At 38.7% G+C, this 72,089-nt stretch overlaps 3 protein-coding genes across 3 annotated transcripts in view; 2 read left to right on the plus strand and 1 right to left on the minus strand.

The window, feature by feature from the left end:
• The first annotated feature begins 20,064 nt into the window (after window positions 1-20,064).
• On the plus strand, window positions 20,065-60,313 carry CARNMT1 (carnosine N-methyltransferase 1). The gene is made up of 8 exons (XM_049769760.1): window positions 20,065-20,291; window positions 29,664-29,859; window positions 31,368-31,531; window positions 48,914-49,054; window positions 50,366-50,544; window positions 53,187-53,300; window positions 59,241-59,344; window positions 60,171-60,313. The coding sequence occupies exons 1-8, from the start codon at window positions 20,065-20,067 to the stop codon at window positions 60,270-60,272; spliced, it is 1,227 nt and encodes a 408-aa protein (XP_049625717.1). The 3' UTR covers window positions 60,273-60,313.
• LOC126003900 (vezatin-like) lies at window positions 27,499-29,425 on the minus strand (the record flags this gene model as incomplete). The annotated part of the gene is made up of 1 exon (XM_049770235.1): window positions 27,499-29,425. A coding segment is annotated over one exon (1,413 nt), but the record flags the coding sequence as incomplete, so codon positions are not given.
• A 6,552-nt stretch (window positions 60,314-66,865) lies between the features above and the next one.
• Window positions 66,866-72,089, plus strand: part of C3H9orf40 (chromosome 3 C9orf40 homolog) — an 8,208-nt gene continuing 2,984 nt past the window's right edge. Inside the window, exon 1 of the mRNA XM_049769764.1 lies at window positions 66,866-67,264. Coding sequence (XP_049625721.1) covers window positions 66,866-67,264 — 399 coding nt within the window. The remainder of the gene's footprint in view (window positions 67,265-72,089) is intronic.

Consider the following 72,089-nt stretch of genomic DNA (forward strand, 5'->3'; position numbering starts at 1 on the left):
GCTTACATGTGGCTCTGTTCTCTCTCCTGGTGTTGTTTAAGGAACCATATGTGCTTTTGAAGATTGTATCCAGGTCCATATAAAGCAAGCACCTTGTTTACTATCCTATCTCTACAGCCTTTCTATTCTGCTTTCTATCACTCAATCCAACTCTACTGTATGCATCCAATAGGACATTCTCTCCTCAAATTTTCCAAGACCTGATCTGTCTTAAGATGGCCACAGATGCTGCTCCCAATGCTTAGCAGGGGTCCTCAAAATTTAAAGAGTTCACTGTCCCTCAAATGCTTGGAGGGCCAGGTTATAGTTTCATAAATAATGTTGGGGACTGTGACTTGTTTGAGGCCATTTTGCTGTTCTTTCTGCCATAATCCAGCCTTTCACCTAAAGGCTACATGCAGTCTTGCTGTAAGTTTTTGAGCTAAAGAGAAAGGAATGTGCAGCTGCAGGATATAATTAACTCTAGCCCGGAGGAGAGCAACACGGCCCGGTACCATTCCCAGAAATGAGGTCTTACTCCCTCAACTATATTCCGGAGTGAACTAGGCTGTTATCAATAAGTGTATGCTACATTGTCTGTTCAAGATCACTGAGGCAAGCACATCTTGCACCACCTCCTGATAGTCAAGCAATTAAGAATGCAGCTAGAAGGACACTAGAAATTTCCATGGAAACAGCACGTTCATCATAGCTTGAAGGTCATCCAGCCCCCCTAGCCCACTGCCCACTTCCTTATTTAGAGAATGCTTCACTTTCTTTGTTCCTTGAAACCTGAAATATATCCTTGCCTTGTATGGGCCTTCGCGCCAAAAGTATGACTGACATCACCTTTGTACTGCCCCCTTCTCCTTCACTATATAAGAAGGAACTGTAGCCCAATAAAGTCACCCTTGAACAGTGAGACGCTGCCTTGGGTCTTTATTATTAACCTCTCACAGATTTTTTACAGGTGTGGTTGCTCTTCTGCTCAGCAAAATAGGAGTGCGGTTGTCTGAGAAGCCTTCCCAGCTAATTCCTGCTGGCCGGGCCCCCCTGGGGGGCTTCAGGACCCCGCAAAATAATATGTAGAAATTCCTATGCACACTGCACATATCTTATTTTGAAGTAAAAAGAAACCAACCCAAACAAATATAATATTTAAAATAAAAAACAAGTAAAGTTAAATCAACACATTTACCATTATTTCAATGGGAACTATGGGCCTACTTTTGGTAGGCCATAGTTTGAGGAGCCCTGCCTGAGACTGAAAGAAGTTGAGAGACAGAGTGAAGGAGGGGAAATCAGTGTGGGGCACATCCCACACATGCACACTGGAGGCTTGAGATGAGTCAGCTGCCATGCAGGACAGGCAGGGTGGCTGGCCTGTGGGCCATAGTTTGAGGGCCCTGGCTTAGAGCAAACTTCTATAACTATATTGCAGCAACATGCTGACTCCTAGTCTTCCTTCAGATTTCTTTTTGTGTGTGTGTGTGTGTGTGTGGTTTGATTCTGTAGTTTTTATTAACTTAATGATTCTTTTTAATTTTTTTTATTTTATTTAAACACCTTGATTGCATACATGATTGTGTTTGGGTTTCAGTCATGTAAAGAACACCACCCATCACCAGTGCAACGTTCCCATCACCAATGTCCCAAATCTCCCTCCTCCCCACCCGACTCCCGCCTGTACTCTAGACAGGCTTTCCATTTCCCTCATACATTCTCATTATTAGGACAGTTCAAAATGTAGTTATTTCTCTAACTAAACTCATCACTCTTTGTGGTGAGCTTCCTGAGGTGAGCTGGAACTTCCAGCTCTTTTCTCTTTTGTGTCTGAAAATTATTATTGCAAGAATGTCTTTCATTTTTCTTAAAACTCATAGATGAGTGAGACCATTCTGTGTTTTTCTCTCTCTCTCTCTCTCTGACTTATTTCACTCAGCATAATAGATTCCGTGTACATCCATGTATAGGAAAATTTCATGACTTCATCTCTCCTGACAGCTGCATAATATTCCATTGTGTATATTTACCACATTTCTTTAGCCATTCGTCTGTTGAAGGGCATCTTGGTTGTTTCCAGAGTCTTGCTATGGTAAATAGTGCTGCAATGAATATAGGTGTAAGGAAGGGGTTTTTGTATTGTATTTTTGTGTTCCTAGGGTATATTCCTAGGAGTGGTATAGCTGGGTCGTATGGGATTTCTTTTAAAATCCCTCAAAATTTTTTCTTCAGTGAGGATTTATTTAAAGTGATCTTAAAGTTACCCTACACTTCTTTTAAAGCACTAACCATAGTAATACTTGCACTGCCTTTCAGAAAACTTCTCTTGTAGTTGCCTCTCCATCTACATGCAACTTCCATGCAAGTAACACCTACCTCTGCAAATAATTATAAATATGTTACAGCTTATGTTCTGTACACAATAAACATACATAAAGTGCTATATATTATGTTATTAAAATATCAGTGATAACTACAGGAATATACAGTAATATATACCTGTATGTACATGTATATCCTAGAATAATCTTACTAGGGAATTTCTGGTTTTGTTTGGGTTGATTGTTTATTTTTTTAAATCAGTTTTTTATTTTTAATTATGAGAACAATGATGCAAAGAGGACAAGGTAAAGTTACAGTGAAAGGACAATCGCCCATAAACAGAGTTCTCAGAAGAAATCTCCTTGCTGACGCCTAAATATTGAACTTACAGTCAAAGAACATTAAGAAAAATAAGGCAGAACCCATGTACAATTATTTTGTCCACAAGTCCCCAAATTGTAGTACATTATAACATTTCTTAGCAGTACACAAAGCAATCTAAAGCCATGAGATTTATGTGACTCCTTAAACATTGAAGGCATAGTATTTTTTTGTATTTTCATGCACATGCATATTAATTTAAGTTAACATCAAAAGTTTGAGGATTTTTTTAAGGGTTAGTCAAAAGAGCACAGTAAAAATGGTGTTAGAGTTGCATAGACCCACTAAAATATGGGGGATATGGAAAGAAAAAGCCTTGACCTAAATACAAGGAGTCTCTACCCCTGAAGTTTCCTGGCATAAGACCAACTCTAGGCTCCAGGCAAACCTGTTTATTCAATCCAAGTCATTGTCTGTAGTGCCAATACAGTTTTATTTTTCACGCAGTCTCTATTATTGGCATTAGGTTTCTGTATTAAAGATCCTGGAATCTGCACATCCTACATTGTAGTCAGGCTGGTGTGGAGTATCTTCTAGTTTCACTTCACAATTAAGGGGCAATACAGAAAGCCCTGTCCAGTAAGCAGGTCATTGTTTTTGTTAAGTCTTCTCAGTGTTAAGGGAAGTCTCTTTTGGTAGGTAGATGTCAGAACAGCGGTAGAGTCTCTTCCCTGGTAGAGGATTGCCTCCAGGTGATGTTATAGACAACCTTGGATGTTTCGTAGATGTCTTCCCTAGATCAGGGATGAATGGAGAATGCCCATTCTTCTGAGGCCTGTGCCAGGTCTTTATGTCAATGTTCAGGGTGTAAGTCCCATTGCACTACAAGATTTGTGTGTTCCCATTTCTATTAGATAAGAACTTATTTTTATGTATAGTATTTTCCAGTTTTAGTGTGCCTATGCAAACAAGAAATAAAACCACGTGGTGTTATCAGAGTACATAGGGGTGTTAGAACACGTCCAACAATACCCATGACTTAGTTCAAACATAAGCATTAAACTGAGGGACTCTTTCACCAAATTCCCTATTGAACAGTTCACAAAGAGAAGAAAAGTTAAAAAAAAAAAGGGGGGGGGGAATCGTCACTGTATAAGAAAATATTCAGCAAAAGTTATAGCCGTCAAAGAAAGCACACATAAAATGTTGAAAAGACATACGTGTCCTTTTTATGTATTTTGGAAGAGTTGGGTGGGTGTTAACTCCAGGGCACCACTTTGGTCTTTGACTTAGGACTCTAGAGTACTTAAGTTAAAAAGGATAAATGTGGAGTAATGATGATATGGGGTAAGAGAGTTAAAGAGAAAAATGATCTTTTGTAGGGGTGTGTGAAAGGGCAGAGTACAAAATGGACATTCTGCATACATAAAACATAATTCAATGATAGTGAGTATTATTAATATATCTTGTGGGGGGGGACTAGGGTTGATTGTTTAATATCACAAGTTATGTCAAGGCAGTCCATCCATTACTCATGATTAGCAGCTTAAGGAAAAAATAGAGAACACATCATTAAATTTTAATTTTTCAAATAAGAAATGACTTGTTAGTGCAATAATTTTCAATACTATACCTTAAAAGTCCTGTAATTTTCTGAAATTCGAGTTGGATGGACTGCCTTGTACTTTACTCATCACCTTTACTTGAGCAGTAACAAAAATACCATAAAAAATAGCTTTCTCTCATTTTTGGTGTAAGGATTAATCTGTCACCAGCAATCTCATGAAGGCAATAGAAGCTCCAAACAGAGTGTCAACTTTCAGGCAGGAAGATGAATATATACCATATTTGCCCGTGTATAAGATGACCCCCTAATTTTGCAGTTAAAACATAGGTTTAGGCTCATATTCGCTGTATCAGAACGTTCCTGTGCTGCAACTGTATGTACCACAATGAGCCAATCACAACAAGCAAAGGTTCAAAGGTTATACTGTAATGACTTCCTCTCTGACTCTGGCAAATCTGAGCAGGCATTTTACAGTGTAGATTCGGGTCCAGAACATTGTCTAATTTGCATGCATCAAAAGCCTGCTTGGATTGGCTGAGTTAGAGAGGCGATACAAGCAGCCTGGCAGTAATTGGTGCAGGATCGAGTTGGAAAATTCGTTTTGTGGCAATATTCAGACAATTTTCGTTTAGCGGTATATTGAAACATTTTTTGGGATATACTCGGCGTATAAGACGACCTCCTACGCCGGAAAATACGGTATATAGAGAATTAGTCACATGGTTTGTGAAGTCACTTACAGTGGAGCCCTTGCCTTACACTCAACCGGCCCAGGTTTTATCACTGACACCTTCTAGCCACCAGGTCTGGGTTACCACCAGGAATAATCTCTGAGAACAGAACCAGGAGTAAGCCCTGAGAACAGTGAGTGTGGCCTCAATGCTCCCCCCAGACACCCCCCCCCCCAAAGGTGTCCCAGCTGTGTTTCCCTCCATGTTTCCAGGATCTGGACTGATTCAGAAACCACTTCTCACTACTACAAAGGTTGGGTGTGGAGTGGCCTGGGGCCCGAGCAGTGGCATAGTGGTAGGGTGTTTGCCTTGCACGTGGGTGACCTAGAATGTACTGTAGTTTGATCCCCCGGCATCCCATAAGGTCCCCCAAGCCAGGAGTGATTTCTGAACACATAGCCAGGAGTAACACCTGAGCATCACCGAGTGTGGCCTCAAAACCAAAAAATAAAATAAAAGTGGCGGAGACAAGTGGGTAAGACACTTTCATTGCATACTTCCAGTGGGTTTCCATAGCTGACACCACATACAGGTCCCCCAAGTCTTGCTAGGAGTGCACCTTTTGCATAGAGTCAGGAATAAACCCTGAGCATAGCTGGGTGTACCCATAAAAACAGGAAAGAAATTTGTGTGTGTGTGTGTGTGCGCGCGCGCGTGCGCGCATGTCTATGTGGTATAGGAAATTAGGGATAGTCCTACTCCCATGACTAATAAATTCCATGGGATTGGGCAGATTACCTGCTTTGGTTTTATTTCCACACTGAAATATAGTGTTGAACCAACTGAAACTGCTCCAACATTTTATGCACCTATCCTATGCACCACAAGCATATTATTAGAAGGTAAATCATTGGTCTGGAATCTCATCCTTTTTTGTAACAGTCTGTGCTTGAGGTTCTCTGTTAAACTCCTTACTCTATATTTAATTTTAAGATCAATGAAGCATTATATCAAATTCACTCTAAAGAGAGTGGGTTATTTATGCACAGAAAGTAAAGACTTGAGCAAATGTGCTCCCTTGCTCCTTTTTGATATATAATATTTATGTTTGCTAAATAGATATAATATCCCATTAACTGCTTTGATAAAAAGTAATTAAAATTTGAGGGCCAGAGCAAGAGCACAGTGGGTAAGGATATTTGCCTTGCACCAGGGCTGACCCAGGTTTGATCTCTGGCATCCCATATGGTTCCCTGAGCCTGCCAGGAGTGATTTATGAGCACAGAACTAAGATGAACCCTAAGCAAAGCCAGATGTGGCTGGAAAAATAATAATAAAAAAATTGATACTGCACATATAGCAATGAAGTACTGGTATTTTTACTTCAAATTTATGTTTTATTTAACTCTGATAATAATAAATACCCAAACTATTTTCACCCAAAATATTTTGAATGTTTCCTGAAACGTTTTCTAGAAGTTGTTTGTTTTGGTTTGTATTTTGTATTTTCCCAGTTAGTAGGGTATTTATTTGACTTATTTTTACATTTGAAACTGGAGGGAAAGTACAGGGACTTCTCAATCTGCAGGGATGCATCTCTTTGTATGTGTCATTTGCATGTTTTGCATGCTGCAGACCTGAGTTTAATCCTTGGCATCCTATTTAATCCTTGAGCATTGCCAGGAGACCTGTAATCCTTAAGTGTGGAGTGAAAAGTAAGTCCTAAGAACTGAAAGGTGATCCAAGAAAGAAAAAAGTTGCAACTGCAGTTTTGGGCCCTAATCATGATATTTTGATTTGAAGACATTTGAAACAGAATGAGGTCAGGGACATGGTTCAAAGGGGTGAAGCACAGACCAGAGAGATAGTACAGTAGTAGAGCACTTGCACACTCCTTACATACTTCCCACACTACATCTGGTGCCTTATCAGGAGTAATCCTTGAGTCAGAGCCAGGAGTATGTCCTGCACACTTCTGGGTACTTATCCCACCCCAGCCACTAACATGGGAGTTGAGCATTCATCTTATATATGTGAGATCCTGCATTTGAACCCTGACATAGCATGGCACTGAGTATTACATACACTGATCCCCTGGATGTGATCCTGTTCTTTTTTCTTAAAAATTGAGTATCATACCAAAATGAGTATATCTAATACAATCATACCCATGATTTAGATACATGGCATCAATGCAAAATAGAGCTATAATAATAGTTCCCTACTGGCTTCCAGATTTCAGAGAAATCTGAATTAGTTTGTACACAAGTAGGTTGTAAAGGGGCCAAAGCAATATAGCACAGCAGGTAGGGTTTTTGCCTTGCATGTGGTCAATCTGAGTTTGATCCACAGCAATTTCTGAACACAGAGCCAGGAGTAACCCCTGAGTACTATTGGGTGTGATCCAAAAACCAAAACCAAAAAAAAAAAAAAAAAGAAAGAAGAAGAAGAAGTAAAACACTGAGCATAGCCAGGTGTGGATCCAAAATAAAAATAATAAATAAACAAATGCAGCATTAACACTTATAAACTGTTACCTAAATAATAAGTATTTAATATGTTTAAATTAAGTTGTCTTTTTCAAGATTAATACATTTGGGGAAGTTGGAATTATAGTATAGTGTTAGGGTGTTTGCTTTGCATACAGCCGACCTGCGACAAACCCAGGTTCGATCCCCTGCATCCCATATGGCCCCCAAGCTTGCCAGGAGTGATTTTTTGAGTGCAGAGCCAGAAATAACTCCAGGTGTCTCCCAAAACCAAAAATAAGCAAAAGATTAATACCTTTGGGGCAGAACAATAGTACAGTGGCTAGGGCACTTGCATGTAGCCTACTGCATTTTATATAGTTCCCTGAGCTCCATCTGGAGTTATTCCTGAGTGCAGAGATAGGAGTCACCCCTGAGCATTGCTGAGATTGGCCCCAAAACAAAACAAACAAGACAAAAGTATTAAGAATTAAGACTAACATGCACATAAAGAGAGAAATTGACTAGCTTCACTACTGACCTCAGAGACAGACTGACAGTTGAATTATTCCAGGTAGGCTCAGCCACTGTCTGGCCACCCCCCCACCCCAACTCAGGAAATTTAGAAGGATGGAGACAAGCTGGGTCCCTACCCTGCCAGAGTTCAGCTGCTCCACCCACCCATATCCAATTCCCACTACAGTTGCCAGAGAAATGGCCCAACTTCACAAATGACCTTGGAAAGATGAGTAGCTGATCTTCCCAGCTCCACAGATATAGAGTGTTGGGTCACATATGACACCATTTATGAGAAGGAAACAAGGTTGGATGGGGCCATGACTGGGAAAAGATGTTGAGAAGCACTGTCCAAGAAGACAAAATTACTCCAACTAGAAGACAGCTACTGACAAAATGAAATTAAAAAATTTCCACAGACATGCAAATAATTTGTCTGGAAAAAATAAATAACCACAAAAGTTACAGTTGTTTTGCTCTAAGATTAACATATATATTTGTTGGTGTCCACATTAGTTGTCTTAGCCAATTTTTCTTCAGTTACTGTTTTTCTATTGTGAATATTCTTTGAATTAGATTCACCAGATTGTCAATAATATGTTTAATGAATCTTGAACACAGTCTCTTTATATTTTTATGATATACATATTTTGAAGACATAATATTTCAGTAGCTAATTTGAATTACTTGATTTTATTTTTATACTTATAAGGCTTTCTTTGATAGGGAAAATAACTTCCTAAAGGCAGACTACTACAACCAATTATAAGAAACTGGTTTAAAGCCCAAGTCATCCTGACTGTGAGTTATATATGAGCCCCTAAACACTATGCAAATTGTATTGTGTTACAGACCTCAGACTCAATGGCCTGGTATACTACTCCTGTCATTTCACTTACCTTGTAATTATGCATCCAAAACTTTTGGTAATGAATTTACATGAAAAAATAATCATAACTCAAAATCCAACTTTTTCTAACTTTTTTTCCTAACTTTTAAGTTTTTGGATTTTTGTTTTTGGGTCACACCCAGTCATTCTCAAACATTACTCCTGGATATACAATCAAATTGCTCCTGGCAGTGCTCAGGGGACCATATGAGATGCCAGAGATTGAACCAGGGTGCCCTACCCACTGTACTATCTCTCTGGCCCAGTCTTCTATATTTGGAAAATCCTGTGCTTATTTCATTTTATCACAAGAAGTCAACACAATAGGAGACTGACAGAGAAATACATGAAAACTGTAGTTTCTCAAAGGAGTCCAAGTTCAACACATTCTTTTCTCCATTGAGTTGTTACTCTTTCTTTTTTTCTGACAGAAGGCAGACGTAGAGAAAACTGCAGAACTCCTGTTCTGTCTTGATATTCACTTTTTTTTTTGCAAATGGAAGGTGGAATAGAAAATAGTACAAAAAGACATTGAGGATTGATAACAGCAGTACTTAGAGCTCTTTAGTTTTGGTTTCTGCTGCTCTTTAAGTATTCTCTGTGTGGTTCAGTAATCATGGGAGGGAAATATAAGTGCTACTGAACTCCATGATTAAACACCAATTTGTCTGAAGTACTTAGGAGGCAATTTAGATTTATGAAAATTGCAGGCAATAATAAGAACTGTTATTATAGAATGCTATGACTTCATTGTAAGATCTGTATGTGCAAACATATAATCTCACTCAATGCTCATTAAACCTTATTACAAAATACTGTTTTTGAGGGGTGTATCATTAGCCTGAGGTCGTTCTGCATGTGTCTTGGCCTGGATATTCAGGCCTGAAGCCTCAATATCTGGATCTGTTGCAGTGCTGCTCTAGCCTGGCAGTACTGTGAATTATTAGGGTGTAGCAAACATGTGGTGGTGAGTATCGGATGTGAACCCTCCACATGCAGGATAAGTAATGCACTGAAATCCTTTAACCCATCCCAAGATATCACTGTTTTTAAGATAAAGAAGTTAACTCACAAAGAGATTGTTTAATTTACTCAATACCATATGATTAGTAAGAGCCATGTTCAAATTTTATTCCTAAATTTTTGCTCTAACTATTACCCTCTTCAGTAGTAACAGGAATGACAAACTATCAGATGGTGGGAAAGGCATGATGTATTACAGGATACAACTTCACAGAGATATGATGGGATGAAAGTTATCTAAGCTTACATTAATATTAATATGTTATGAATATATTAAGATGCCATACTAAGATGTTTATTAAGGCATTATATGGATGTTATCAAGACAAATCTAAGCCTTAACGATTTGTTATCCTTGGCATTTAAAAAATTATCTTTCCCCCCTTCAACCATTCTTCATGTTCATTTTAATCATTTTCATTCCATAAAAAAATGGGCAAATATTTTATATAAATGAAATCTGGATGTAAACGTCCAACAAAAGGTGAGTATAGTGGCAAATATGTAATAGTTGTTTTATGATCTAAAATGTTGTATGATGGTTTTTAGCCTTTGAAACAATATGAATAGCTTATGATTAACACTGTTTTCTCCTCTCAAAACTGCAGAAATCCCAGTCATTAAATTGTCTGAAACTTTTATGCCTTGAACTCTTGAATTGCTGGGTGTAAATAATACCAGAAATATTCTGTGAAATTTCTTTTTTTGATTGTTTCTTGGGGGTCACACCTGGTAACACTAGGAATTACTTCTGGCTATGTGCTCAGAAATGCTCCTGGCCTGGGAGACGCCGGGGGGAATGAACCACAGTCTGTCCTAGGTCAGCCGTATGCAAGGCAAATGTCCTACCACTGTGCCACCACTCTGGCCCCTCTGTGAGATTTCTTCAGCAATCTGTGCAAACAAAAATAAAACATGTAGCAAAACAGCAGAGCCATCAGCTAATAGCAGAACCAGCTACCAGCTTTGTAAGTGGCCACTCTGGAACTGAGTCTTTTTTGTTTGTTTGTTTTGTTTTTTGGTTCACACCTGGAAGTGCTCAGGGATCACTCCAAGGGAGACTAAACCTGAGATGCTGGGATCAAACTATGTCAGCCACGTGCAAGGTAAGTGCCTTATCCACAATACTCACCAGATGCAGGAAGTGGGTCAAGTCTTTAGATGATGAAGCCAATGGCTACCTCCTTATTAATTTCTTGAAGATCTTTAGACAGAATCATCAGCTAAGCAAATCCATCAACTATGAGCCATAGAAATGATAATAACTGGGGGATAGAGTGATTATAGAGTGAGTAGGGCAATTGCTTTGCATGCCCAACAATCAGGACATTTTTCTCCATAATCAGGAAATACTGTTTTTTTTTTCTTTCCTCTATTTAAAACATAGAAATGAGCAAAAATTTATTAATTTTCACTATTTTTATTATGAATGTTCATGTTGGCTTTCTTGTCCCTCAAGGTTAAGAACAGAGATAGTTTTGGTTAAGAAATAGCTTAGTGGCAGGCCTGGGCTCAACCGCTGTCATAAGATCAATAATAATAATAATAAATAACAACAATAATAATATTTAGGAGCATATTGATACAAAATATTCCTTGACAGAATAATATACAGTGACCCCCATAATATTCTGTTGTCAATTCTTGCCAATTATTCAACACACTCTTTGTACACAATAATCCACAAATATTTCTAAGGTACATATGAAAAGTACCTTTTACCCAGATGCTGATAATGCTATCGAGTCCTCACTGATACTAACCAAAGATGCTGAAATTCAAAACCTCAAACTTGATAACAAGAGTAAATAGCTGAGTGTGTCCTTTCTCTCACTTTCTGTATATCTTTTACAAACATATAAGCAGGGGCCGGGCTGTGGCGCTAAAGGTAAGGTGCCTGCCTTGCCTGCACTAGCCTTGGACGGACCGCAGTTCGATCCCCCGGTGTCCCATATGGTCCCCCAAGCCAGGAGCAACTTCTGAGCACATCGCCAGGAGTAACCCCTGAGCATTACCGGGTGTGGCCCAAAAATCAAAAAACAAAAAACAAAAAAAACATATAAGCAGTCTCTTATAGAAGAAATCTACCAGCAAGTTAATAAATTTCTGAGTTTATTTTTTCTATTAACAACCTCCTTTCTGTGTGTATGAGCCTCGTACCCTTAATTCCAATATGACCAATTACAGTGAAGTCAAACACATATCTGAAATTCTAATACTCCAGTAACGACCCCCAATTGTATTCCCTGCAGTTCATTCATGTACATAGGCACTAAATCCTATTATTTAGAATTTGATAACCTCAAATTAAATTTTTATTCCCCTATTATTGCAGCCATAGCCTTTGTTTAAATACCTTTATTTCCTGTCTTTTCCCTTCCATTGACCCTACCTGATGCTTTGACCATAGCCTTCCTTCACTACAGTTCACTATGTATATTAGCTGCCACAATAATCTCTGCAAATTATAAAGTGTATTAGAACACCTTTTGATTAAAAAATCACTGACATTATGAATTCCCTAATATGATATACTGGCAAGGGCACATAATTTTTCTGTTATATTCTTGTCAAACATACATAGCCTCAGGAGAAAATATGAGAGAAGCCTAACTGAGAAAAATTATATGAAACAGTCACTTTTGGTTTCCAGTGTTGTACAAAGTGTCAAGATCATAAAAGAAATAAAAAGATTAAAGAGTCTTATCAGATTGGAGAAGACCAAGGAGCATAGCAATAGCACATCTGGTAGGGAACTTGCCTTACACATGGCCAAGCTGAATCTGATTTCTGGCATCCCATATAATCTAATCCCCAGAAGAGATCCTTGAGTGCAGAGTCAGGAGTTAGACCAAAGTACTGTTGTACTTTGTGATCCAAAAGGTTAAAAAATATGTTGGAGAAGATGGAGATAATTAAATCTCATGCCGCATCCTGGATTTGATTCTAGAACAAAAGAACATTAGTTTTAATAAAAGGAAAATAAAAATTTTAATTAAATACTAGTGTACTGTGATAGCACAGTGGAGTATGGTAAACCTAGGCCACTGGGTTTGATCCTTGGCATTCCAAATGGTCCTCCCAGCCTGCCAGGAATGATTTCTGAGTGCATAGCCAAGAGTGACACCTGAGAGCTACTTGGTGTGGACCAAAAACCAAAAAATGGAATTGACATTACTAATTCATAGTACACATCAAAAACAAGTCTGGAGGCTGACAGATATGTGATGCAATAGATCAAAAGTTTTGTCTAAGCCATGCCTTGCCTATAAATTTTATGTAGGCCAATTTATTAGCAAGTAAAGTACATAGCACCAGGACTTAATTTGGCATAAAGTACAATTAACCAGTCACATATTAATTATATGTACATATATTTAGTTATATTTAGTTATTACTATGGTTCAGTATATACTTAAAATAAGAATATATTTCTTAAAGAGAATATCTGCCACTTATGATTCATTAATTTATTTTGTTTAAATATGAATATAGTTCTTAGTAGTGAACTACCCCCATATCTATCATACATTCAACTTTCTATTAAAAAGATGGAGTTTGGAACCAGAAAGATAGTTTAGCAGGTAGGATGCTTGTCCGTATGCAGCTGGCGTAAAGTTCAATCCCTATCATTATCAAGAGTGGTGGCGATGGGAATTGAAATAGACAGAAAAGAATTACTGTGACAGGCTTAGAATAATTAATATTATCTTCATAATACTGAAGAACATTACATTTGATACTTAAGCTATTAAACTTATTTATTGTGTTTTTGGCTTTGGGCCACATCCAGGTGTGCTTAGGGCATTCTCCTCTCTGCTCAGGGAACCATATGGGGTTCTGGAGATGACTCCTAGATCAGTCACATGCAAGAGAAGTTACCCTACCAGCTGTACAATCTCTCCTTCTTTGAGGCTCTATTTTTTTTTTAACAAGCTTCAAGGAAATGTTGATATTGGTGTAGAGACAATAATTTTGAGTAGCAAATCCATAGGAGAAGCTTATTAAAGGTTGTGTTGAAATAATATCTTTTATGGTACTGGAGCATAGTACAGTAGGTAGGTCATTTGTCTTGCATGTGGCTCACCCAGGTTTGCTTTCAGGCATCCCCTTGAGCACTGCCAGGAGTAATTCCTGAATGCAGAGCTAAGAGCAATCCACAAGTATTGCTGAGTGTGATCCAAACCCAAACAAATAAGAATAATAAATGGTTATCTCCTACGGTAGAAAGATAGTATAGTGGATACTAATGCTAGTCTTTTATGCAGCAAACTTGGATTTTATTCCTGATACCACATAAAGTCCCCTGGATTCTGCTAATTGTTCCCTGAGCACTGAGGTAAGAGTCACCACTGAGCATAGCTGACTCCAAAACCAAAACCAAAACCAAACAAAAACAGAGTATCTCCTAGAAGATACTCTTTGTTAAACTTTTCAAAGGTAGACTGAAGAGTGGTGACAGGATCTAATATTGATTCTGCTCATAAAACTGGATAGTCCAATATTATGCTTTATTAATCATTCCAGAAAAGGTTGTAAAACACTGTCTAAAAGACTAGCATGCAAAGAAGCAAGAAGTAGAAAAAAATATCTGTAGGAGGTTCCTAGACAACCCACAAATACGTGATTCCAGAACATGTCAAATTACTTTCCCCCCTCCTGGTTTAGGGGCCATATACAAAGATGCTGAGTGGTTACTCATGGCTTTAGGCTCAGGAATCACTTCTGGTGGTGCTCAGGGGACTATATGGGATACTAGGGATTGCATATGGATTGGCAACATGCAAGTTAAGTACCTTACCCACTGTACTCTCTCCATCTCTCCAGTCCATCAGATGACTTTAAAGGTCTTTTGCTTTGAAAATACTACTATCTTTACATAATAGGTAATTTGAAATAATAAAAATAATCATATATAAAATAAGTTTTAAAAGTCCAACCAGGAATGGAAAGATAGTACAGCAGGTAAGGGACTAGCCTTGCCCATAGCAGACTCAAGTTCAATTTCCAGCATCCCAAATGCATACTAAATTTGGGAAGGGGAGTAATTCATAACTTAATAAATTATTTCTGAATACTTTTTCCCCTGCTACCCTAAGTATGCAGGATTATGCCCATTGAATAATTTAACTCTTAATTTCTACATGGAGAAGCATAGAATAGTACCTGTTTCAATGTATCCTTTTAAATTGATACTAAAGATAAATAAGATTTAGAGTTTATTGGATGGGAAAATATTTTTACAGACTGTTTTAATGCTCTTGGATAGCAACTCCCACTGGTAGTTAACTTTAGACTTATTTTGTAAACTAACTCAGGACTTATAATTCACGTAAAAGTCCATTAGCTTCTCTTTATACTTTTTATTAATTTTTTTATTATCCCTACTGGTGCTCAGAGCTTAGTCTTTGTTCTACATTCAAAGATTATTCATGGTAGGGCTTCGGGGACCATATGGATTGTCAGGAATGGAACCTGGGTCAGCTGTGTACAACCTAAATGCCCTACCTTTCTATTTTTAATTAAAAAATAAAAAAATTCATTTTAAGTTTCAGAATACTAGAGATAGCATTAAAACAATATGTACACAGGGGGCAGAATGATAGTACAGCAGGTATGGAGTTTGTCTTGCACACGGGCTAACTTGGGTTTGTTCTTGGCATCCCATATGTTCTCCTGAGTCTGCCAGGAGTAATTTCTGAGTACAGAGCCAAGAATCTCTGAGCACCACCAGATGTGGCTCCTCCAAAAAAAAAAAACCAATGTTCATACAAAGATTGCAACTGTATACTTACTCTTATGATTAAGAATATAAAAATTAAAAAATATTTATCTGAAAATCCACTAAAGCCAGAAAGTAACCACTCACAGGAGTCAAATCTATAGTTGCATGAAGAGTTTGCTCATTATTTGAAAAACCAAATAATGCTGTATTTAGCCTAGATCCTTTTATTGGAACGAAAGAGTAAAAAAAAGCAAAATGATAATAAATCAGACAATACGCACAAAATACAGAGTCAGGATTAAGCTTGGAGCACAGCCTGGTTTGGCCCTCAAACCAAACTAAACCAAACAAAACCAAAAAGAAAAACATTTTTGGTGATAAAGTGCTTTAGCAGATTCACTATTAAGAAGTAAATTGTGGGCCCGGAGAGATAGCACAGCGGCATTTGCCTTGCAAGCAGCCGATCCAGGACCAAAGGTGGTTGGTTCAAATCCCCGTGTCCCATATGGTCTCCCGTGCCTGCCAGGAGCTATTTCTGAGCAGACAGCCAGGAGTAACCCCTGAGCACCGCCGGGTGTGGCCCAAAAACCAAAAAAAAAAAAAAAAAAGTAAATTGTGTGGAGCCGAGAGTAATCGTATAGTGGGTAGGGCATTTGCTTTGTACACTGCCAACCTGGATTCAACTCCTGGCATCCTCTCTGGTCCCCAGAGCCTATGAGGAGTGATTGATTCTTCAGTGCTGAGTCAGGAGTACCAATGAGTATTGCCAATTGTGGCCCCAAACAAACAAGCAAACAACAACAACAACAAAAACAAAAAACAAAAAAAGAGAAGTCAGCAGTGCCCACATCCCACAGCTTATTGGCCCAATTCTACAGACTCACTAGTCTTGTAAGAGAAGTAAGTTAAGCCACAAAAAATCATGGCAATACCTGTCTTATACAGAAAACTCTGGGGTGTCTTTGGGAATGGTTCAGGCTGAGTCCCTACCCTGCTTAAGCCTGGCAGCTGCACCCTCACCCCACAGTAGCCACCATGCCAGAAGCTCAACTTCACTGCTTCAAACTAATGTCTGCAGAGACACCTAACAAACAAAAAACTTACAGGCAAAAATCTCAGGGATATTTTCATAGTGGAGGTGGACAGCCTCCTCTTCCCTCTCCTCATCCCTCTGCATTATTTCCCAGCAGCCACACCCACATACTACAGCCACCTACATTTACTTGATTATAAACCCATTTCAAAGGATAATGGGGTTCCTGGAGCATGAAGCAGCAAACGCATCTGTGTGAAACCTCCAAACTCAATACTGACTCCCACTGACAGCACACATCAGATTAGATGGAAAAGTAGTATAGAAGTCAACTAATCTCAATAAACAAAAACAACACAGGAGTTACTCAACTAGCAGCAAGTAGCTTAGTAAACCATCAATGAATTAATGATTTTATCTTGTAAAAATTTTGACAAATTATCTTTTAATGAAGTGTTTTTCAATAATTCCATTAGCTATTACTTGTAACAAGCAATAAAAAATAAATTACTTTGGGGCTGGAGCAGTAGTGCAATGGTAGGGTGTTTGCCTTGCAAACATCTGACCCAGGACAGACCTAGGTTTGATCCCCTACGTTCCATATGGTCCTCCAAGCCAGGAGCAATATCTAAACGTATAGCCAGGAGTAACCCCTGAGTTTCACGAGGAGTGGCCCCCAAACCTAAAATAAATAAATAAATGATTGGTGTTAGAACATTGAATACCAGAAACAACTGTATGATGAATAAGTAACTTTTTTTTTGCATTTTCAGAACCTTTATTTAATTTATTTCACTATTTTAATACTATATGAATCTCTTTTAGAGATTTATATTAATATAATTCTTGGAAATCAAGCAGATGCATAATAATAATAATAATAATAATAAAATTTGACAATGAATATCAACACCTTAAAGTTTGGAAGTCTACATAAAATCAAACTATTTCCAGACAAGAGTACACATTTATATTTATGCATATTTATAAAAATAATGAAAATAATTAAAAATTTTTGACAACATAACGTATCTTGATGAGCAAAAATAGACTTAAAATATGTGCATTTTATTTTAAAATAGTGATGTAATTCTGAATATGGATTTTTGTGATAGTAAAGAATAATAATTTATTATACTATGTTAATACATGTATTCTCAAAAATAGTATTAGGAGCCTATTTTTTCCTCTATATTATTCTGTTTTGCTCTGAGTTCTCAAATAGTTGACCCCAAATGACTTGGGTGTTACAGTGATCTAGGCAACAACTGCTTGATGTCCTGTTGCTTTTGCAGTAATTCTAAATGGAAAATGTATTTTTCCATCTTAATTCAAAATATTTTAATCTTAGTATAGCAAAGTGACATTATGTGATTTATATAATCAAGTAAGAAAGTTTACTAATTAATTAATCAATTATATATCCCAAATAATTATTTAGGGTTAGGATAAATAACTTTATGAAACACAGTGTTTAAATATAGCAATAATGAGAAAAAGAAGAAAATTGTCTTGGGTATGGAACGTGACAAGGGAGGCTTAGGTGGTACCTAATAACATGGATGGCAAGGTACCATTCCATCTGGACACCAGAAAGAAACACTCTGTATCCTCACCTCTTATTTTAATGGCTCATTCTTAGAGCACAATAAACAAATGCTCACCCACCATCTTTAATTAAAAGGTATAAAAAGGAAGGGTTTCAGCCTTTCTTTGGAATCCTGCTTTAGAAGACCCCTTGCATAACCTGGGAGCTTCCCTACTTTATTCTTCCTTCCTTCCTTTCTATTTCCACAAATAAAGTCTTTTACTAAATTTAATTATTTACTCTCCTTTCCTTTGTTTTCAGTTTTGACAAGAATCTGAACGTCTGTGCCTGCTGCAATATTTTCTCCTAACTAGCCCACATCTTTCCTCCTTCTCTTCTGGTAATCATTTATTGGTCTTACATAGATTAAATATTTACTTTTTAATATCAAGCTAATCTGTTTGCTTTCTCCACCATATGTGTGTAAAATCATATGGTGTTTTTCTTTCTTCTGACTATTTCACTAAACATACTACCCTCTAGGCCCATCACTGTTGCAAATGGCATAATTTAATGTTTCCTGTAGCAGAAGGTACCATTGTGTGTATACATATAAAATCTACTTTATTCGTGATGGACACTTAAGATTCCTTATTTGTGTTAGACAGTTAAGATTGTTTGCCAAAAAAAAAAGATGTTTGCAAAAAATGACTATTATAAACAACCCTTCAACAAACAAGGGGGTGACAACTATCACTTTGAATCTGTGTTTATATTCTTTAGGTAAATATATGGAAGTGAGTTAACTATATTAACAGGACTATCTTTTTGTTGTTGTTGTTTTGTTTTGTTTGGGGGGGGGGTTTACACTTAGTGGTGCTCAGGAAATATTCCAGGCTCTGTGCTTAGGGATTATTACTGATAGGTCTTGGGGGGAACCAAATGGGGTGCTGGAGTTCAAACCCAGGTCACCTATGTGTAGACAAGTGTCCTCCCTACTCACTGTATTTTCCTCGGGCTCCAACTATAAGTATCTTTTGCAGAATTTATATTCTCTGGTTTATATAGTTTTATATAGTTTATATAGTTTTATATAGTTCTCTGGTTGTTTCGAACTCTTCGAAACAAAATCATTTCTTTTTAAGACGATTTCATAGGATAGATAGTCTTGCAGTTGTGGCAATTAAATTGGACTTGTTTCCTGTATAATATTAAATCCAGGCAGGGTATCCATTTTAGAGCTAGTCTCAGAGGGAAAAAAAATGGAACAAAAATGTGAATTTAAGAGGTTAAGTCTGGCATTCTTAGGAGATCTTCAAAGATCCCCAGCCGTGGTGAGCTGAGGATTTTAGGACTACGATATCCCACTTCGCGTAAGTCATAAAAACTAGAAACTGACTCAGGAACCGGAGGAGTTCCAACTTCTAGAAATTTAAAGTGCGAGCCCCTCATTTAACTCAGAATGTCATTTCCTCTAGTTCTCTTCCTCAGAGGGTCTTTCTTTCTTGTGTTTGGCCCAAACCCGGTGACGTTCAGGAGTTGCGCGCAAGGCAGACGCCTTACTCCTCGCGCCACCGCTCTGGCCCCCCCTCGGTGCATCTTTCCAGCTCTCTCAGTGGGACTCTCGCTCTCCGACCCAGCCCGAGCCGGGCCGCGCTCAGGCCCCGCCTAGAACCCTCCTCCTGCCCCGCCCACCCGCGGTCACAGTCCCACTCATTTTAGCATCCGCCCTACGTCAGCACGTCGTCAGCCGTCGAAAGCGGGCAGCCAATGAGCGGCGACGGAGCGGCCGTCCCGGGCGCTAGTCCCCCTGCGCACGCGCGCTCGTCCCGCGGGCGCTCGGAGGACCTGGCGGAGCCCGGCGCTGACGGAGGCCCGAGGGCGGCGGAGGCGGAGCGCGGCGTGAGCCGGGGGCATGTCCGCGGCGGGCGCCGTCTAGGGCCCGGCCAGCCAGCCGCCGCCACCACGCTGTCCGTCGCGGCCCGACGCAAGCGAGCCAGGCCGAGGGCCGTGGCGGCGATGCAGCGCCGGCGGCGTCCTCCTCCGCCCGCGTCTCCGCTGCCCGAGGGCGGCGGCGGCGGCGGCGGGGCGGCGCGCGCCGAGGTGGAAGTGCCCTTCTCGGCGGGGCGCCTGGGCTCGGCCGCGGCCGTGGCGGCGCCCGCCGCCCCGCGCCAGCCCGAGGACGAGGAGGAGAGGCTGGAGCGCGAGCACTTCTGGAAGATCATGAACGCCTTCCGCTACTACGGGTGAGGGCCTCGGGGTCCCCGCCTCCCCCGGGCACCCTCGCCCCGGCACCCGCCTCGCGTCTCCTCCCGCGCGCGACTGCAGCCCGAGCTGGGGCAGCCGGCTCCCACCGCCCTCCCGGGCCCCGTCCTTAGCCTTCCTGGGGGTTTGGCTTCGGGGCTTGCCTGGCGAGGGACCCGGGAGGAAGGGAAGGCTGAGACCGTTCCGGATCTGGATGGTTGGACGGTGCTGGGCGAGTTCGGCGAGGTTATCGCCCAGTCCAAGTCTCTCTGTCTCTCTGTCTCTCTCTGTCTCTGTCTGTCTATCTGTCTCTCTCTCTCCCCCCCCCCCACGCACACACGTGGGAGACTCGCTGTATATTGTTGCCGTGTCCAAGTCTCTCTTCTCTCTGTCTCTGTCTCCCTCTGTCTCTGTCTGTCTCTCTCTCCCCCCATACACACACGTGGGATACTTAGTTTCTGTAGATTTTCACCATGTCCAAGTATGTCTCTGTCACACACACACACACACACACACACACACACACACACACACGAGATACTCTAAGATTGTGCACCCCAAACCGCCCAGTGCCAGCGATCTCGCCACCGCTAGCATCCCCAGTGTCCCCGCAGGGTGGACGAAATGCTCCTGGGCTGAGCCGGTAAATTCTGCATTTCTGATTTCTTTCAGAATCTCGGTTCCAGCGGTTTTGGGTACTGTAGTAACTCTGACACTTCTAACTCCGCCCCTTGTATTCTTGGTAGATGTTAACATCCTGTAGGCACACACATTCGAATTCCAAGATCCGGAAGGAATTCAAGTCCAGTGAAATTTGCTGGTTAAGGATTGTGCCTTTTAGCTGTAGGCTATGGCCCACCTACGCTTGTGTTCCGAGTTAGCAATTAGAATTACATAGGACCTCCTAGACGAGGAAATTGATCTCTTTAGAGCTTCATATGCAAACTTTAAAAAAATACTTCCCGACCTACTTCTTCAAAGGCAGGGGAACCAATAGTGGTTAAGTTACTTTGTTGCTTTTCAGAATGTAGAAATTTATTTAAGTATTTAGTATTAGGTTACATTTTGTGACTCTGAAGTTCACAGATCTTAAGTCTACAAATGAAACCCTGGCCTGTGGACCATGGCGTATGTTACTTAATGAGACCAAAAAGACATTAGTACCATGAGGTTTTTATTTCGTATTAATAGAGAAAGGCAGACAGCTACATTGAGTTTAATGCAAATACTATGCCTGGAAGATCTGTCCAGGCAGAGAAGAGAGAAATTAGATATCTTTGTGTCTGGTAGATACATTTTATTATTGCAAATCTAAAAAGTATACTGGGAATTGTCTTGGGAATCTAATGACTCCAATTATTTAAAAAGTGCTTGTATATGATTCTAATATACAAGGACTAAATTAATTTGAAAGGATTAGTTCTCAGGTGGATCTGCTTTAGAAAAAACAAAAGGCTTTGACCTAAAAACTAAAGTAGTATTTTTTTGAGAAAGGAATGCTTTTGTTCATATTTCAGTCATTATGATACACTGAAAATAGGTATTTTTTTTTATCTCTAGCTTACCGTTTTATTATAGGTTTGTTTGAGGACATTTTCAGTTTGGGGACATGTTTTTATTTACAGTATTCTTTTTTTTTTTTCAGGCCACACCCATTTGGTCCTCAGGGGTTATTCCTGGCTAAGCGCTCAGAAATTGCCCCTGGCTTGGGGGGACCATATGGGACAGGGGGGGGGAGGGGATCGGACCTTGGTCCTGATCCTTGGCTAGCACTTGCAAGGCAGACACCTTAACTCTAGTGCCACCTCACCGGCCCCTATTTACAGTATTCTTTTTTTTTTGGTTTTTGGGCCACACCCGGCGGTGCTCAGGGGTTACTCCTGGCTGTCTGCTCAGAAATAGTTCCTGGCAGGCACCGGGGACCATATGGGACACCGGGATTCGAACCAACCACCTTAGCTCCTGGGTTAGCTGTTTTCAAGGCAAACACCGCTGTACTATCCCTCCGGGCCCTATTTACAGTATTCTTAATGAAGTACTTTATATTCTTTTATTGTATAGTGTATTCAAAATAGTCTACGATTAAAATATATATTAGGAAAGTAACAAAGAGGGACTGGACCGGTGGCACAAGGGGTAAGGCCGCTAGCTCCTAGGCCAGACCACGGTGTGATCCCCCAGCATTCCATATGGTCCCCCAAGCCAGAGTGGCTTCTGAGCGCATAGACAGGAGTATCCCCTGAGCATCAAAAAAAAAAAACAAAAAAAAAAAAAGAAAAGTAACAAAGAATTGGGTGGGGCAAAGAAATGACTATTAGAAAGCCCTGTCTTGTGTTTCAACAGTTTTATGATTTTCTAGACCTGCACTTTCTCTAATATTATGACTACTTATATCTGACCAACCATTTTTTTTTTTGTTTTTTTTTCGTTTGTTTGTTTTTAGGTCATACCCGGCAATGCTCAGGGGTTATTCCTGGCTCTACGTTCAGAAATCGCCCCCAGCAGGCTCTGGGGACCATATGGATGTCGGGATTCGAACCAGCGATCTTCCACATGCAAGGCAAACGCCTTACCGCTGTGCTATCTCTCTGGCCCCAATATCTGACCAAATTTAAGCCTAAGTTAATTTAAATTTAAAGTTCATTTTTTCCTATCTCATTAGCTACATTTCAAGTGCTTAATAGCCACTTGTACCTCGTGTCTTGTGTCTTGCTGTATACGTACAGATCTAAGCTTTCCCAAATAATAGAGAGCCAGAATGATTATACACCAAGTAGGGCATTTACCTTGCATTTGTCTGAAATGGGTTCGACCCCTGACATCCTGTATGGCCTCCTTAGCCTGCTAGGAGTGATTCTGGAGTACAGAGCCAGTAATCAATTTTGAACAGTGCTGGTGTGTCCTCAAAACAAAACAAGACAATAGCCAAATTATAGTGTATTTCAAATTATATATTCTGAGTTATGATTTCTGATGGGTAGTCTTATCCTTAGAATTTTGGAAAATACTTTTTTAAGAGAGTTTGGTTTTATTGCTAAATATTTTTAGTTAATATATAGGATATTTTTGTTTAATATCCTACATATTAAATAGGACAGTAAATATCATAAATTTTTTCTCTTCCCATTATGGACTTCCAATTTTTTGCTTCCTATTGGTTTTGATTAGTTGGAATAGTCTCACTAAAATAAAAGTGTATTCTATAGCAGTGTACTGAATTATAGCAGTATACTTAATAATTGCAATAAACAATGATTATGTACCTTGAGTTGTTACTCTTATTATGAAGAAAGTACTTAGTCATGTCGAAATGAAGAAAGGTTCCTAGTCATACAAAAATACTAGAAATATTACGGTGGAAAAATTAATTTTTAGAAAAATCAAATTTTAGAAGTGGTTAGGTGAGATTTTTGTAAATTGAGTGACATGTTTTAACCATGGTACTTAAATAAAGATATTAAAAAAATAAAAATATCTTGATCAAATAAACCAAAAATAAAAAAATTGAGAGCTCATGTTTTTACAATGAGGAGGAGATAGGCAGATAAAAAGGTGAGCCACTTTTCTAGGATTAAGCATGCCTACTTGTGGTTACTAAAGGTCAGAAAACCAAGATTATTCACGAAAAATTTACACTATATTAATAGCAAAATGATTTTAGCCATGGCTGTTTAATTTTTGTTTCTGTTTTGGGGCCATACCAGCAATGCTCATGGTTTAATCATAGATCTGCACTCAGGGATGGGCTGGGGGAACCATATGGAAAGCTGGTGATCAAATCCAGGTCAGCCATGTGCAAGGCAAATGCCCTATCTGCTATTCTATCACTCGGCCCCATAAATATTTTTTTTTAATGAATCCACACAATATCTTTCTGGAAAGTTGTGCTTTCTTTTGTTTGTTATTTTTTAAGACCAGCTTGATGAAAGGCTGACCTAAGATAGAGGGAGTAACTGCTGAGATTAGCTTTCTGCAAAGCTGGGTTTAGAGATAACCTTGGGGAAATTTGACTGACTACTTTATTCCTTTAGCCACTGGAGGATGTTGCCCAGGAGAGTGTAAAAGATATAAAGTGTCCCTTGAGAGTAGGTTTGTCAAATTTTCTTTTAAGGACATGGCAATAAATATAGTTCTGAGGGTTGTCTGTGGTGGTCTTGGTCAGAAGTTAAATTCTGCCCTTAAATTTCCTTAAGTTATGCCCTTATATAGAAATATTTTTTGGTAATATCTAAACAAATGGACATCACTCTCTTTCAGTACATTTTTTTTTTTTTACAAATAATCAGAACATGGTATTTTGCCCACTATTTAAGCACATTGACTAAGAATGTAAGAAAATTTAAGTTAGCTCCTTTTACAGTAGTATAATAAGGATTGACTTCTTTCTCAAGCTTGGTGAAAATCCCATTTATTTTAAGAAAGTTACAATGTGGGGCCGGCGAGGTGGTGCTAGAGGTAAGGTGTCTGCCTTGCAAGCACTAGCCAAGGAAGGACCGCGGTTCGATCCCCCGGCGTCCTATATGGTCCCCCCAAGCCAGGAGCAATTCCTGAGCGCTTAGCCAGGAGTAACCCCGACATCAAACGGGTGTGGCCCAAAAAACCAAAAAAAAAAAAGAAAGTTACAATGTGATGTTATGGACATACAACATATATGTATATGATATAGATTCCATATTTTATAATTTTATAATAACATGATATTGTTATATGCATATATAATAAGAATATAATACATTATAAAATAATATGAATATATAATGTGTATAATTATGTATCATATATATAGAATACATATATTACTTTTCAACCTACTCCTCTTGACAAATAGGAACTGGCAGATATGTGTGGGCTCTTATGATTAATCCATCTCTCAACTCAACTTTTGAAAAGATGGAAGCATGTCTCTATGGAGAATCAAAAGTGGCATACTTGGAAAGTGTTGTACTTGAAAATTTTTATTGATGGCTTTTTTGATATGCTGTAAGTAAAGTAGGTGATGAGTGATAAAGATGAGATCTGAACTTCAGAAGCATTTGTCTGATTTGGGGGGGTTGTTATTAAGAAACTGTTCTCTCAGTAGTCTTTGGGAGACTTATTGAGGACCTGATATGTAAAAAGCACTGGAGGGGAAAATAAATTTTGTATATAGTTTTCAGAAGAAAACTTTCAGGAGAAAGCCCTAAGCGCTGCCGGTTGGACCCAAAAACCAAAAAAAGAAAAAAAAAAAAAGAAAGGAACTCAGAATCATATCATTTAACAAAGACTAATGAATTTCTAACTTGAGTTTATCTATGGTGATGACATTAATCAGTATTGGTCATTTAAGGATGATATGTGAAGTTTTTTTGTGATGAATGCCAAGTTCAATTTGGGTTTGTTGAGTTTCAAGATAATGTCCTAGAATGGTTGTCTGTAGTCAGGTGTCCAGGAATACTAAAGCAAAGTACAAAGAGATTGTTGAAACTCTTAACAGTGAATTGTAAACTGGTGCAATTTTGCTGTTTACCTAACATGTACAGTTCTTTTAGCATTAGTAATCAATCTGATAGGCATGTAAATTGATGCAGTTTTTCTGAAAATAAATTTTACCAAGAACCTTAGAAATTCTTACCCATTTTGAGCAAATAATCTTTGTTTCGTTTTGAATTTGTGGATTATTTCTTCCCCAAAATACAGATAGTGAACACAAAATTTATCATGTAGACAAAATGTCCAGTGCTTGGGAAATGGTATATAGATTTTGATTATGTAAGATGAGTGATGAATAATTATTACAGTAATTTATCGTATAGTCATTTTTAAGAGACTTTTTTGACCTGGGAAGATTCCTTTGATATGAATGAATCAAAAGTGCTGCTTAAACATTAATGTGCCTGTGAATTATTAGGTGATTTAGTTAAAAGGTGAGTTCCATTTCATTTGTTTTGGGATAGGACGGGAGTGATAGTATAGTAGGTGATCATTTGCCTTGCATGTGGCCAACCTGCAGTTGATCTTGGCTCCAGAAATGATTCTCTGAACCCTATCAGGAATGATTCCTGAGTGCAGATTCAGAAGTACCATATTTTCTGGCATATAAGACGACCCCTAATTTTGCAGTTAAAACATAGATTTAAGCCTATATTCGTTGTATCAGACAGAATGTTCCTGTGCTGCAACTGTATGTACCACAGTGAGCCAATCACAACAAGCAAAGGTTCAAAGGTTATACTGTAATAGATGTCCTCTCTGACTCTGGCCAATCTGAGCAGGCTTTTGACAGTGTAGATTCGGGTCCAGAACATTGTCTAATTTGCATGCATAAAAAGCCTGCTTGGATTGGTTGATTAGAGAGGCGGTCTGAGTGCAGGATCAAGTTGGAAAATTTGTTTTGTGGCAATATTCAGACAGTTTTCGTTTAGCAGCATATTGAAACATTCTTCAGGATATACTCGGCGTATAAGACGACCTCGATTTTCAGTTGACTTTTTTTTGTTTCAAAAGTCGTCTTATACGCTGACGGTAAAACCTGAGCACCACCATGTGTGTGGCCCACAAATAACAACAACTCAAAAATAATTATATTTGGCATAGATATAATAATTCGTACTGTAATTCACTTTTAAAGGATCTACTGTTCAATATACCTAACATTTTGTATAGGAAGGTGCTGTTTGACTTTGTCATACAATAAAACAGTATACCAAAAGGTTTACGTGGTTACCTCCCAAAGAGGGATTGTTAATTGTCACTTATGTTGCTCGGAGACCATGGGGTGATGGGATTTTACCTCGACCTCCTGATCCAATGCTCTAGCTAATAGGGTTTTCCCCTCCCAGCATTCCTTTAAAATTTTTTTGATACTGTAATTTACAATAGTGTTATAATCTGCACAATATCCAGAGTGACATCATCCCTCATTGTAAATTTCCAACTCTGGGTCCCATCTTAAATTGTGCAAGGTCAGGGTTATAGTACAGTGAGCAGGGCACTTGTCTTGCATGTGACTGACCTAGATTCAATCCTGGCATGTAATGTGGTTCTCTGAACATCTTTAGGAGTAATTAATTACTGAGTGCAGAGTCAGGCATGAACCCTGAACACTGCCAGGAGTGCCAGGCACGGGGGACCATATGGGACACCGGGATGCAAACCAACCACCTTAGGTCCTGGATCGGTTGCTTGCAAGGCAAACGCCGCTGTGCTATTTCTCCGGGCCCCTCAATCATATTTTTTTTTTCATATGAATTCAGTTCCTTTTATTCAGAGCCTGCATCTTTACGATTGGTATAAACGGAAATAAAATACAAACAACTTGTTATTAACATTACAGACTGCAGTTATTAACTGAAAGGATACAGTATAAAGAAGTCAACTGTTCACTTTCTTGCTTCAGAATTATCCCAGTCATTTTGTGGTAGCAAATTCGGGCAAGAAATGATAAGATTATTATTTCTTATTAGATATACTCCAAGAATTTCCAAGACCGATCAGTTGTGCTGCAAATTAAACAGCGGTTCATTCAACATAGCCCTTATCATTCATGATTTTTCCTACGGACCTGCCATTTCTAGGTTGTGTCTATTCAGATCAGATGGATATAAATTACATCTTAGTTTTTAGATATAGTAAACTTGCACTTACTTTCCCTTGCCAGTGGCATATCTAGTGGTATACCATGAAGCTAAAAACACATTCATAAAAGGCATTTTACATATAAAATCCTTCATGTGAATTTTGGTTCTTACTTTTCTTCTAGCTCATCTTTATTTTCTTCTATTATTTGTTCTTCCGCCTCATCACCAAAAGTTTGTTCCTCCAGCAAGGTGGTAAAGGAGAGAGATCTAGCAGCCACTTCTGCAGCGAGGCCAGCAGTGAAGGTAAAACCTGGTGACAAGTGTAGTTGTGCCAGCCTCTCCTTAATGGAGGCCTGAACAGTGTCCCTGGGTGCCGGGTGAGCAGTGGCCAGGCCGCCTATATCTGCCTGCTGAGATTCCTCTTCACTCTCACATTGGTAACACACATTTTCTTCAGTCCCTTGGAGGAAGAGTTCGTTTGTAGAACTGTCTTTATAGTTATCATCTAGAGTAGTTTCACAGAGATGCTCAGTCCTACTTATTTCATTGCCACTGGTGGAAGGTTCGCTATTTTCCTCTTCAGTATCATTTTTGCCAACTTTCCCCATATCTGAATCCACTGATGGCTCTGAATTACTTATGGGTTCCACTGAGTCTACAGGAGACAATGGTTTCAACACAGCATAGTCACTGAAGAGAAGCTGCTTCCACTTCTGCCTTTCTGCCTCACAGGCTTTGAATCCCAGCACAGATTTTAATTCCTGGAGTACCCTCTTAGACTCTTCATGTTCACGTTTCTGTCTCTCTTTATCTTCTGGAGACAAGTAACAAAAATCGTCTTTTCTAAAATCACTGTCAATGTCCATATCATCTACATAGGCTTCTAATTCCTGCTCCTCGGGGATGGGATCTTTGTCTGCAATGTGGAGAGAGGGCTGCGCTGGGGGGCTTACTGCACAGCGAGGTTTTACACAGGCCCCTTCAGTCTTACCTTTATTATCTGTATTTCTTCGAAGCAGTCTGTCCACTTGAGAAATGGCCTCTTCCCAGCAACTATTACTTGCTTGAACATGGGGCTCAATCAACTTTAATTTCTGGTCTAGGATTTGATAACCCTCTGACACTAGTTCTTGAGTTTCTTTAGTACAAACAAGCTTTTCAAGTTCATCTTCCAGAATTATCACCTCATTCAGTAATGCTTTCAGATGGAGCTGCAAGCTGCGCACTGCTGTGTGAACGCTGTTCAGTTCCTTGGACTTCTGGGTTTTGGATAAACGCTGGGGTATTGTTTGGTGCTGGGTTTCAAAATACCTATGGAATTCATAGCTGCGCTTAAGCTCTTCCAAGCAGGCAGAATGAGCATGAGGTAGACCTTCAGTCACATCAGATAAAATACGATGAGGCAAAAGTTCTGGAGTAAGTAGAAGCCCGGGAGGTGAATTATTTGTAGAAAGTAACAGGGCTAATCTTCTGAAGAACTCTGAACTTTGTGCTACCCAGAGTTGGTATAAAACCTTCAGTGCAGGCAGGCGGTAGCCATCTGTAAGATTGTATGCTTCCTCTTCTGATATCTGCTCTTCTCAATCATATTTTTATAGTTATAAATTGTCGTTTGCTTTGTTATTTAGTGAAGAATTTGTAACAAAGTGGAAATATACATGTTCTAAGTTGATGTCCTTTAAGAAACTGCAAGATTTCAAATGCCAGGGTAGTATCTATCATTCTAATGGAATGAATGTTCAAAAAGACAACATTAAAATAAGATAGGCTTCTTTAAAAATCTTTTGCCAACTTAAAAAAACACCTTTTATGTTTTAGCACCAGTATGCATGAGCGAGTGAACCGGACCGAAAGACAATTTCGATCACTTCCAGCTAATCAACAGAAACTACTTCCTCAGTTTCTTCTACACTTGGACAAGATACGAAAATGCATTGATCATAATCAAGAAATACTACTGACCATTGTGAATGATTGCATACATATGTTTGAAAATAAAGAATATGGACAAGATGTATGTGAATGTTTACTATATTTGTTTTTATATTAGGATTTAATCTACATGAGGGTATTATATTTACAGATTTCATCTTTTTGTTATGCTAGACACTGATCTACTCAGAATATTTTCACTTAGATATTAATCATTAGATGAGTCTTAGCACAAACCTTATGCCAGTAACTAAATTTATTTTAAAAATAAAGTATATTGGTAGTTTTATTTTTCAAGTGTTCTTGGGTATAAAGTTAGTGGTGTAAAGTTTTGTAAACAACTAGCTAGGTAAGATTACTTTCATTTCTTATATCTGTTATCTGTTGATTTTGTTTTTTTTTTTTAACTTTTTGGGTCACACCCAGTGGTGCTCAGTTCTTTCTTCTGGCTCTTACACAGGGACTACTCCTGGCCATGGGACCATAATGAGGTGCTGGGGATTGAACCCAGGTTGACCATGTGCAAGACGTTCTACCTATTTTACTATCACTCTGGCCCAATAGCCCTTTTCTTTTGTTTTTTGGACACACCCAGTCCTGTTCAGGGCTTACTCATAGTAAGTGCAGTATGGCTACCCTGAGACTGAACCTGGGTCAGCTTTGTGCGAGACAAACACCCTGCTGGCAGTTCTATTTCTCTGACAGTAGCCCTTTTTATTTATTTTGATTATAAATATATAAATATAAATGGTTTATATATAAATATATATGTACATATATATATTGTTTGTTTGTTTGTTTTTTTGGGCCACACCCAGCAGTGCTCAGGGGTTATTCCTGGCTCTGTGCTCAGAAATCACTCCTGGCAGGCTTTGGAGAACCATATGGGTTGTCAGGGATTTAACTTGGGTTGGCCATATTTTTTTTTTTTTTTTTTTTTTTTTTTTTTGTTTTTGGGTCACACCCGGCAGTGCTCAGGGGTTACTCCTGGCTGTCTGCTCAGAAATAGCTCCTGGCAGGCACGGGGGACCATATGGGACACCGGGATTCGAACCAACCACCTTTAGTCCTGGATCGGCTGCTTGCAAGGCAAACACCGCTGTGCTATTTCTCCGGGCCCGGGTTGGCCATATTTAAGGCAAATGCCCTACCAGCTGTGCTATCACTGGCCCTAGCCCTTTTTAGCTTAAAGAAATGTTTGTTTAAGAAACTCAAGGCCTCTTTTTAGGTCTATAGGATATTATTGATATACTCAAGTGTGATCCTTTTTATTCTGTCCCATCAATGACCATGGGAAACTTTTTTTCTCTCAGAGGATGTCTGATGTTCATTGCTGCTTAGTTCTGAGTACAGACTGCTTAATTATATGGTGGTTTCATAACTAATGAACCTTTATCTAGGGCTTAAGGGAGATCACCAAACATTTTTTTCATCTAGGTTCTCAAGCTGCTCTTGAACCCTGGTTGAGGTGAGAAGCTAATGTCTTATTCAATAATTATCTATATAACCCCATTAGTAGCATGTCTGTTTAGTCATATTCAAAATTGATTACTGAAAAAAAAAGGTAATTGATTTCTGTTTTTTAAACAGGGAAATGGAAAGATTATGCCAGCCTCTACATTTGACATGGATAAATTAAAATCCACATTGAAACAGTTTGTGAGAGACTGGAGTGAAACTGGGAAAGCAGAAAGGGATGCCTGCTACCAGCCAATCATTAAAGAAATATTAAAAAATTTTCCAAAAGAGAGATGGTAAATAGTATCTTGTTTTTAACCAGTTACTTTAAGATATGTAAGCACTGAGTTTCTCTAAAAGAAACCTTTTTGATGCATTTTTATAGTTGGTTGCTCTCCAGTGTTTTGCATGTTTAGGCTTGAGGTGTTATATTATTTCAAGGATACATTGTTTGCAGTGAACATGAATAATGTTCTAGTGCTTTGGAGAATTTCTAAAAAGTAATGTGAGGTAGACTGCTAATTATCAGTGATATCTTTTTTATAATTTGCTTTATGATAGAGCAAAAGTGGCTTAATTTTTCACAAGATTTACATGTAAGCACTTAAGGAGCATAGATATTTATTTTTGTGCCATGAAAATCGTAGAAGAATGTGATCTGCTTAGTAATGATTGTAGAAAAATGAGTTTAGCTTGAAGTAGTTCTCAAAATACTTAAAAAGCAAATTTGTGATACTTGAGATAATTTAAGTGGTAAAGCATATGCCTAACACCCGTATGACCCTGAATTCAAATCCCCTGTAGTGAATTAGTGATACTGTTTGGGACTAGGTGACCCCAATGTCCCAAACTTCTAGACCTCTACTGGGAACAAGAATTTTAGGGAGTGACTCCTTATTAAAAGGCATTTTGGGGGTGTAGGCATATGACTTAGGGTTTGAGTAACTGCTTTATATGTGTGAGTCTTTGGGTTTGATTCCTAGAACTCCAAATGGCGGCCAAATTTGTGATAAAATATCATTTTTTCATGTTCATATTAAGTACTATCTAGCAGCAAATATGACTACTGGTATAAAACTTGAATACTATATATCTTCGTTTTAACTCCTTATCAAATAGATATTGTGTAAATAATTTCTTCCATTCTGTGGGTAGTCTTTGTATCCTGATCATTGTTTTCTTTGAGATGCAGAAGCTTCTTAGTTTAAGGTAGTCTCATTTGTTTATCTTTGCTTCCAAGTTCTTGGTCTTTGAAGTTACCTTTAACTTCAGTGTCATGGAGAATTGAGTTTGTGGTTTCTTCTATTTACATTGTGGAGTCTGGTCTGACATCAAGGTCTTTAGTCTTTTTGACTTATACATGGTGTTAGAAAGAGGTCTAAGTTTGTTGGTTTTTTTCTCTTTTTGCATGGAGATGATCAGTTTTCCCACTACTTGTTGAAGAGGTTTTTCCTTGCTTCACTTCATAAATTTTGCTCCTTTATCAAAGATTACCTGTTAATAAGCTTGTCTGTCTCAGGATATTCAACTTTAATCCTTTGAGGATCTGTTATTATTCTAGTACTATGCTCTTTTAATTACTACCACTTTGGAGTCGAATTTTGGGGGAAAGTGATGTCTCCCATTCTTTTTTTTTTAGGATTGCTTTAGTTCAGGGGTCCTCAAACTTTTTAAACAGGGGGCCAGTTCACTGTCCCTCAGACCACTGGAGGGTCTGACTATAGTAAAAACAAAACTTATGAACGAATTCTTATGCACACTGCATATATCTTATTTTGCAATGAAGAAACAAAACAGATATAAATACAATATGTGGCCCGCGGGCCATAGTTTGAGGACCACTGCTTAGTTATTCTTGGGAACTTATTGTTTCATATGATTTTTCAGGAGTATTTACTCTGTTTCTTTGAAAAAAAAAATTGACGGGACTATATTATTATTATATTATTATAGGGAATACATTGAATGTATACAGTGCTTTAGGGAGTATTGCCATTTGAATGAAGTTATTCCATAGAAAACATTGAACAGGGATGTTCAATATAATATTATATTATTTAGGGACTACATTGAGTGGTACAGTGCCATTTTAATGAAGTTAATCCGTACAAACCATTGAACAGGGATGTGTTCTCATTTCTTAGTGTCCTCTTATTTCTTGAAGTAATGTGGCATTTTCTTGGTATAGGTCTCTCAACCTCTTTAGTTACACTGATTCCCTGGACCTTGATTATCTGAGGCACAGTTGTGAAATGGATTTATTTTAATGTCTCTTCTTTTACATTCATATGTGGTAAATCATGGAATTTTATGCAGTAACTTTGTAGCCTGCTACTTTTTTATATTACTGCTTCTAGAAGCTTTTGTGTGTGTGTGTGTGTGTGTGTGTGGAGTGTTTAGTCTTTTAGAGAAAATAGTGAAACCCTTTGACAACTTTTCCTATCTGGATATCCTTGATAATTTTTTCTTTTCAAATTGCTATCAGAATTACTTCCAGTACTACTGTATTAAATAGAAGTGGTAAGAGTGGACAACCTTGATGTATGCCTGATCTTACAGGAAAGATTTTTTTCCCCCCATTGAGTATGATGTTTGCTTTGGGCTGTAGTAAATGGCTTTGGACTATATTCAGGAAAGTTCCTTCAGTTTCTATTCTGTTAAGAGTTTTTATCTTGAATGAGTTCTGGATCTGGTCATATTCTTTTTTTGCATCTATTGATAATGGTCATATGATTTATTTTTTCTTTTACTGATATGATGGATTATGGGTTTTTTTTTGGATTTGTTTTACTTGTGTATGTTAACCCATCTTTGCATGCCCGAGATGAATGGTCATGGTGTATGGTCTTTTTTGATTACATGTGGATTCTCTTTGCTAGTATTTTGTTGAGGATCTTTACATCTATGTTCATCAAGGAAAGTGGCCTGTAATTCTTTTTCTGTGGTGGTTTTTTTTGTTTGTTTGTTTGTTTGTTTTGTTTTGTTTTTTTGGTGGTATCTTTGCTTTTGGTATCTGGGTGATGTTAGTTTAGCATAACAGAGACTGTTAGGGATGTTTCTTCGGAAGAAGATTTGCAATAGATCTTTAAAGGTTTGAAGGAGTTCACTAGTGAATCCATTTGAACCTGGACTTTCGTAAAAAACAAATCTGATTAATTTGATTACTATTTCAATTTCCTTGATAGTCATAGGTCTGCTCAGGAATTCCTAATAATCTTCACTCAGAATTGGAAATTTACAGGAGTCCAAGAACTTAAACATTTCTTTGAAGTTTTCTTAATTTTGGCATAAAGATTCTCAATTTTGGCATAAAGATTCTCAAAATAATCTAATATTATTTTGGATTTCTGTAGTGTCTAATGACACTTTTTATTGCTGATACAATTTATTAGGGTTCTCTTTCTTTTTGGGTCTTGCTAATAGTTTAGCAGTTTTGTTAATTTTTTTGAAAATCCAATCTTGTTTATTGATCTTTCAGATTTTTGGGGGTGGCTGCCAGTTCATTAATTTTAGCTTTAAGGTTTTTGTTTTTTTTTGTTTCGTTTTGTTTTGGGGCCATACATGGTGATGCTCGGGGGTTACTCCTAGCTATGCACTCAGAAATCACTCCTGGCTTGGGGGACCATATGGGACAGGGGATCTAACTGTGACCCATCCTCGGTTAGTGCGTGCAAGGCAAATACCCTACCACTTGTGCCACCTGTGACCTCATCTGCTCTTAAGTTTTATTTCTTGTGCTTGCTTTTGACATTTTCTAATTTCTTAAGCTATGTTGTTACGTTAGTTATGTAGTTCTTCCTTTCTGATGAATGCTTGCAAAGCTATACATTTTCTTCTTAATAATTCTTTTGCTGTGTCTCAGAAATTCTCTTAATTGGTGTCCTCATTCTCATTTGTTTCCAGGAATCTTTGATTTTATCTCTGACTCATTGGTTGTTTAGTAGTGAGCTGCTCAATTTCCAGGTGCTTTAAGTTATTTCTATTCATTGCACATGGTTTGAGAAAATAGTTGATAAAGTTTCTATTCTTAATTTTATAGAGGTACTTTTTTTTTTTGGGGGGGGTCCACACCTGGCAGCGCTCAGGAGTCACTCCTGGATCTACACTCAGAAATTGTTCCTGGCAGGCTCAGGGGACCATATGGGATGCCGGGATTCGAACCACCATCCTCTGCATGCAAGGCAAATGCTCTACCTCCATGCTATCTCTCCAGCCCTAGAGGTACTTTTTTTGACCTAGCATGTGTTCTATCTTGGAAAATGTCTCATGTGCATTGGAGAAGAAAGTACTCAGCCTTTTGGGAATAAAGATCCCTATATATTCTTACTAAGTACTTCTCTTTCATTTCTTCCTTCAATGCCAGTATATACTTGCTGAGTTTTAGTCTAGTTGTTCAAGAGGTTACAGAGAGCCGTTGAAGTCTTCAGCTATGATTGTCCCATATTTGTATCTTCCAGCAAGTCTCTTGGAATATTTTTTAAGTGTCTTGCTAGTCCCTCATTAGGTGTGTAATGTTTAGGAGCCTTAAATCTATGTTGTCTGATAATAGAATAGCCACAGTGGGGTAATTGTGCACCGAACTAGATATGACCTCCCCTCCAAATGTCCAAAACAAAAGAAATGAAAAATACAAAATAAAACTTCCCAAATTCCAGATAAGTTACATGAGTTGAAGAGAGCTCATATATGTGTGTGGGGAGTGTGTGTGTGTGTGTGTGTGTGTGTGTGTGTGTGTGTTGTATAGTATCTATTTGTATTTTTTAGGAGTGGGGGGAACATAACTGACTCTGTGTTTAGGAATGACTCCTGATAATGCTTGGATGGGGTGCTGGGATCAAGCCATATGAAAGCAAATGCCTTACTTGCTGTACTGTGTCTCTGGTTTCATATTATCATTTTTTTTGACTTTTGACCACACTCTTGCCACAGTACTACTATTGCTCTGGCCCTTGAGCCCCTATTCTTTACATATATTCCCTGGTTTAACATTTTTTCTTTTGCTTTATGATATTCTCTCAAATTTTCTATTTTTCATTACTTTTTACAAAAATTCAGTTTTTTATTTTAGACAATGTTGTGTACAGTTATTCATAATACAGTTATTTCTATCATTTAATATGCTACCACAAATATAAAACTTCCTCCAAACAGGTCATCATTTTACCAACATTCTTGAAGCCTACCCCTTGGTAGATAGGAATTAATAATGTACTACTATTGGGAAATTAGGAAAATTGGGAAATTATGAGGTCCACAAATTTGAGGATTTGTAGTGCTGGACTGATGAACTTCTATCAAAACAGTAGTGGTTTATATGAGCCCTCTGAAGGACCCTAGAGTGATCTTTTGTGAGACTGTTATGTTCATGAGTTTTCTTGCTAGTATGGCTTCTCTTTCAAGAATTACTTGAGTCTGTCTCCACTTTTTTGTTTGTCTTTTTTCATTTATTTTTAGGGAGTAAGGTAGTTTTTATTGATACTTAAGAAGTGAGGGGGAAGAAAGAGAGGAAGTATGTGTTCAAGATATTACATGGGCTTCTCTATAGTGGAAAAAACAAGCAAAGATAATAGAGACAAGCATGCAATATAATATGCTCAAGTAGAACCTCTGGCTCAGATACACACTTTTTTTTTATTGTAATTTTTTGGGGAGAATACATATTGATCAGGGGTTATTCCTGGCTCTGCACTCAGGAATCACTCTTAGCTGGGCTCTGGGTACCATATGAGATGCCAATGATCGAATCCAGTGGTTATGCACGAGGTAAGTGCTCTACCCACTGTGCTATTATTCAGCCTTAATTGTAATATATTTTACATTACTCAAAAATTTTTAAATCTAATACAGCCTAGAAATTTTCCTCATTTTTTTTTTTTGGAGGGGGAGGGTTTGAGCAATTTCTGGTGCTGCTGGGGGCTAATCCCAGCTCTGAGCAAGCCGTGACACTGTTACATGACCGTGCTATCATGAAAATTGTGATTCATCATCTATTAGTCTAGAGGTAGTTCTATAAAAGGAGTCTTTTGCAAGACTTGCCTAAAGAGGAGGATATCAACCTGGAAATAAGGAGCAGAAATAAAAGCTGAAATATAATACAGAGAAATCTAAAATACTATAAACATTTACAAAGAAATCATTTGAGCAACCTAGAAGGATTGGATAAGTATTTTAGAACCTTGAAACATTTTATGAATAGATGTATCACAAACACAGTTATTGAAACACTAGTCAAGTGTCCTTTTAAAAACAAAAGGCCAGTACCAGATGACCTCATAAGTGAGTTCTCAGATACGTTCAGGAAACTAATTTTTAAAATATCCCCCCCAAAAAGGAGAGAAGGAATTCTTCCAAACCTTTTCAGTGAGGCTGTTTTACTCTTAATTCTAGAAAAAGGACAGCAAACAAAACAACAGCCTGATAACTAATGAACATAGACACAGAAATTACTTAAAGAGTTATTGTTCATTATGGTTAAGATTCATACAAGGGGGGCCGGGCGGTGGTGCTGGAGGTAAGGTGCCTGCCTTGCCTGCGCTAGCCTAGGACGGACCGAGGTTCGATCCCCCGGCGTCCCATATGATCCCCCAAGAAGCCAGGAGCAACTTCTGAGCGTATAGCCAGGAGTAACCCCTGAGCGTCACAGGGTGTGGCCCAAAAACCAAAAAAAAAAAAAAAAAAAGATTCATACAAGGGATGCAAAAGCTGGTCCTATGAGCAAATGAATTAATGTAATTCTCTCTGTAAGCAAAAATATAAAAAGTCAACATAATCTTAAAATAGACACTGAAAGCATTTGTCATGCATCAACATGATAAAAAAATCATTGTAAGGAGTAGGAACATACTTAAATGCAATAAAAGCTAACTATAAAACTCATAGCTAATACAATTAGTAATGTAAGGAAAGAATTTTGGAGGGCCCACACCCCAAGAGCATGTTTTTTTTTTTTGTTTTTTTTTTGGTTTTTGGGCAACACTTGGAGGTGCTCAGGGTTACACCTGGCTCTGTTCTCAGAAATTGCATCTGGCAAACGTGGGGGACCATATGGGATGCTGGGTATTGAACCTGGGTTGGTTGTATGCAAGGCAAATGCCTTATCTGCTGTGTTATTGTTCCAGCCCCAGGAAAGATTTTTTTTTAAGAGCCAAACATGACAGTTATATTCACTCTTTCTATACTCTAACGTGTTTTAATGTTAATCAGAGCAATCTGGTAAGAAATTGGGAAAGAAGTAAAACTTATTTTTAGATGGTATGATAATGTGCAGAAAAAGACCTTAAAGACCCATCAAAAACTACTAGAAACGTTAACTAAAGAAATACACAAAATCAGTACACATGAATTTGTTGCATTTTTAAACTAGAAATTTTTTTCTATTAAGCACCATGATTTACAAAGTTCATAAAAGTTTCAGGCATACAGTATTTCAATACTAGCACCAGTGTCTACCTCTTTCCAATATTAATCCCATGAATTTTTTTTTTTTTTTTTGGTTTTTGGGTCACACCGGCAGTGCTCAGGGGGTTATTCCTGGCTCTACGCTCAGAAATTGTTCCTGGAAGGCTCAGGGGACCATATGGGATGCCAGAAAATACTTTTTTTCTTTAATTTTTATTTTGACTAAAATGGATTACAAATCTTTCACAATAGTATTTTAGGTACATAGTGACATTGAATCAGGGGCATTCCCACCACCAATGTTGTCTTCCCTCCACCCCTGTTCCCAGCATGCAGTCCCCTTGTTGACCTCCCAGGCTGCTAGTATAAGTGGTCCCCTCTGTGTTTATCTTGTTGTAGATTGGGTATCGATTCTGTTGTCATTGGCTTTGGATTTGGTGTTTAACTCTGATCATTTTTTATCTCTGCTTAATGTTCATACGACTGTTTGGTCTTGGTACCCTCCATTATTTCCACCTCCATTTGTGAAGTGGAACAAGATGGTTCAAGTTATGTGGTTCTGTTTGAAGGAAAGAAAAAAAAATATAATAAAATGGGGCAAAGGTCAAACAAGTAAAAAATGGGAGGAGTCCTTCTAGAGGCTATAAATATCAATTTAAGAGAAGAAAGGGAAAAAGGAAGAAAAACATAATAACAATATAAAAAAATCAAAAACTCGAAAAGCACCACAGCAATAAAGACCACAACCACACAATAACCACAGCCCTAAAATAAAAACAAAGCAAACAAACAAAAAACACCATGGGGGGAAAAAAAACAAACAGCAACAATAACAAAACCAAAGAAAATTAATTTGTGCTTCTCTCTCTCTCTCTCTTTTTTTTTGCATGGGTATAGTAAATATTGGGGAGATTAGAAAGGGAATTCCCTTGGCCTAAGATATACAGGGTTTCTCTGTCCTTGAAGTATACTGTCATGGGAATAACTACAGGCTCTGTACATGTTCTTTTACTCTCCCCTAGATCTCCTTTGTGGTGTCTGGAAACTCCACTCCATCGTGGATGATAAAATCAGGCGTCTGTAGCTAGATATCTTGGTATTTGCACAGGTCAAAGCATGGAGACTAGTATTGAGTCTTTCTTTATGGTTCTAGAAGTTCTGTTCCATCACTTTTTTAATCAGTCTTCTGTAGTTGGGGGTCTTGGTTTTTGCCCCGATCCTAGGACAAAGTATAGGATAGTCTTTCATTAGGTTTCCAGAAGAAGCAGAAAATACTTTTACATTATGATGAGTGCCCACCACTTTAGTAGTTAGTAGCCTTTCATTTGTTGGGTTTTAAGTAAAATTTTTGCAATCTAGAAATATTTCTTAATATTCATATATTTATCTTTTTTTTTTTTTTTGGCAGGGAGGGTGGGCAACACCAACTTTGTCCAGAGCTCACTTCTGGCTCTTTAATCAGGCATCACTTCTAGCATGTGTGTGAGGACAATAGGAAGTGCCCAGGATTGAAAGCAGTTGTACTACATACAAGGCAAGTCCCCTACCAGCTGTGCTTTCTCCTACCCCTAATATTTATTTTTTTGATTCTTGTATTTCATTTTGGAGGAAGTTTTGTTCAGATGTACCCACTGATGAAAAATGTTTTATGCTGAGGATACTAGATATTTTTCTCTCAGACCATGCTGAAGGCCAAAGGGCTCCTCTCTTCATCTCCAGCTACCACTGAGCCTGAACGTACAGAGCTGATTAGTCTTATGATACTGGGAACCACCATGATTGGATGGGGATGGGGACTATCATGGCTACACCCAGTAGTGCTTAAGGACTCCATATCTATACTCAGAAATGCTTGAGTGACCTTGCATTACTGGTGATTGAACTTTAGGTTTCAGCATATATGGTATGCCTTTGCGCTATCTTCCTGACCCAAGGGTATTTTAATATAAAAATTGAAGATAATATATTTATAGTAGGTTTTTGATATACCACACCGTTATAGTCATGCAATGGAATAATTACCACTCAAATCAGATTGAGAAAACCACTTTAGAGAAATAGGTTCTGATGTATAAAATCGGGTTGGCAAACGTTGAAGAGCCAGAGTCAACATTTTATATCTTGCTGGCATTTTTTTCTCTGGGGATTATTCAGCTATGTTGTGGCAAAGCAGCTGCAGGCAAATAAGTGAAGGAGTCTGGCTTTATTCCAATAAAATCTTATATATACAAACAGGTGACTGGTTTGTGGATCATAGTTACCCCTGTATTAGTGAAAGAAGTAAAGTGAAAAACTTGATATATAAGCTACCTATTAAGAGATATTAATGAACTGCTGATAGCACAAAGAAATGAATTTAAGCTTTGCCTGGGATGCTTAAGAAACACTTCATAGAAAAGTGATAATTTAAATAGTTTTTTATGACTTATGGGAACTAAAAGTTTACAGTGACAAAAAATTTTCTGAAATTGGTGAGACATTTGTTTTCTGTTATATTGGTAGAAAAAGAGGTCAGTTGGGACTATATTTGTATAGGTATAGACACTTACCATTAACTGTTTTGAATTAAAAATCAGGCTGGAGTAATAGTACAGTGGATAGGGAGCTTACCTTTCACATGGACTCAGGTTCAGTCCACTGCATTAACAGGAGCTCTATCAGGAGTGATCCCTGAGTGCAGAGCCAGGAGTAAGCCCTGAGCACTGCTCTGTGAGTCCTCAAACAGCCCCCTAATTATTTTGCACATAACAGATGATATTTTTCATATGTGCTTTAGAAAACTTTGATGTTTTGTTGTTTTGGCTTTTTGGACCACACCAGGTGGTGGCACTCATGGCTTACTCCTGACTCTGCACTCAGAAATTACTCCTGGAAGGCTTGGGAGAGCATATGGGATGCTGGGGTCAAATCCATATTGGCCATACTCAAGGCAAATGCCCTACCTGCTATGCTATTTTTCCAGGCCCTAGGGAAAAATTTTGTGTATTTTTAAAGAAACATTACAGATGGATTGTCTTGCACATTCATCCCTTTGCTGATAGATAATTGCTGGTATAAATTTGTTATTCTAACTAGAAGCGGGGGATTGGGCTACACTCAGCAGTACTCATGTTCCAGTTATCAAATCCAGGTCATCATATGCAAGGCAAGTACCCTCACTACCCACTATATTAATTTTTTAAATTAATATTCTTATTTAAGCATCATGGTTACAAACATGTTTATAGTTGGATTTCAGTCATAAAAAAGTACACTCCCTTACACCAATGCAACCTTCCCACCATCAATGCTCCCATCTCCCTCTTCCTGCCTATATTTGAGACAGGCATTTTATTTCTCATTCACTACCATTGTTATGATACTTGTCAATGTAATTATTTCTCTTTTTGTACTCATCACTCTTTGTGGTAAGCTTCATATTGTGGGCTGGTCCTTTCAGTCCTCAACTCTATTGTCTCTGTATAATTAACATACTGTCTTTTATATTTCTTAAATCCCACAGATGAGTGAAACTATTCTGTGTCTCTCTGTCCCACTGACTTATTTCACTCAGCTTAATAGTTTCCATGTTCATCTATGCGTAGGATAAGTTCATGACTTTCTTTTTTCTGGCAGCTGCATAATATTCCATTGTGTATGTGTACCACAGTTTCTTTAGCCACTCATCTGTTGTCAGGCATCTTGGTTGTTCCCAGAGTCTGGCTGTTGTAAATAGCAGTGCAATGAATATAGGTGTATAGAGGCATTTTTGTAGTGTGTGTGTGTGTATGTGTATGTGTATGTATGTGTTCCTTATGGTATATCCCTATGAGTGGTGTAGCTGGATCATATGGGAGCTCAATTTCCAGTTTTTTGAAGACTCCATATTGTTTTCCAGAAAGGCTGGACTAGATAGCATTCCTACCAGCAGTAAATGAGAGTTTCTTTCTTCCCACATTCCTGCCAGCACTGGTTGTTCTGGTTGTTTGTGATGTGTGCCAGTCTCTATGGTATGAGATGGTTCCTCATTGTTGTTTTGATTTGCATCTCTCTGATGATTAGTAATGTAGAACATTTTTTCATGTGTCTTTTGGCCATTTATATTTCTTTGAGGCAGTATCTATTCACTTCCCATGTTCTGATGGGCTTCAATATTTTTCTTTTTTTCTATCTTTTTTTGAGGGGGGTCACACCCGGCTGTGCTCAGGGGTTACTCCTGGCTCTACACTCAGAAATCACTCCTGGCAGGTTCTGGGGACCATATGGGATGCCGGGATTCAAACCACAGTCCTTCTGCATGCAAGGCAAACACCTTACCTCCATGCTATTTCTTCAGCCCCTCAATGTTTTTTTTTCTTAATTAAGTTCTGATAGTACCTTATATATCTTACATGTTAGCTTCTTATCTGATGGGTATTTCTCCCATTCCATGGGTGGCCCTTGTATCCTAGTCACTGCTTCCTTTGAGGTGCAGAAGCTTCTCAGTTTAATATAGTTCCATTTGTTTATCTCTGCTTTCACTTGTTTCTACAGTGGTGTTTTCTCCTTGAAAATGCCTTTTGTCTCTATGTCATAGAGTGTTTTACCCGCGTTGTCTTCAATATACCTATGGTTCCAGATCTGATATCAAGGTCTTATTTGGATTTGACCTTTGTGCATGGTGTTAGATGGAGGTCCGAGCTCACTTTTTTGCACATCGGCCTAATTTTTTTTTTTTTACTTATATGAACTACGTGCTTATGTAGTAACATAACATTTCTGTAACAAAATATGTTCTGTTTTAAAGACTCATAAAATGGTTTGTAGTATTATTTCAGTTATTATAGCTCAATGTCTTATTTTTTAATGGTTTTTATGCATGGACCAGACTATTAAAACAGAAATATAATGTAATAAACATTTTAAAGATATAGATTCTTCTTTAAAGACCTTATATTACATAGTTACATATAATACATTTGTTTACAGGTAAGCAAAAATGAAATTACTTTTAAAAATGGCAAAAGGGACTGGTGAGATAGCATAGAGGTAAGGCAGTGGTCTCAAACTCAATTTACCTGGGGGCCACAGAGGCAAAGTTGGGGTGATCCTTGAGTGCAAAGTCAGTAGTAAGCCTTGAACATTGGGGGGTGTGACCCAAACAACTAAAACAAAACAAAACAAAAAGATTCCTCTAGGGCAGGGCCACAAAATGTACGGAGGGCCGCAAACAGGGAGGGCTGCAAACAGCCCGCAAGTTTGAGACCCCTGAGGTAAGGTGTTTGCCTTGCATGCAGAAGGTTGGTGGTTCAAATCCCAGCATCCCATATGGTCCCCTGAGCCTGCCAGGAGCAATTTCTGAGCATAGAGCCAAGATTGTAACCCCTGAGCACTGCTGGGTGTGACCCTCCCCCCAAAAAATGGAAAAAAAGATTTAAGCACTGCTGGGTGTGACCCTCCCCCCAAAAAATGGAAAAAAAGATTTAAAAGTACAGCAACAAGAAAATTTGTGAAAATTATTCTCACAATGAGGTTAAGTCATTGTCAGAAGGTTTACTAAGCTCTTGCTTGTTGATCTGTTACTTGTTTCTGAATATTAGGCGACTTCAAGTCCTTGTTGATGTCTAAGTTGGTGTGTTCCTATTGGGGTGAAAGTATTGAAAAAATTGGAGTTGTCATGTGGCCACATATACAACTGTGTGGTCCAGGAGGAATTCAAAGCTCTTTGACTGATACTGCAGCTTTTGTGACATGTGATTTTTGCTGCCAGGGCTTCCTGAAGTACCAGGTGGCATGGGGTAAGGGTTGGGGGTGGGGAAGGAGGATACCTGTACTCACTCCAAAAAAGTCCTGGTGCTGTCAGCCTTAATATCGGCATACCTGGAGTTTGGGTAAGTTTGGCATCTCTGTAGAGATCATGGTTAAGTGGTGAAACTGGACCACTGGCAAAGAAGCATTTGGGGGGGGTGTATAGCTGGCATGGTTTCAGGGCAGGGGCATGACTCTCCTCACCTCCCTAGATTGCCAGCCTTCACCCATGTGGCCAGTGTCCCCATGATTCTTATGGCTTGGTTTGCATTTTTCAAGAATAGAGTGAGGCTATAGAGCTGGCCAAATGCAGACATATTTCACATTTTCTTATTCAAATAAACAAGTAAATAGAAACAAATGAAATCAATTATATACGTGAGTGGCTTTTATTACTTTGAACAATGAAATCTGTAATGCAATGATCCTAGCATTTCTTCGGTGCTCAAAAGTTTTTCAGACTTCTACCACCAGGGGTCAGTCCAATATCATGTTGATCTAAGAAAATATTTTGTCTTAAAAGTTTGCTAATCTTTTGCTATACAGACGGTCATTCTGTATGTACTTAAAAAGAAAAAAAAAAAACTGAAGAAACAAACTTACTGCTGGTAATATACTTGGAGTAGGGCTGGGAATTTGGCTTAGTGATAGAACATACGTGTGAGACCCTGGATTCAACCCCTAACACTGTCCAAAAAAGTGCGGGGGCATAATTGGAGCTCAAAGGTTATCTATGGGTTCTTCAAATAGAGGTGGGGATGGAGGGGTCTTTTTCGGTCCTTACGTTATAATTAGTTCTTTATACTGTTAATATAAATCATGTGAAGCCCAATAGGAATAAAAAGTATTTAGAAATAAAAATTTAGAGGGAGATTCTCATTATTCTGTTCTTTACTACTTTATTCTTAATCTTTGTTTTTCTTTTCAATTCTGGAGACTCTTTTCTAATGTCTTTTATTTGTCAACTGAAATATTTTTTATAAAAGTAAGTGGTAACTTTCTCGTAATCTTAACTAACTCGAAATAAGGCCTGATATGTTCTGCATCCTAAAATGTTCTGCATCCTATAACAGTCTTTCTGTTGTTGCCACACCCAGCAGTTATTGGGGACTACTCCCCTTGCTCAGTACTCATAGATCACTGCCAGTGGTTCTTGGGGGTCCATATGGTTAGTGGTATTGGGGATTGAACCTTTGAGCTATCACCTTGGACTAGTCAGGGACTTTTTTTTTTTTTTAATTTTGTGTGGTTCACATTTGATAGTGCTCCTGGCTCTCAGTAGTTACTCTGACAGGGTGCAGAGAATTGTATGGGATGACAGATTAAACCCTTCTTAGGCTCTATCTGTGGTACTATTGTTTCAGCTCTGGTCATGAAATTTTCATGGCAGAAGTTTTTTTATTGCTCATTTACTTATTTTTGTTTTCCAGGCCACATCCTGTGGTGCTCATGGGTTACTTCTGGCCCTATGTTAAGAAATTACTTCTAGGGATCAAACCTGTGTCACTGGGTGTGGGGGGAGAGGGAGAGGGAACGGGAGGGCAGGAAGGAGAAAAAGAGCGAGAGAGAAGAGAAGGGAGAAGAGGGAAAAAGAAAACATGTGATGTCACTAAAACTAAATTGTCCCAGGTATAGCCATCTACTGTATTTATTTAAGTATAATGCGCAGAATTTTCTACCAAAAAAAAAAATCAAAGTTTGGGTGTGCGTTATAAACGAGGGCTGGGTGGTGTGGCAGTGGCAGCTGGTCCATGAGAGCACAGGCGAATTGTGAGTTCGCACTGAGCTTTTTTCGGGCTGCAGCCGTGTACTGTACAAGAGGGCGAAGAAAAACAAAACCTCAAAAATCCTGGCCTATCTCTCGTGACATCTTGGTTTAAAACATCATGGGAAGACATACGAAAAGAAATGATCAAGAGTTTTTTGAAGATAGGCATCAGCAATCAAATGGACAGCACAGAAGACAACCTGCTGTGGAATTCAGACTCAGAAGAAAGTGAAGAAACTGGAGAAACAGATGTTCCTGCCAACTGGACACTGATGAAAATAACCGGAGAAGAATGGGAACAACTCTTTAGTGTATCTGATGATGAATCTGACTTTGAAACATTTTAAATGAATATTGTTACCAGTAATTTTATTTTGGTGTTGTGTTTATACCAGTTTATTTACATTGTCAGTAAATGATTTTTATCATGGCCGCACGTGTTCAACAACGTTTTTTGTCAATTACAATGCTTGGTGTGAAACAAAATTTTATACTGATTTTTAATAGAAAATTAGGGGTGCACATTATACATGGGTGTGCATTGTACTTGAATAAATATGATAAGCTGAGACCTCCAGGGTTTTCTTGGAAGGGGGTAGGCAGACATCTCTTTCCGCCTGAAAGCCCAGCAGCCACCACTCACATCTGACAACAGTTTTCAAGAGATATATTTTAAATTTTGATATTGAAATGTCCTGTCTTCTAGGGCTAGAGCAATAATGTAACAAGCCAAAGTTTGCTTTGCACTCCACTTACCTGGGTTCAATTGCTGGCATCATAGGTCCCCTGAACACTGCCAGGAATGAATTCTGAGAACAGAGCTGGGAGTAAATTTTATACATTGCCAGATGTGGCCCCCAAACCACCTCCCCTCAGCTGCAATGTGGGGGGAAATGTCCCATCTGTAATCTTGAAAAGAGCATAATTGTCCCAGGTAGATGGCTGTTTTAAGCCTGAGTTGAAATGGGGGTGGGAAAATTCTCCTTTTTGCTAGAAGGTCTTATAGTCCCCACCCACACTGATCCCCTCTGGTATAGACATGGCCCAGCTACACAACAGAACCTCACCAAGCCACCAAATTGCTTCAGCTCCACAGCTCCTTGAACATGCAGCCTCTTCAAATTTTGTAGTACTGACATTCCTTTGAGGAGCAAAGTTTAATGGGAAGTTTCATAGAAGGCCACTAAGCTCAGTGAGGAGGAAAGTTACACAGAGACTCAACTAACACCAACCAGCTTAGTAAATCCTTAAACAGTGACTTTGGAGCACCATAATGAGATAAAACAATGATCAAAAATTGACATTTATGGAATTATAGTTTGATAATTCCATTTGCCTTTCTATCATAGCAATATGAAGTAAGTTTGTTTTTGCCTGCTATGGGGGTAGCTTAGGTGGTGAGTGGGAAACGGAACATTTTAGAATGAAGTTTGCACTGGTGGTGGGATTTGATATTGGAACATTGAATACTGAAAACAACTGTATTATGAGCAACTTTGTAAATCGTAGTCAGTAAAAGGAAGAACGGCTACTCTTACAGAAAAGGAAATTTTTGAGATAGTATATTGCTAATAAGTAGAGCAGGGATCTCAAACTCGCGGCCCGTGGGCCGTTTGTGGCCCTCCGTACAACATTTTGTGGCCCTGCCCTAGAGGAATCTTTTTTTTGTTTTGTTTTTAGTTGTTTGGGTCACACCCCCCAATGTTCAAGGCTTAATACTGACTTTGCACTCAAGGATCACCCTAACTTTGCCTCCTGCGGCCCCCAGGTAAATTGAGTTTGAGGCCCCTGAAGTAGAGAATAGTTTTTGATTATGAGTCTCTTTGGTGTGATATATTTGGCAGCATATATTTGTTCAATTAGCCGTTTCCTAGTTTCCTAATGAGATTATCCCCGTCTAGTTGAAATACATAACATTTTATTTTGCCCCCACCCTTTTTTTTTAAGCTTTGGGTCACAACTGGCAATGCTCAAGGGTTATACCTGAATCTGGGGTTATACCTGAATCTGGACTCAGGAATCACTCCTGATTGGGTTTAGGTGACAGATTATATAGGATGTTGATTATCCAATCCAGGTTGGCTGCATGCAAGGTAAAGGCCATCCTCTCTACTGTCATTTATTTTAGGCCCTATATATTAGCATTTTAAAGACATCTGTCACATTAAACTGTATAGGAGCTGGAGATGTTACAGAGAGTGAGGCACTTACCTAAGCTGTGCCAATCCAGGTTTACTCACAGACAATATATGTGGGTCCTGAGTTCTCCCAAGCACAAAGACAGGTATAAATCCTAAGTACAGCTGGGTTTGGCCCAAACACCACCACCCCGAGAAAACTATCATATTTTTAGTTAAATGATTATATTGGCCCAAGAATTCAGAAAGTTATTTGTTTTACTATATATATTTATATATATTTCCCCTTGGGAAAATATGTCTTTCAGAGATAGTGGATCATTTGTCAGCTGCAAGGAATATGAGTGAATTCATAAATGTTTAGATATCTCATACCATTTTTTCTAAAACACAAAGTGTAAAATTAAAAAAAAATAGAATTTGACATATGACCATGTACTTCATTATACCCATATTTTATAGATATTTAGAAGTACTTCTTAATTTTAAGAAGTCAAAATCTTGAGAATAGTCATTCTTAATATTTAAGCTTTTTAGTTGTTAATGTAGATTTTATCTTTCTTATTTTATGTTAAGGAATTGGACATAATTGCTTTATTTCATTTCAGGGATCTTTCTAAAGTAAATATTCTGGTACCTGGTGCTGGACTAGGAAGACTGGCCTGGGAAATAGCTATGCTAGGATATGCCTGTCAAGGAAATGAATGGAGCTTTTTTATGCTCTTTTCTTCCAACTTTGTACTCAACAGGTATTTAATTTTCTATTTTCTGAAAGTGTAATTTTCTTAGAATCAGATTAACATTTCTATTTTTTAAACCATTCCGAATTTGAAGTTAAGTGATTAAGATGTATATTGCTTATTAAAATCAAATTGCTTACACAAATCACTTCTCTAACCAGTTGCCTAATGATAAGAATGTTGAATTATGCTGGCTAAGTGGCTTTATGAAAGTGATTGGGCATTTAATGAATTTGAAGGATTTCTGACCATAATTTTTAGGATTAAGTATGATCTAAGCAAGTGTATTTTCTTATTGTTTCTTAAAGTATTTTTGTTCATTTTTGTTGTTGTTTGTTTTGGGATCATACCCAACAGTGCTCAGGGGTTACTCCTGGCTGGCTCTGTGCTCAGGAATTACTTTTGGTGGTTTTCAGGGGACCATATGGGATGCTGGAGATTGAAATTGGGTCAGCCATATGCCCTGCTTGCTGTTCTATTATTCTGGCCCCTGTTTTTTAAAAATGGTTTTTCCAGTAGAAAAGAGTAGTGTTAGCAATAACAGCACCCCCACCCCTTCCTTAATCAGATTCTTAGTATCTGGCAAAATATTCCTCATGGAATATTTTCACATGGAAAAAAATCTCACAGAATTTCTTGGTCTTTTAGAAGATAGTGAGAAATAATTGTGAGATTTTACTTTATATTCCGTTTTGTCTTTGAGGCCAGTGAGAGGGAAAATAAAAGTAATATGTCTCTGATGACTGTATGAGTCGGGATGATAAGAAGGCAAAATAAGGAAGGATTTTACAAAATTACTAAAATACAAAGCAAAGTCAATACATTTTTTGGAGGGAAATATTTGTGACTTATTTGAATTTGATGTTCAGTAATACATTTTCAAGAATTTAAACGAGGGGCCAGAGCGATAGCACAGTGGTAGGGCATTTGCCTTGCACTTGGCTGACCCAGGATGGACCTGGGTTCAATCCTCAGCATCACATATGGTCCCCCAGCCAGGAGCGATTTCTGAGTGAATAGCCAGGAGTAACCACTGAATGACACTGGGTGTGGCCCCCCCCAAAAGAGAATTTAAATGAATACCATATGTATATCTTTGAATGTACTTTAATTTTCTTCCCGTCTCTTAACTCATCCTTGATTATTCATCTATATGTGTATATGTACTTTTTCGGAGTAGCGTGGGTTGAATTACTAGAACTTATATATTAAAAAATTATGTAATTAAACCTTCAAGCAAATTTTATATTTTAGTATTTACATTAGTTTTTCTTGGTTAAAATGCTTAGTTAACACTGAATTTTATGCTCATATTTACAGATGTTCTGAAATTAATAAATATAAGCTTTATCCTTGGATTCATCAGTTTAGCAATAACCGGAGGTCGGCTGACCAGATTCGACCCATCTTTTTCCCTGATGTTGATCCCCACAGTCTTCCTTCTGGTTCTAACTTTTCTATGACCGCAGGAGATTTTCAGGAGATATATTCAGAATGCAGTAAGTCCAAAGCAGCCATTCTAAAGATCTTGTCTTTTATTCTAAATTTCTTAATCTTATGTATGCTAAGCCAGAGTTTTGGTTCTTTATTTTTGTGGTAGTATATAAATTTTCTTTAGTGGCATTTTGGAGAATTTTGTTTCTTTTTGGGACATACTGAGCAGTGCTCAGAGGCTATACCTGATACTCTGTGCATAAGCTAACAGGATCACAAGTGGTTTCACGGATTCAAAGCAGGGGCTGCTGCATGCAAAGCAAGAAGCTTACCTCCTGTATTAAATCTCTGGTCCAATTAGAGCATTTTCAAGGTTATGTGTGAGGCAGTAATAGGAAATATAAGGAAGGAAAGTATGAGAGTCTAGAAATACAATTCAGAGGGCTAGTACAAGCTTTGTATGCTGGAAGTCCAGGTTTGATCCCAAGGACTGCATAATCTGAGCATCACCAGGCATGACTTCCTGACAAAAATAAAGTATACAATATCCTTGATTATAAAATTTATGATCTGTAGGGACTATTAATACAAGACAATTTGTAAATAGAGTCTAGATTAGTAAAGAATGGAATAAAGGTGGAAATACATACTTCAAGAATGGAGCTTTTTTGTGCAAAGGCTCCCATTTGAAGGAAAGGGAAGAATATCATTCTATTCAGAAAAAGGCATAAAAATATGAATTAATAAGATTAAATGTACATAGTAGACTAGCATAATTGGAAGGGAAAGGGAGGTTTGAGAATTTATTTCATGCTGAATAGAAAGGTAGGTTAATTTCAGATTATGAAGGCTCTATTATTCATACATTGTTAAGTCTAGACTTCAGCCTAGAAAATTGTTGAACTTGCATGCAACTGACCCAGGAGGGATCCGGTTTGATATCATTAAACAAGTATTTGCTGAGCAATTGTTAGTACCAAGTAAATTTTAAGCATTGGAATAATGAATAATGGGTAATGTCCTTATATGTCAGAAACAACATTCTAGAGAGGGAAAAACAATAACAAAATCATGAGTTTTTTGTTTTTTGTTTTTTGTTTTTTTTTTTTAGAAAAATAAGTCAGGATAAAAGGGAATGTAAAAGGAGGAGGACTTCTATTTTGTAGGAAGTTTTCAGGGAAGACCTTTCTTAGAGTAAATGTTAAAAATTGGGTAAAAGCCAGAGCAATAGTAGATCAGATAGGGCACTTGCTTACATGTGGCTGGCCTGGATTAGATACCTGGGTGAAGAGCCAGGGGAAGACAGTAGCATTACCCAGTATGCCTCAAAACAATAACCAAAAAGAAAAAGAAACCCCAAAAAATGTAAACACCAGTCATATGAGAGTCTGTGCTGCAGACAAAAAGGAATGGCAAAATAATAGTGGTTGAGAGGGGTTTGGTTCTGCTCAACGAAGAGGTTTGGTTTGGATGTAGTAGGCAGTGGAGCACAGTGGTGGAAAATCAAATTGGGGAGGATTTGGTGAAGTTGACATGTAGGGCAGAGCAGGACTTTGAATTACTTTTTGGGAGAGATAGGAAGGTATAGGATGGATTGAAGCAGATGAGTGACAAATGGTAAGTTATTTTCCCCTGAACTTCAATGTTCAAAATAAGGCTGAAGTAATAAGAAAACATCACTTAGGTAAGTAAATGTGACTTTTCTAGAACACAAGCTGGGGAGATGAAACAGTGAAGGTGATCCTTAAGCAGATCAAGTGCCTTTACTGTATCAGTATCTGTAAACATCCATTTTAATCCAGGATAATACCCTTGGCAAACTGCATCTTTTAGTCCCGTCCATTAACCATCTCCAACTGTCCACAATACACTTTTTCATAGGAGGTTATTTGAAGTGCTGGTAAACATGTGTTTTGATGCCGTTTACTTCTGAATTGAAAAGTATATGTTTGTTTGAAATAAGCTAGATTTGATTAGAAAAAATTTCATATAGAAATATGAAGGGAGAGATGTGTTCAGGAGAAAGTATGGGTTTCTTCAGGGGGCTAAAAAGATGTACATGTCTTAAATTAAGACTTGTGGGAATTGGGGGGAAATCCACTATAAAGTAAGAGAGAGGAATTGCACATCTCATGTTGAGATAGATGCAGGCAAGCCTCCAAGGTGGAGAATGTATCAAAAAAGTGCATATTCTCTTTGAAATCTGCCTAACTTGATAACATTAATTTAAATCACAAGGTAAAATTTGGTGACTATTAATCTTAATGAATTTTAAATGAAAACTAAAGCTACACAAAAATTTTATAACCATTTGATAAGGATTTATACAGTAAAGACTATCAAGTTTTTTCTAAATTAATTACCAATAGAAAGGTTTCATGAATCAGAAAATATCTCAAATGATTAGTTACCTTGATTATAGTAGGTTATTGGAAGAGTTGAGCTATATCCAAACATGGAAGTGAAATTTTTATATTCTATAAGAGGTAATATATTTTTTGTTTTGTTTTGGGCTAGTGATGCTCAAGGGTAACTCAGGGACTACATGGCATTATAGTGATTAAATCCTGGTTGGCCATATGCAAGACAAACACCCTACCCAAGATAGGTATGCTTTGGCCCCCAAAGAACATTTTTTTTTTATCAAGAATTGCCAAAAGAAAAAAACCAACATAATAAATGTAGTAATTTGATCTTCCTTGAATAGATGCCTGGGACTGTATTGCTACCTGTTTCTTCATAGACACAGCTCACAATGTTATTGATTATATTGACACAATATGGAAAATACTGAAGCCAGGTGGAATTTGGATAAATTTAGGTAAGTTCTTTAGTACTTAATACAATTTTACTCTGGTTATTATAGTCTGTATTTGGGAACTTGACATACTAAATGTTTATGAAGTTGTAATTATAGTATCAATGCATTTAAAACGCACACATTTCTTGTAGGTATCAGCCTATCTAGTAGAGCAGTTTCTACAGTCTTCACTATCTCCTTCTAAAGTAGTAGAATTCCTGAACTTTACAGTGATTTGATTTTCATACCAGAAAGTCCTTATACCTTTAAATGAAATCATTATATAAGCACTATCATTGTGCTGGGCAATTCAATTGAGCTCCCAGTTTGTATTTTCAGTTTATGGTGTTTTCAACTAGAATGTTATCTGGATATAGTCCCATTATAAGATAAGAAAGATCTCTGTATATTCAAACTAATATAGTCTTTCTGCAGTGATAATCATTTCTTTTTGGAGTCTGGGCTCAAACCCAGGGCCTCAGAGTCATAGCCTTCACTCATCATTAAGCTGCATTTTCAGTCTTCAGTCATAATATCTAAGAATAATAATCAGTAGTTTGATGATAATTATTCCTTCATACTGCCCATTTCTACCCTATTGAGAAGGCCATCTACTCCATTAAGAAGCTGTTCTTTTTCTTTTTTTTTTGGAGGGGAATTAGAGGGGGACACACAGTTGTGCTAATGCTCACTACTGACTCTACACTTAGTAATCATTCCTGGTAGTGCTCAAGGGATCATACAGGATACTGGGGATCAAACACAGGTTGGCCAGGTATAAGGTAAGCACCCTACTCCCTGTACTATTGCTCTGGCCCATTTTCTTTCTATATTAAGACACTCGGGAAAGCACATCTCCTATGGAACTTATTCTCCAGTACATACACATATTGGGAAGAGAGTTGGTATACTTTTGTGAAATTTTAATGTAAGAAAGAATAGAAATGAAATGTTATTTATGCAGAAAACTGCATTATACTAGTCAGTATAAATGAGGAGTGTTGTGTGGTTCCTCTTATTCACAACAGTAGAGAAATTACCAGTTTCTTCCCTTTTTAAACAAATGGAAAATAGTAGCAGGGTAAATATATTTGTCTTTTTTTGTTAAGATATGTCATAGATGTTAAACACTCTCAGGCTAGAATATAAAGATTTTCAAGATACCATGGATAAGTTTGTTATATAATATTTCAGTCCTTGACTTTCAAAATTATTCTAGTTGCCTGGTTCTATTAATTAAATGCTCGTTTTTGTTTTTTTTTTGGGGGGGTGCCTTATAGAGATGTTCAGGGTCTGTTCTCTGCTAGGTATTTTGGAGTTGCTCCTGGTAGTGCTCAAGGAACAAGCATGTCAGGGATCAAACCCATGGCCACACATATGTAAGGCAGGTGCTCTACTGCTGAGCTCCATCTCTCTCCATAGATCATTGCTTACAAGTCATTTTGGGAAACTTTGGAAAATCCCAAGAAATAACTGAAAAATATCGCCCATATGGTATTATATGCTTACTATAGGAAAGGCAATGTGTTGACCACTTAAAAATATCTTGCGTATGTAAAATGATTATTACTGTTATTTTGTAGTTGAAGAAACTGAGTAGGGTGAAATAGCAGAAAGGCAACAGATGATAACTTCACAGCCCAGACAGAACTCTTTGATTGCCTTAGATTGTCCCAGTCTTTCTTTCACTGGGTCATTTTATACCTCAGCATGAATGTTACTGTGTTTATGTGATTAATTTTTTTTAATTATAGAGCCAGAGATGAAACTGAACAGAGAGCACCTGCCTTCTATGTGAGGCCCTACTTTTTCTCTTTTCTTTATCTTAAATACAGAGTTATAGTAAAGGTTTTTTTTTGGGGGGGGCACTCATTTGACTCTCAGGAGTTACTGCTGGTTATGTGCTCAGAAATCACTCCTGGCTTGGGGAGACCATCTGGGACGCTGGGGGATTGAACCTCGATTTGTCCTAGTAGCGCTTGCAAGGCAGACGCCTTACCCCTAGCGCCACCACTCCAACCCCTATGATAAAGTTTTATTTATTTTTCCAAAGTATTCAATTTAACTTTTACAGAAACAACTTTTCATTTTTTTTTCTTTTTTTTGGCCACACCTGGTGCCTCTTAGGGGTTACTCCTCGATCTGCACTCAGAAATTGCTCCTGCCTCAGGGGACCATATGGGATGCTGGGGATCGAACTGAGGTTGCTGTGCTATCGATCCGGCCCCACTATTGTAATTTTTACATTTCTTTTTGTGGTTTTTTTTTTAAATTGTGAGTCTTACTACTATTAATTTCCCTTTAGAATGTCATATAAGTGGAAGTATAGTACCAATTGGGTTGTTATTTGGGTGAGTTAATACCTCTAAGTAGTGCTTAGTGGGTCTGAGGGCTACTGCTGGCCAGTAGTCTGTCAACTGATTAAATGCTCAAGTCCCACAATGTGGTGATTATTGAATCCAGTGATGCTGGGGGTCATCAGAACTTAGAGCTGTGATGCTGAAGGCAGGAGTATGCAGTTCTGGGGAGCAAACAGAGGGTCTAATGGATGCATGCAATACATGTAATACCCCTGTCATTTGTTTTCTTTTCTTTGGCTTATTTTACTTAGTATCATATTTTTGAAATTCATCCTTGTTACATTGATCCTTTTCATTGATGAGTAACATTCCATTGTATGACTATCATATTTTCTGTATTCCTTGGTTGAAGGACATAGAGGTTATTCCCAGATTATATCATTATGAATAAAGTTTTTCTAAGTGTGAATACAGACTTTTGTGGGGCCACACTTTATTTCCCTTGTGCTGAAATTGCATGAATGCCTGTGTGTAAGAAACTGCCATTCTTTATCCAAAATTGCTGACCTGTTAATTTGCTAAGGTATTAAGTAAGAACTCCCCTTTTCTGTGGTGAAATGTACAAAAATTCTTACAATTCTTGTTTTTAACCCCCTTTGGTTTTTGGGCCATACCCAGTGTTTCTCAAGACTTAACCCTGGCTCTGCACTTAGTGATCACTGCTGGCAGGCTTGGGGTATTGGGATTGGACGTAGCTCAGCTATGTATAAGGCAAATGCCCTACTCTCTGTATTATTGCCCCAGTCCAATGTCTTTGGACTGCATTTGGGCAGTGAATCAAATCAGTGAATAAAAATGCTTATTCTGTTTGATCTGGAAATTCAACTTATAAGGGAAATATAAAATATGTACAGAGATAATGTCAAAGTATCATTCCTAATTGAAGACATAATAATTGAAGACATAATACATAACATCACAACTCTTCATTATTTTGGTGTGAAAATTACAGATACTAACTGTACATTTAACTATTATACGTATCATGATGTACTACAAAAATAAAGGACTAGGGGGAATATAGTAAGTCTGTGCACATAGTGACCCAAGTTTTCCTTTATCACATATAGTCTTTGAGCTCACCAGGAGTGATCAGTGAGCACAGCCGGGTGTGGTCTGAAAAAAAATAAAAGGAAATTTAAATCTTGATTATTTATTGTATAATCTAGTTTAAAAAAGTGTTAATTACATGAAAAGTAATCATTGAGCCCGGAGAGAGAGCACAGCGGTGTTTGCCTTGCAAGCAGCCAATCCAGGACCAAAGGTGGTTGGTTCGAATCCCGGTGTCCCATATGGTCCCCCGTGCCTGCCAGGAGCTATTTCTGAGCAGACAGCCAGGAGTAACCCCTGAGCACCGCCGGGTGTGGCCCAAAAACCAAAAAAAAAAAAAAAAAAGAAAAAAGAAAAGTAATCATTGAGCATTGTAACACTGATCTAGTTTAAATGAACTATAATGCTTTATTGAGGGAATGACCAGTAGAACTAGAAACTGGGATGAATTATATTAAAACTTGTTTTGGCAAGATTTTAGAATATGCCAAAATATACTTGGGAAATTTTGAGCTATTCAGTTGGAATACTTAAAAGGAGTTTATCTGAATATATAAGAATCTTTGAAATGCACTTATGTAGATGTAATCAAACTATGTTGTTTGAAGGCTTTTGAAATAATGGAGACGGTTGCTTTCAAGTGGGAAAGGGACCTGGGAGATAGTTTAGAGGCCTAAAGTTATATTTAATATTCAAGAGTGCCAAACACACTGGAGCATATTGCAGGTAATACCATAAATGACCAACAATAAAAGAGGGAAAGGCTGCTATGGGGTTTTGCCTTCATATGAAAAGACCTCAAAGGCTTTGGGATGATCATGACAGGTGCTCTGTAAATAGGAGTGATTATCATTGCTACTATACTCAGAAAATTAGCACAAATATAAACTAATGAATTAAATTGACTGGAATGAGAGAGAAGAGAGAGTGTTTGTTGTTTATTGAGCCCAGCTCTTTTATGCAGGCAAGGCACACTTTCTTGTTTTGGGGCCACATCTGATGGTTCTCAGGAATCACTCCTGGCAATGCTTGGGGGACCATATGGTTCAAGGCACAATTTTTACTGCACACTTTGCACTGATCCCTTTGAAAAGTATCCTTCATTACTAGAAATTATGGGTAAAGAATAGAAAATAAAACTTCAGTAATCCTAAGTATGTTCCAAATGGAGAATTTGGGGGAGGGGTTGGGGCCACACCCTGTGGCGCTCAGGATTACTCCTGGCTCTGCACTCAGAAATCACTCCTGACAGGCTTGGGGGTCAGGCATATGGGATGCTAGTGATTTAACCCGGGTCAGTCCCGGGTTGGCTGCATGCAAGACAAACGCCTTACTGCTGTGCTATCACTCTGGCCCGAATTGGAGAATCTTTGAGGAGCAAAAACTTTGTCCTGTTGGCTTATTTTTATTGCCAGTAATTAATACATAGTATGAGGGAGGGTGGCGATGATGATTTAGTTCTGGATTTATAATGAACTCATTGACAGATAATGGAAAGACTGTCTGGATCAGTTTTGATCTGTAATTGTGTTGTGTTGATAGTACCTGGAGGAGACTGGTGAAATTTTAAAAATCTGGTTTGATCATGCTGGTTCCTTGGATAAATAGAAGAGTAAGAGAACAATGTTATTAAAAACTGTAATAGCTATCATTTATTTAGTGTCTTATTTGTTAGGTACATATTAGAGCTGGTATATGAACTTGTACTTAATATAAGTCAGTTTTAATCTTTCTTGCTCCTTTCAAGAACTTTTATCTATATGTGGTTTGATTTCCAGCACTACCTGTAATCTTCTGAGCAACAGCTAGGAATGATCCCCAAGCCCAGAACTAGGAGTGAGCCATGAATACTACTAAGCATGGCCCCAAAAGAAACAAACTCAAAATTTTTGTTTGGGGACTGGAGAGATAGTATACAGTTGGTAGAGTGCTTGCCTAGGTTCAGTCCTCAATACCCCACATAGGGAGTTCCCTCATCACTGCCAGGGTCTGTTCCACCCCCTACCCTACCCCCCCCCCCACACACACACACTAGAAGTCTCGACTGTAACTTCCACCTGGCTATGTGCTCAGAAATCTCTCCTGGCTCTGCGGACCATGTGGGAAGCCGGGGATTGAACCAAGCAAGGTCCGTCCTGGATCCGACGCATGTAAAGCAAACTCCCTTTCACTGTGCTATTGCTTTGGCCCCATAGGCTTTTCTTTTTTTCATGTAATAGTCTAGTTGTAGCTTATATTTCTTTAATGGAATCATAATTACAGCATTTGGGAGCTTGATATTATTCCAATTGCTTCCTCAGGAACTTAGGAGTCTAAGTATAAGACCTGAAATATGGAGAAGACTGATAAACAGAGGGACTCCCATAGTGTAGGCCCAACATTTGAATGTCAATTTTACTGGGTAAAAGTTTCAGGGGCCTGTTTGGACACATACATTCTTCCTTTGTATGTTTGTCCTATACACTACTCATCTTACTCCACATTAGTCTTAACACAACTGTTAGTGTATGTTTATGTTCAAGTATTCTTTCATTGTATATTTAAACCATAGGTCCTCTTCTTTATCACTTTGAAAATTTGGCAAATGAACTTTCCATTGAATTGAGCTATGAGGATATTAAAAATGTTGTTCTACAGTATGGATTCCAGGTAGAGGTAAGGGTGGAATGAGGTATTACAAAATTTTATCTTCCAATGCATTTGAATAGCAACAGTTATATTACATTAGGACAGTTACTAATTTTACCTCTTACTTTCTCTGTTCTTATTTATCAAAAAAAATCATGGCTTTTAGAAGTAGGATTTAGGATAATATATATATATATATATATATATATATACATACATATATATGTAAAGAGAAAAGTGTAGTTCGTGGTTTTGTATGTAATATCTGGACACTATAGTACTGGCCTTTGTAGACTTTCTTAATACACTTAAGTTCTTTTGAGCAGATAGTGGTTAGGCAAGATCTAAATTAAGTGGAGGGGGTACTGTATTGTTCAGTTATTTTTCATTGTATAAGATTATGCATATTTTACTATTGTGTATCAATTATAGATTTATTTAGAAGCAGCCTATTCAGCTAAAAAATAAGCAACAGATTTATTCCTGAGCAGCAGGGGCCAATGACATAGCCCATGTGGTAGAAAATATTGTGTATATACAAGGTCCTGAGTTTCATATCCAGTTCTGTATCCCCAGAATCCTGTTAAGAATGGTCCCATATTTGAAAAGAAATTAAATCATTTAAAAAATATTCTGGAACTAGACTACCAAAGTCTGAATCCTGAGTTAGCTGAGCATGAGCACCCTATTCTTTGTGAATTGGGGTTATTTATGCCAGTAATCTGGGATCATTTTTGTGTTTAATCTGCTATAAAGAATATGTTTCAGCAGTATCTCCTCATTCCAGATACTCATTTTGTTAATGTCACTTAATTACTGTCATCAGCTTGATTGTAATTATTTGCATTTGCAGGTAGAAAAAGAATCTGTTTTGTCAACATATACTGTGAATGATCTCTCCATGATGAAATACTACTATGAATGTGTCTTATTTGTGGTCCGTAAACCACAATAATGGTCTCCAGTGATATCATGAGGGGGAAAAAGTTTAATAAAAGCAAATGCAGAAATAACTCGTCATCTATCACAGTGACAAGACACAACCTCAACTCAGTGGTGCCTTCTTATTCCTAACAAAGTTTAGAAATAGCGTCTATTTTCTTAATGTCTATTGTTTTTTTCTTCAGAAATATACTATGCCATGCACATTTGTACTAAACAAGTAAAATGGAGGAAATTAAATGTCTTCAAGTATACTTTTTTCCTGAAGCCCAGAATTGTCTTTCACTTGGAAAAACTTCACCTCCAGTGTCTTCATGAAACTACCAGTTGCAAGTTTGCCATAGTTGTTGACTAACAGTATTGAACGCCATTAGCAGTCTCATTTTTGTTCCATATGCATTGCACTTGTTAATTTTACAAGAGTGTAAAGATCTTCTGTCACATTCAACATCTGGGATTGGGACTTTAGTTTTTTTATGGACCTAAGTAATCTATACATTCTCTTCTTTTTCATGTTACTTTATTTTTTTCCCTCAGCTCAGCTGAATTTAGAGAAGCATCATACATTTTGTTTCTCAGAAATGCTAAACTTAATAGGATCATAGGCCAGTAAGTCTTTGGGCTATAATTGATAATTCTTGAAAGTGTACTTATGGATTACTCTGAAAAGTTTGATATTCAAATTTTTTTTACTAGGAAAAAATATTTTTATTTCCTGTAATTCAGTGTTTTAAGTGTGGTACAAAGCCTTTGGTAAAGGTACTGCTAGAAAACTGGAGAAATAAGAAAAACTGCTCATTAGAAATGTATGATTTTGAACTAATGAATACTGATTGTGTCAGTGAGATGTTTACAATAATGTCCTTTTTTCAGATTTCTCGATACAAAAACAAGCACTTTCATTGTAGTTAAAAACAATTATATGCTAGTAAAAATGTTATGATAGTATTAACATGGGGGGAAATTTGAATATGAAATGCAGTGATAAATTAACTGCCTGTGTCTTCCTTTTTGTAAGCAGCATCATTAATTTAATTTTAACACCAACTTAATCCCCCAGTGGTTGAAGCTAAAACAAGATAGGCTGCTTTAAATTTCTACCTCTAGCAGATCTTTATTGGAGTTTCCTTTGTATTTTTAAAAAATGTTTATTATCCTTTTCCAAGTAGCTTGGAAAAGTAGAGTTGGCTAATGTTTAACCTTTTCTTGGAGAAAAGGAAATTCTTTTGAATATTTTCACATGATTGTGATGGCATTGAATGGCCTTTGTGGCAATTTGAATAAAATACTTAATCCTCATATGCTGATAGCATGCCGTTGTTAAATATAAGAGTTATATAAATCTTTAAATCTTTATTGTGAGGTTAGGGGATTCCTTCAAGTTTGGTTGGATCTTACTAATAGGAACTTTTCTGCTTATGTTGTGAGAGGTCTTGTGGCCTATATATACTGAGCAGTAAAGGTTTCCATGAAGTTAGTTTGAAGTGTTAAATTATAGAAACTTACAAATTGTTGATTTTTTTTTCTTCATTTGTGTCCCTCAATACTTGGCAGATGTTCATTAAGTAAAAATATTTACTATTTACCATATAAGTTAACTTGAAATCAACTGGAAGCAGGAAGAAAAAGAACAAAAATTTATTTAAGAAAGAAACTTACAGGAGCCTGAATATTTTATTTTTTAATTCATTGAAAGGAGAGCTTGTTTTTGAATAATTGAGAAATGTTTTTTATTTACTGGCTAGTATTCATTATTTCCTAGCTCAAATCAAAACAAATGACCTTGTGTTTATTTTTTTTCCCAGAGAGGAAAGCATGTTGATACCATGGAAAGTTTTATACTTTAATAATGTTACTTATATTTCTAAATTATAACTTAAACTTTAGTTAATGCTAAAATCTGATGTTTTTAATTTCCTACATATCATGGGTACTATTGTTTAAGTATATACACATTTTCTCATCACTTTTCTCTTACAGCTTTTGCAGTTAATATATTCTAAACTTGAAAATTGTGGTATCATTAACACAGGTGTCACCGGGAAGTTTAATTTTGTAGTACTAGCTACTGAAATATGTAAGCCTTAACCTTTTTTCTTAAATTAGCTTTATACACAAATGCTTTCATTTATTTTCATAAAGCAGGAGGAAAGAGGTCATTATACTGGCTTTTTTTTTCTCCCAATAATCAGAAATGGTGCAGGTAAGGGTTTATTAATCAAGTGGGGAAAGTGAGGTAATGTAAAATATAAAGAGAAGCTGTATAAATCAGAGTATAAAATCATGAGAATTGGAGTCTGTAAAATGTACTGTATTTATATGTAATTCTCAACAGTTGCCACAGAGGCTGAATTGGAAGCTTCATGTTTGCATGAAATTTCCTATATTTTTAATGTGTATGATGGACTTAATTTTTCTGGGATATTAAACTCTGTCAATTGAAACAGTATTTGTTTGTTTGTTTCTAACTTAATGATCATTAAACAGGTATTTTAACCTGGGTTAGCAGCATGCAAGATGCTACCTAACCCTCTGTACTCTTTACTAGTCCCTGAAATTAGCAACTTTAGTATTCATCCACCTTATGTAATGAAAAGGGAAGTAAACCCAAATTAAGTACAAATCAAGTGAAACAGGAGATGAGAAGTTATTTGAACTTCTACTTCCATCACCTATTCTGTATGTCTGTTTGACGACCCCCAGCAGTAGGTTTCCTAGCATTTCTTAAGAGACCATGAATTTCCAGAGATTGAGATTATCCAACCTTGAGCCATCTCTCTAGCACTTTAAAGGGGCTCTTTTTTTTTTTTCCTGCCAACCAAAGCATTAGAAGTTCTCCTTAATAGCTTTTTCTTTTGTTTTTGGGTCACACCTGGCAGCACTTGAGTTACTCCTGGCTCTGCACTCAGGAATAAACTAGGAGGCTCTTGGGACTATATGGGAAGCTGGGTTCGAACCCGGGTCAGCAGCTTGCAAGTCAAATGCCCTACCCACTACGCTATTGCTTTGGCCCCCAAAAGGACCTTTTAAAGAAACTTCAAAGCCACAACAATGAACTCAATTCAGAAATTGTAAAAAGAAAAAGGAACGAGGTAAAAATGGATGAGGAAAGACTACTACTTAGTAAAATTATCAGGGATCAGAGCAGTGGCACAAAACAATAAGGTGTCTTGCCTTGCACGCCCTAGCCTAGGATGGACCTTGGTTAGATCCCCCATCCCTTATGGTTCCCCAAGCCAGGAGAGATTTCTGAGCGCATAGCCAGGAGTAAACTCTGAGCATTTCCAGGTATGCCCCCCCAAAAAAAAAAAAAAAAAAACAGAAAAAAAAAGAAAAAAAATTCAAGTGTCTAGGTATAAACCTATGAAAAGATTAATTTTTTTGTTCGTTTTATAGCCACACCCAATGGTACTAAAATATCAGTCCTGGTGGGACTCAGGAGCCTCTCAGATGCCAGGGATTGGGTCCAGGAAAGGCCTGTTGTACTATTTTCAGTCCCAAGATGTTGAAGTTCTTTATGTTGAAAAGTTGGGGTGGGATGTGGGTCGCTTTACAAGTACCAAAGAATTACTACAAAACAATGAGATGAAGATTTCATTGTGCCAAGACAAGATTATTTTGTGTATTATATATATATATAATCTTGTGTGTATATATAATCTTTTTTTTTTTTTTTTTTTGGTTTTTGGGCCACACCCGGTAACGCTCAGGGGTTACTCCTGGCTATGTGCTCAGAAGTTGCTCCTGGCTTGAGGGACCATATGGGACACCGGGGGATCGAACCACGGTCCGTCCAAGGCTAGCGCAGGCAAGGCAGGCACCTTACCTTTAGCGCCACCGCCCGGCCCAATATAATCTTATATATATATATATATTTATATATATATATATACATACATACATACATACATATCTATCACTGCTGTGCCAAGACAGCAGGTGAAACTGAAGAGCTCCCAGTTAGTATTTCTGAAAACTTGACACATAAAAGCAGAAAAATCAGTAGTACTAAAAGGACAAATGAAAGAAAAGAGTATTAGAAAACTAGTTTATTTCCAGACTGAAACTCACACTTTATGTGCAGGTGACCAAACCTTGATCCCTAACATGGCATGGTTCCTTAAGCACTGCTGGTATGGCCCCAAACCAAAAACAACAAAAAAACTATTTTATGGAAGCGTACCACAAGGGAACTCTAGAACTAGTGGCTGAAGGGGACACTGGAACAGCATCTAGTGCTGGGATAATTTATGCAAGAAACCCTACCATTCAAAGTATTATAATAGTGCCTATAATGAAATTAATTAAAAATATAACCACAATGAGCTACAAGAAATTGGAATAAAATTAAAGTTTGAAGTGCCAGAGCAATACTTTGCTTTGCCTGTAGAGGACCCAGGTTCAATGCCCAGCAGCATCCCCTAAGAATGACCTGAGCACCTTTGAGTGTGACCCCAAAATAAAAAAAAAATTCAAGTTTGACCTTACCATGTATTGACAAGAATATGTAGCAAGCAACTGTTTGTTTTTTTTGGTTTTTGGTTTTTGGGCCACACCCGGTGGTGCTCAGGGATTACTCCTGGCTATCAGCTCAGAAACAGCTTCTGGCAGGCACAGGGATGCCGGGAACCAAGCACGTTAGGTCCTGGATCGGCTGCTTGCAAGGCAAACGCCACTGCTCTATCTCTCTGGCCCCACAAGCAACTGTTCTTGAAAATCAGTTTGGTGTCTTGCTGAAAGTTTAAGCATACAAACAAGACAAGAAGATATCTTATACTAGTGAGGAAGACACGTATAAAAATAATGGAAGTAATTTGTGTTGGCGGAGATGTGAATGGAAATCATCATCTAGTGTAGGAAATGCAGTCTGGTCCAACCCATATGGAAAACAGTATGGAGGGTTCGCAGTAAACTCAGAATCAAACTGTCATATGACACAGCAATCCTGCTTTGGATACTTATCCCCAAGATAGAAAAACATTCAAAAGGTTTTATGCATGCTGCTATTCATTGAAGCATTCACTAAGAGTTGGAATCAACTTAGATATTCGACGATCAGTGGATCATGAAGATGTATGGGACATACATACAATGGAGTAGTACTACACAGCTGTAAGGAACAATACAATCGTGCAATTCTCTTCAATATGCTGAAATTGCAAGGTACTATGCTAAATGAAGCAATCCAGAAGGACAAAGTGTATCTAAATATCTAAGTATCTAAAATAACTGCATGAGGAAATACAATGGTTTAATTTAGTTTTTTTAACTTTGTTGTGCAAAGGGACACCTTTTTTATGAAAAAAAAAAATCACGAGGCCCACCACCATTAGAAAATGTTAAAAAAAATTAACTTTGTGTCTATACTGACTACATATAAAGTAATTCTCTTGAATAGGAATCAAGCACAAAGAAATTATTTTATAATTACTTTATTATGAAATAATCTAATGATTGGTCTATTTGTGAGCCGAAGCCGCACGTTACGATGAAATTGGAATTTTTCCCATGGCACACCAGACAATATCTCACAGCACACTAGTATGCCGCTGCATAGTGGTTGAAAACGCTGGTTTAAATGGTAGCCATAGAAAACACTAGGCCCAGAGTATTAGTGAGGGGAGAAAAAAGTCAAATATGATGACAAAGGACAGGGGCCATGGGGACTCAGGTGTATAGATGGTGTAAAGGACAGAAATATCCAAGCCAGAGTCAACAACAATGAAATCATGAGAGAAACTCTTAACCAAACAGGCCTGTTATGCTGGCATGCTAGATGATGGTGTCATGGGATGGTCTCTGAGAACACTGGTGGAGGGAAGTTGACATTGGTGATGGGATTAGGGCTGAAACTGAAGTTTTAATAACTTTGTAAATCACAATAGTCTAAAAAAAAAACTGAAAGGGGCTGAAGTGATAGCACAGCTGATGGGTGATGCCAATGCACATGGCTGACCAGGGTTCAATCTCTCACATCTCATATGGTATCCTATGTCTGCCAAGAATGATTTCCTGAGCATCACCAGATGTGGCTCCAAAGTCGCGTTCTTTTGTTTGTTTTATCCTTTCGTTTTGGGACCAAGCTGGCGATGCTCACGGATCAACCCTGGAGGTGCGATGGGGACAAAAGCCCCATCAAGCTGTCCAACCGCTCTGGCCCCTAAAGCGAGTTGCATTTAGGCCCACCTCCTCCGAGCAGATAGCGGCACCATTAGTTTTGCCCAAGGTCTCAAAACAGTTGCACCGCCAAAGGGAACTAGCGAGTTGCCCGCTCGCTCAGCCCTCTCCCGCCGGCCTGAAGCCAGGACCGCCCAGGGGCGGAGCAGCAGGCCGGACCTCGAACCGACCCGCCCTTCCCGCCTCCCCTCTCCCTCCGCGCCAGGCGCGCACTTCGGGCCGCGGGCCGCTCGGGGGCGCGCGCTCCTCGAGCCGAGCTCCACCAACCAGCGTCCCGGCCGGCCGGCGTCAGTGCGCGTGCGCAGGTTCGAATCGCCGCCGCCGCTGCGCGGAGGCTGCTTCCCACAACGTCCTGCGGCCGCGCAAGCTCGGCCCCTCGTCCCCCTCGCGCCCCGCCCTGCCCCGCGCCCCGCGCCGTGCTCCGGGCCCATGGCCAAGCGGCGTGCGGCCGAGCCGCTCACGTTCCACGTGCCCTGGAAGCGGCTCCTGCTCCGCGACGGGCCCGACGAGCCGCCGCCGCTGCGGACCCCGCCCGGGCCCGGCCAGCCCCGCGGCGCCCCGCCGCCGCCCCGCAAGCGCAAGATGGACGCGGGGGCCGTGGCCGAGTCTTCGGCCGCGCCCCGCAAGCGCCGCGACGGCGGGCGGCCCGGCGCCCAGGGCGGCGGCCTGGACGCCGGCGAGGCGCCGTCAGCGACGCCGCCGGCCGCGCGGCTCCGGGGCGGCCCCGGGGAGGAGCTCCAGGGCGCCCGGCCCCCGAGGGGCGGCGGCGACGACGGGGCGGGGCGCGGAGCGGCCCTGCGGGGCGACTGGGGGGTCTCGGCGCGCCAGGTAGGGGCGAGGGCCGGGCGGGAGGGCGCGGGGCGGGGCCGAGGCCGAGGCGCGGGGCCAACCGTCGGGCGCGTCTCTGCCCCTCCATCTGGCGGCAGGAACGGCCCGGGAACAGTTTTCTTTCTGACTGACAGCGGGCCTGGAGGATGCTTCTGAGGTGGACGTCGAGGGCCCCGTGGGTTCGGAGCCGCCCCCTTCCCCTGTCCCAGTGCTGCACGCCAGGCGCTTCTGGCAGCTCTCGGACCGACTGAAGGAATGCATGCGGGGTCGTGATCCCAGATAAAGTCACATGCATGTTCTGTTTCGAATATTTCACCCAGTTGGAATGACCCGTGCAAAGAAGTCACTTGAGAAGGATTGGAGCCTAACAGTAGAACATTTTCATTATTTCATTTCCACCAGGTCCCTTCCTTTTTTTTTTTTTTTTTCAACCATGGCAGCCAAAATGAAAAATTACATCTATTTACTACCACCACACCCAGAAATTTATATATATATATATATATATATATTTTTTTTTTATTTAAACACCTTGGTTATAAATACGATTGTAGTTGGGTTTCAGTCATAGAAAGAACACCCCTTTCACCAGTACAACATTCCCATCACCAATGCCCAAAATCTCCCTCCTCTTCCCCCATTCCCCCGCCGGTATTTGAGACAGGCTTTCTACTTCCCTTCATTCATTCACAGTGTTATGACAGTTGTCAGTGTAGTTATTTCTCTTAACTGCACACACCACTCTTTATCGTGAGCTGGACCTTCCAGCCCTCCTCTCTTTTGTCTCTGAGAAATATTACAAAAATGCCTTTTATTTTTCTTAAAACCCATAGATGAGTGATGCCATGCTATTTCTATCTCTCTCCCTCTGACTTATTTCACTCAGCATAAGAGATTCCACGTACATCCATGTATAGGAAAATTTCATGACTTCATCCTCACACCCGGAAATTTAATGCCACGCATCGTTGGTATTTCTGGGCCGACTGAGCAGAAATGAAGTTTGGCTTTCAAGTCTCAGTTGTCTTAAGTAACTTAGGCGTTGTGAGTCAATTATACGTGCACACCATGTCCCAAAGACCTGACTTTACTTTGGTGTGACTACTGGTTACAAGCCTAATAAATATGAATTTAATATAGTTAGGGTAAATTTTTATTATTATTATTATTATTTTTTTTTTTGGTTTTTGGCCCACACCCGGTAACACTCAGGGGTTACTCCTGGCTATGTGCTCAGAAGTTGCTCCTGGCTTGGGGGACCATATGGGACACCAGGGGATCGAACCGCGGTCCGTCCAAGGCTAGCGCAGGCAAGGCAGGCACCTTACCTTTAGCGCCACCGCCCGGCCCCTAGGGTAAATTTTTTATCCCAGAAACTTGCCCTAAAATAAAGACAATCGTATTGAAGTTTTTTGTTTTTGTTTTTATAAAATAACAAATGTTGTTTTCTGTTGCAGTTTTGGATTTGAGGCCTCCATTATGAGACCCAAGGGTTAGATTGTGTTCGAAGATTTTGTTTCTATTGCATATTAGATACAGGTTCTAAATTTTTTACTTTAGGAACCTTAGCTGCAATACTGTGATGGTAGAGTTCTTTTCTAAGTCATTCAAGCACCACACCTTCGTCCAAAGTCCATTGCCTCATTGTCACCCCATCCATTCCATGTGCCTCCCTCCAACTTCGTAAAGATCATTTCTCAGATTTTGTTGACGCTGGACATTTGTTATCCCCTGCTATGTTTCAATATATTCTAAATATGAGAAAGATCTTATACTTGTCCCTCTCCTGATTTAACTTTATTCAGCATGATGCTCTTCAAATTCATCCCTCTATGTAGTAACATTGCATGGTTTAGTCTTTTCTTACAGCTGAGTAGTATTCTATTTCATATGCTAGTCTATATACTGAAATTTCTTTATCCAGTCATCCTTGCCTAGAAACACAGATTATTTTCAAACGATTTAGGCTATTGTGAATAGTGCTGCAATGAACATACGTGATCAATGTCTTTTGGGGCATTTGAAGTAGATGCCAACAAGTGAAATTGCTGGGTCAGAGTGGTTTTGATGCCCCATCCATACATGTGCTTTCTTTACTACCAGAATATACTCACTCTGTGTTCTATGCTACAGATTGATAAACCAGAAATATGAAAATAGCTGGTGTTGGCACCAGAAAGCTTTTCAGTAGACTGGCAGAAAGATGCCTCATAAAATTAAGTATACCCTATCAGTGGTCCTCAAACTATAGCCCGCGGGCCACATATTGTATTTGTATCTGTTTTGTTTCTTCATTGCAAAATAAGATATATGCAGTGTGCATAAGAATTTGTTCATAAGTTTTGTTTTTACTATAGTCAGACCCTCCAATGGTCTGAGGGACAGTGAACTGGCCCCCTGTTTAAAACGTTTGAGGACCGCTGGGCCTATATCTATTGAATGAGACTCCTAATACCTAATACTTGGTGTGATGTATTCACAAGCGCAGGAGAAAGGAGTATAATAGGCTCAGGAACTTCTTTGCTCCCCAAGACTGATCCTCTGTTTTATTTGGCTAAAACTTCAGGAGCCATTATGTTCCTTTGTTGGGCCACTCACTTGAACTGCTTCTTCTCTTTAGCAAACTTAGGTGAGGTACATGTTTCTTCAGCTTCCCATTTTACTTCCTGCCTCCAAAAACCAGGGTTTTTGTTTAAGAGTTTTACAGGTAGTTCTAAGGGAAAACAGGATGTGACATACATGCATAAGCTAAAGTTTTTTTTTTCTCATTTCATGTAGTAAATATCCATTTCTCATTGTACTCAAAAGAGCTTAAGGGGGGCAGAGTAATTCTATTTTACATAGTACATAGTAATGCTAAGCAGTTGTATAAAATGTGAAAATTTAATTGGCATAACAAGTCCTATGTTTCTCCAAGGAGAAAACGAGTCAAGGGCAGAGCTCTCTGGTGCTAAACTTATTCAGACCTAGCATTCTGATTACAAAATTTGTGCATTTAGTACTAAATTATAATTGATGTCCTGGATTTTCCTTTTTTTGGCCATACCCAGCTGAGCTCAGGAATCCCTCTTGGCAATGCTGATATGTTTAGGAACTAGTATGTGGTGCTGGGGACTGAACTCCTGTGGACTCTAATGTCCTTTAAGACCCCTTTTTGTTTTGAGGACCACAAGCTTCTCAGGTGACTGTATACTGTGCTATGAATCTTAAATGCAAATTATGCACTCTAGCTCATGTGGCTATTTGTACTATTAAAAGTAACTTTATGGGCCCGGAGAGATAGCACAGTGGCGTTTGCCTTGCAAGCAGCCGATCCAGGACCAAAGGTGGTTGGTTCGAATCCCGGTGTCCCATATGGTCCCCCGTGCCTGCCAGGAGCTATTTCTGAGCAGACAGCCAGGAGTAATCCCTGAGCACTGCCGGGTGTGGCCCAAAAACCAAAAAAAAAAAAAAAAAAAAAGTAACTTTAGCTTTTTTCTTTATTTTAAAAAAAAAGTACTTTTGTACAATATTGTAATACACAATATTGCCAATGGTGGGATTTCTTTCCTGTTTGTTTTGTTTTGTTTCTGAGCCACACCCACCTGTGTTCTAAGTTACTCCTGCTGGTACTTGAGGGACCAATTGAGGGTGCTGCAGCAAGGCAAGCACCTACCTATTGTACTTTCTTTACCCCCCAATGGAAGGGTTTCATGCATAAAATACTACAATGCAAAAAAAAAGTTGCAAAGCCAATGTCTTACTATCCACTATCTCACACCAACTCCACTCTCACCCCTTTTGCTTGCTTCTATAGCCCTATTCTCAGTCCATTGTCTAAGGATATTTACTTCATTACTGTGTCTAGAGTTCATTTTGTGTCTGTCCCTCACCTTCTGGCTAATTTCACTCAGCACAGTACTCCAGATCCATCTACATAGCAGCTAATTGATAATTTTGTCTTTTTTTTTTTTTTTTTTTATGGTGGTGTGGAAGTAAGGCTTACTCCTGGCTGCGCATGCAGGGTTCACTCTGGTGGTGCTCAAGGGACATGATTTGCTGCAGATCAATTCTAAGTCAGCTCAAGCACTTTTATCTGTTCTATCTCTAGCCCCAATTTCATCTTTTATGGCCAAGTAGTATTCCATTGTACATATAGTTTCTTTACCCAGTCATTCCATGTTCGTATGTAGATGATTTGAAGACTAGTTTTTCTCCATCACCCTGGGATAGGTGCTATTTTTAATTTTTTTTTATAAAAATGAAAATTTTTTTCTGCTTTTTTTGAATTTAGCGTTTTTATCCTAGGGTTCATTACATTCTTGAACTCTTAGCAGTTTAGGCACTGCTCAACTTGTTTGGTTTGGTTTGAGGAGGAGGGGGTCATGCCTCGCTGTGCCCAGAGGACCATATGAAGTGCCAGGGTTTGAAACAAAGTCTTAGCCAGTGTAAGGAAAGCATCCTACCTACTGTATTGTCAATTCAGCACCTGGATGAACTTAATGAGATATTCTTTTGTTTGTCTTTCAATCATACCTGGAGGTCTCAATGGTTACTCCTGACTCTGTACTCACGAATAACTCCTGGTAGGCAGATAGAATTATATGGTGTCCTGGAGATTGAACCCTGGGTCAGCCATGTGCAAGGCAAATGCCCTGAGTAGTGTAGTATAGCTCCCGCCTCAATATTCTTGTTAAGACTTTAGTTTGGGGAATCACAGTCAGCAGTGCATAGGACATTGGTCTGTGTTCAGGGATCACTCCTGTTGTGGTTTGGGGGTCCAGATGTGTACTAAAGATCAAACTTGGGTTGTATGGGTGCAAGAAAAGCACTATACCTGCTGTAC

This window comes from Suncus etruscus, chromosome 3 (assembly GCF_024139225.1).
Source record: "Suncus etruscus isolate mSunEtr1 chromosome 3, mSunEtr1.pri.cur, whole genome shotgun sequence".
In the NCBI taxonomy this organism is placed as follows: Eukaryota; Metazoa; Chordata; class Mammalia; order Eulipotyphla; family Soricidae; genus Suncus; species Suncus etruscus.

What these genes read in the sequence shown, in the direction of transcription:
- CARNMT1 (XM_049769760.1), top strand. Translation starts at nt 20,065, where the DNA reads ATGCAGCGCCGGCGGCGTCCTCCTCCGCCCGCGTCTCCGCTGCCCGAG. An exon ending in TGGAATTTGGATAAATTTAG is followed by an intron (nt 53,301 to 59,240) that starts GTAAGTTCTTTA and finishes TTTAAACCATAG; the next exon opens with GTCCTCTTCTTTATCACTTT. An exon ending in AGTATGGATTCCAGGTAGAG is followed by an intron (nt 59,345 to 60,170) that starts GTAAGGGTGGAA and finishes TTGCATTTGCAG; the next exon opens with GTAGAAAAAGAATCTGTTTT.